The sequence below is a fragment of the Melopsittacus undulatus genome, chromosome 7 (assembly GCF_012275295.1).
Source record: "Melopsittacus undulatus isolate bMelUnd1 chromosome 7, bMelUnd1.mat.Z, whole genome shotgun sequence".
Taxonomy (NCBI): Eukaryota; Metazoa; Chordata; class Aves; order Psittaciformes; family Psittaculidae; genus Melopsittacus; species Melopsittacus undulatus.
In genome coordinates this window covers 73095033-73164702 of record NC_047533.1, presented here as the reverse complement: position 1 = coordinate 73164702, position 69670 = coordinate 73095033, and the positions used below count along the sequence as shown (strand labels likewise).

The 69670-nt window shown below is 52.2% G+C and overlaps 4 protein-coding genes and 1 long non-coding RNA gene across 5 annotated transcripts in view; 1 reads left to right on the top strand and 4 right to left on the bottom strand.

Annotated features, from left to right (window-relative positions):
• Positions 1–552, top strand: part of LOC101880558 (olfactory receptor 1020-like) — a 960-nt gene extending 408 nt beyond the window's left edge. The window contains exon 1 of the mRNA XM_034064527.1: positions 1–552. This exon is cut by the window's left edge and continues 408 nt beyond it. Coding sequence (XP_033920418.1) covers positions 1–552 — 552 coding nt within the window.
• Positions 553–19349: 18797 nt separating this feature from the next.
• On the bottom strand, positions 19350–21666 carry LOC117436467 (hydrocephalus-inducing protein-like). Its single transcript, XM_034064526.1, has 6 exons — positions 21535–21666; positions 21126–21276; positions 20649–20879; positions 20274–20498; positions 19657–19808; positions 19350–19563 (listed from the first exon to the last, which is right to left on the bottom strand). The coding sequence occupies exons 2-6, from the start codon at positions 21255–21257 to the stop codon at positions 19350–19352; spliced, it is 954 nt and encodes a 317-aa protein (XP_033920417.1). The 5' UTR covers positions 21258–21276; positions 21535–21666.
• A 1652-nt stretch (positions 21667–23318) lies between these two features.
• Positions 23319–29683, bottom strand: LOC117436466 (hydrocephalus-inducing protein homolog). Its single transcript, XM_034064525.1, has 11 exons — positions 29573–29683; positions 28647–28783; positions 27670–27797; positions 27391–27582; positions 26846–26995; positions 26074–26130; positions 25524–25634; positions 25200–25358; positions 24350–24630; positions 23911–24173; positions 23319–23341 (listed from the first exon to the last, which is right to left on the bottom strand). The coding sequence occupies exons 1-11, from the start codon at positions 29680–29682 to the stop codon at positions 23319–23321; spliced, it is 1611 nt and encodes a 536-aa protein (XP_033920416.1). The 5' UTR covers position 29683.
• Positions 29684–33607: 3924 nt separating this feature from the next.
• LOC117436533 (uncharacterized) lies at positions 33608–40166 on the bottom strand. Its single transcript, XR_004549867.1, has 3 exons — positions 40101–40166; positions 34782–34881; positions 33608–33700 (listed from the first exon to the last, which is right to left on the bottom strand). It is a non-coding gene; the product is annotated as an uncharacterized lncRNA (long non-coding RNA).
• Positions 40167–40217: 51 nt separating this feature from the next.
• Positions 40218–55541, bottom strand: LOC117436465 (hydrocephalus-inducing protein homolog; the record flags this gene model as incomplete). Its single annotated transcript, XM_034064524.1, has 8 exons — positions 55526–55541; positions 51375–51595; positions 49590–49709; positions 46063–46197; positions 45314–45513; positions 43440–43564; positions 41767–41968; positions 40218–40272 (listed from the first exon to the last, which is right to left on the bottom strand). Coding segments are annotated over exons 2-8 (1044 nt in total), but the record flags the coding sequence as incomplete, so codon positions are not given.
• Between the last annotated feature and the right edge of the window lie 14129 nt (positions 55542–69670).

Sequence of the window (69670 nt, the reverse complement as noted above, 5' to 3'; positions counted from 1 at the left end):
CGTGTCTGCTGGCAGCTGGTAGCATCATCCTACCTATTCACCTTCCTCAGTGCCATCGTATGCACATGGTGTGTGTTTGGAGGTTCCTTCTGTGGTCCCAACCGCATTGACCACTTCTTCTGTGACGTATCCCCTGTGCTAAAGCTCGTGTGCTCTGACACCCACAGCAGTGAGATGGTCATCTTTGCCTTTGTCACCATCAATGTGGTGGGCACGAGCATGATCATTTTGCTCTCCTACATCTCTATCATTTGCACAGTGCTGAGGATGTGCTCAGCACAGAGCAGGGCCAGAGCCTTCCACACCTGTGCCTCCCATTTGATGGCAGTTTCCTTATTCTTTGGGTCAGCATTCTTCATGTACCTACAACCTTCTTCTAGCCACAGAAGCCTGGATAAGGTGGCCTCCATCTTCTACGCCGTGGTCACCCCCATGCTCAACCCATTCATCTACAGCCTGAGGAACAAGGAGGTGAAGGGGGCTCTGCTCAAGTGCAGGAGCAGGTTCTTCAACCACTGGCAACATAGAAGAGTTTTATCATTAAGGACATGAAGATTTCATGCAATGTCAGACAGCCTATGAGGCACTGAAGCAATGGGATTTTCCACTAATCCTCATGATTCTATGTAGTTTCTTCCACAGTTCATGCACAAAAGTCACTGACATTATTGAATGTGAAATAGCCCCACAAATCACTTCTTTCTTTCTTAGATGGATATCAAGAGGAAAGGAACCTCAACCTTCAATTAACTTCACAGTCACCACCTTGTATGAAGAAATTGCCCTGAATTACCCCAGGCCTCTTTTCCTCACAGGAAACACCAATCAGCTTCATTGAGTTACAACTTTTGTCATTCATAAACTTGTCTTTCTCTTGCAAGATTCTTGACCTTGTCCCTCAGCTCCAATAAAATTCCTCACTCTTACCTGTGAGCTCTTTATTAAAGCTGCTGGGGTGGGAGGGAACAGGAAGTGCAGTTTTACATTTGCTGGCTGAGAAAGAGTCAGAGAAAAGGCTTCAAAAGATTCATTGCATTTGTTTGTGCCTTTCAAAGAGCAGAAGTTGGTGGGAATCCACCTTTCAAGCTGTGCCTTTGAAGAACAAGGGCAATCCCTCCCCATTCTGCAGTTTCACAAGAGATTTTTATTTCTGAGAAGGCACCTATAGAGAATAGAAATCTTTACTCAGAATGATGAACTGTGCTGAGACCACCCAGTGGTAAGGACAATTTGGACAAATCAAGGGCTCATCCCATTCTTTTTAAGGGGTGTTTTGCGTTAATGTTAAGTCCTGTTTACTTAAATGGTGAGGTCAATGGAAATAAACTGGAAATAATCACCCATATCCTATGTCCATGCCCAGCTCATGCTAAAGCAGACCAGGGAAAACCAAATTGTCTATGTTGCTTATAAATTAAGCCTGTTGATGGTGACTTAGGTCCGGGGCAAAAGTGTCTTCTACTTGTGGTTCAATATAATTAAATGCTGAAAAGCCAGGAAGAACCAAGGCCTTTGAAATCAGAGCTTCCTTGAAAACCTTCACCACACCTTGGTTTCTTCCTTCTAGTTTGTCAAATATGTGCAGTATTTTTTGCACATGCATGGATATGGTGTGGATGGAGAGGGACTGGCAGAACAGTGAGCACTGGCTGGGCTGTTGGGTGCAGAGGGTAAGGGCTTTGCTCTGCAGGAGCTGGGGACTGCCACAGGGGTTTGTGTCCTTTATCTATCTAAAGAGAACCAGAAGAGAACACCCTGGTGTGCAGGGACCACCCCACAGTACCTGAGCAAAGGAAACAGGGCAAGAACAGGGACCTGGGCTAAGCTCAACCATGGCTCCAGAGCATCAGGCAAGTTGGTGATGATAAGAAAGATTCAGGTCCAGGAGAAAGCTAAGGAATGTCAGATCAAGCCAAGTCAATCTCCTCTTCATGGTCAGGTCCAGCAGTTGCTATGAAAGTACATGAGCACGCTCTGGTCACTATCAAAGGATTCCATAGATATGCACAGCTTCTGCTAAACAGGAAAGCAAAACACAAACATAGCCCAGCCTCCCTGGGCTGAGCTTAAATAGAGATGGTGGGCACATGGGGAGAGGGTGTGGATGGAGCCCCAGCTGAGGCTGCTCAGGGACATAAATGCCTATTAGTTCAGCCTGAGACAATTCCTCCCTGCCTCAAAATGCCCCTTTCTCACCCTTAAATACAGTGGAAGCCCAGAGGCACCAGCTCAGCTGCTGGACATCCAGACACTGCATGTGGATAATCCCACTGGGTCTGGAAAACTGGGCTCTCAAGTGTGCACAGAGGGAAAACAGCAGCTCCAGAGATGGAGTCACTTGTGCTTCATGTTCCATTTGGGGCCCTCTACAAGATCTGAAATGTCCCTAAAACCCATTCTCATTCTGTTGCCAAGGTCAGACTAAATTCTTTGCATAGTCCACAAGTATGTCCGAAGCATCCTATGAGCCCTCATCACTGCTGCTGTGCAGCTGTGCTCAGGCATGGCTCATCCATGCCATGTCTCTCAGATGCCCAAGCACCACAATGCCTTTCAGAGGTGATTTCACACCCTTTGCTTTTCCTTCTCTTTGTTTTCCTCTGCTAAAGCATGAGCAGCCCTGGAGGCTTCCTCCCAGGAGAGCACATGCAACTGTATTTACAGCCCCAGCACCACAAGCTGGGCTCTTGCAGTCTGGCAGGAGCTCACCTCTCTTCACATCAGGAGCTGAACAGAGCTGATGCTGGCACCTGCATGTTCTCTGCTGCATTGGGGATAAACCCTTGGCTCCCATCACTCTGTGGCAGAAGGAAGGTACAGGAGGTAACACCAACACAAAGCACAGCCTCACCTGCACTGAGGCAGTGGGCTTGCTTCTGCATGTCCTCAGGTTCTCTGCAGTAAAGCTGTGCCAGAGAACAGCCTTACCAATGTGGGTTTTCTTCATAAGAAGGGGGAGCAATGTCTTATATAGGTTTTTTTCTATTAGACAGGTAGCTAAAGCAAGATGCACTGATTTATTTGATACTTAAATGAGAATTAATTTTATTCTGTTATACAGAAATGCAACATTTCAAATTGTCAGCAGAATACAGTCACTAATAAATCAGCCTTTAGAATAAACTTGTTATAACTTCAACTCCTTTTTTAAGGCAAGAAACTGAATGCCCATTTGTTTAGGATAATTTATTGTGCTGGAGCTCAGGAAAGTATAAATCATGAATTTAACAATGTCAATGTTATTTATTGTAAATGATCTCAAACAGTTCCTTAAATGTGATTTAGTAACTGGAATGGTAATCAAAAGCCAAAGGAAAAAGGCTGTAGGTAATGCATGTGTAAGCTGGGCTTTCACTGGGACTGAGAAATCCTCTTGCTCCACATTTATGTGCAATGCTGTGAGGATCCTCTCAGGTGTCTTCTGACACAAATTTCTTTCACATTACAAGTGATTAAAGATCTGATTCTTTGTTCAAACACACGTGCTTGACTAAATCCATAGCTTTAATTGTCCCAGCATAGAAAAATTAAAGTGCCATTTACTGCTTCAACAAACTCCCTGTTCTGTTCTGAATACCTCACCTGAAAAACAGAATATATATATGTATAGGTATATTTGGTTCGAAAATATATTGGAATAATAGAAAATGTAACATGTACAGTGGTCATTGATTGCAGATAGATATGGTCCAGATCTGAATCTCCATATTTGATCAGTTTGATGTTTCTCTTCCTTTTGCTCAGCAGGGAACACCTGGTCATGGCCGGAAATCACACACAGATTGAATTCATCCTGTTGGGAATTACAGACAGACCATGTGCACAAACTCCTCTTTTTGTCTTCTTTCTTTTGATCTACATTGTCACTCTGGTGGGGAACGTTGGCATTATCATCTTGGTTCGGGTGTCTCCCAGCCTCCACACCCCCATGTACTTCTTCCTCACCCATTTTGCCTTCATTGACATCTGCTATTCCACAGTCATCTCCCCCAGGATGCTGGCAGACCTCTTATCAGAGGACAAAACATTTCTTTCACTGCCTGCATGATGCAGTTCTTCACCTTTGCTTTTTTCAGTACTATTGAGTGTCACCTGCTGGCCATGATGGCCTATGACCGGCACGTTGCCATCTGCCAGCCCCTGCTCTATGTGACCATCATCTCCAGCCGTGTCTGCTGGCAGCTGGTAGCATCATCCTACCTATTCGCCTTCCTCAGTGCCATCATCTACACATGGAGCGTGTTTGGAGGTTCCTTCTGTGGTCCCAACCACATTGACCACTTCTTCTGTGATGAAGTTCCTGTTCTAAAGCTCGTGTGCTCTGACACCCACAGCAGTGAAATAGTTGTCTTCACCTTCATCACCATCAGTGTGGTGGGCACAAGCATGATCATTTTGCTCTCCTACATCTCTATCCTTTTCACAGTGTTGAGCATGTGCTCAGCACAGAGCAGGACCAGAGCCTTCCACACCTGCGCCTCCCATTTGATGGCTGTTGCCTCCTTCTTTGTACAAAGCTCTTAATGTACCTACAACTTCCATCTAGCCATAGGAGCATGGATAAAGTGGCCTCCATCATCTATACAGTTGTCACCCCCATGCTCAACCCATTCATCTACACCCTGAGGAACAAGGAGGTGAAGGTGGCTCTGATGAACGGCAGGAGCAGGTTCTTCAACCACTGGCAACGGAAGAAAGTTCTATCATCCAGCACATGCACAGTTCATATCAACTGAGAAAGACTGTGGTTCACTACAACATTTTTACCAGCAATCCCCATGATTTAATGTAGGTTCTTACACAGCTCCTGCTCAAAAGCCAATGACAGTATTGAATGAGAAACAGATCCCCAAAATCACAGCATTCTGGCAAGAAAACAAGAGGAGACAGAGCCTCAAACTTCATTTCCATTCTCAGTCTCAAGTCTGGAGGAAGAAATTACCCCCAGTTATCCCAGGGCTCAATTCCTCACAGGAAACACCAATCAGCTTTATCCGGTTATAGCCTTGGTCACTGATAAAGACGTCTTTTTCTTGCAGGATTCTTGACCTTGTCCCTCAGCTCCAATAAAATTCCTCACTCTTACCTGTGAGCTCTTTATTAAAGCTGCTGGGGTGGGAGGGAACAGGAAGTGCAGTTTTACATTTGCTGGCTGAGAAAGAGTCAGAGAAAAGGCTTCAAAAGATTCATTGCATTTGTTTGTGCCTTTCAAAGAGCAGAAGTTGGTGGGAATCAAGGTCTCAAGCTGCTCCTTTGAATATCAAGGGGAATCCCTCCCCAGGCTGCAGGTTCAGACTGGGTTTCAGCTCAAGGAAGAAATTGTTGACTTAATTGATTCATTGTAACTAATGTCAGTATGGTTAATGCATAGAATTATGTTACATTAATCATAATATCATTAATAATACAGGCTGAACTGTGCTAACACCACCCAGTGGTAAGTGCAATTGGGGCACATCAAGGGGTCCTTCTATTCATCCTAAGTGCCCTATGCTTACATGGAGAGACACATGGAATTCCAGCTGGAGATAAGCACCCATATCCCTTTAGCATGAGCTGGGCATGAACAAGCACAAAAGGAAAAGGATGTATTTCATTGACAAATGAAGCCTGTGGCTCGTTTCCATAGATGAAAGACCATCTTGAGCACAGAATTGCTGGTAACTGAGAGCTGTATGGGTCTCAAAGAAGCCAACACACACTGGTGTGGGATAATAACTTTCCTTTGCCTGTTTGAGTGGGAATTAACTTATATTGAGAAAGTATATGGATGGTGAACAGTCTCTTTTGTGTGCTCTGGCAAAGCACAGCAAGAGAGGAGATGTTGCCTTAGGTCTCAGGGAAATGTGGTTTCTACCTGTGGCCAATGATGGAGACAAGAAGAAATGTAATTAAATGCTGAAGAACTTAACAGCTGAAAGTGTTGATAATGACTCAACATAGAATCATAGAATACTTACGATTGGACAGGACGTCAAGATCATCTAGTTCCAACCCCCCTGCCATGAGCAGGGACACCTCACACTAAACCATATCACCCAAGGCTTCATCCAACCTGGCCTTGAACACTGCCAGGGATGGAGCATTCACAACCTCCCTGGGCAACCCATTCCAGTGCCTCAGCACCCTCACAGCAAAGAATTTCTTCCTTAGATCCAGTCTAAACCTCTGCTGTTTAAGTTTCAACCCATTACCCCTTGTCCTATCACTACAGTCCCTAATGAACAGTCCCTCCCCATCATCCCTATATCCCCCTTCAGACACTGGAAGCTGCTCTGAGGTCTCCATGCAGCTTCTCTTCTCCAGGCTGAACAGCCCCAACTTTCTCAGCCTGTCTCCATACAGGAGGTGCTCCAGTCCCTGATCATCCTCGTGGCCTCCTCTGGACTTGTTCCAACAGTTCCATGTCCTTTTGATGTTGAGGACACCAGAACTGCACACAGTGCTCCAGGTGAGGTCTCATGAGAGCAGAGTAGAGGGGCAGGATCACCTCCTTTGCCTGCTGGTCACGCTCCTTTTGATGCAGCCCATAACTACGGAGTTAGAAAATCACTGTGATGTGACCTCTTGTCTATTTAATGCAACAGGAATTCATGTGGCAAATTAAGGCATGATATTATTGTATTTACTTGTCCTTAAAGAAGAGCAATCCTCCCAACAGGAAAGAAATCATCCCCAACAAGCCTACTTCTTAAGAAGAATTTGGATGTTCATGGGAAGATGCTTATGTTTTGCAGGACCAATTCCTTCCATAACAGCCCAGCCAGAGCTTTACCATTTAAGCCTTAAGATATTTTTTTTTCCATACATGAACTATTTACTATTATTTTATTAAGGTATTATTTTTCAATGTATTATTTATGACCTTCAGCCATCATGGTTTTATCTGCAAGTAATTGGTTGCATTCACAGAGGAAACCCCAAATCCTGCCTTAACCTCTAATGCAGCAGAGCCTCAATGCTCAGCATCCATAAAACACTTCCTGGACAGAGCAGGAAAGCAAAATGGATGTGTGCAGTGTCCTGGCTTTGTGTTTGCTTTTATCAAGGTTGCTAATAGCAGATATTAACTTAATGAAGAAGGGTTTATATTCCGCATAGATGGATAGGAAATTCTTCCTTAGAAAATACTGGTGTTGGTTTGCTCCTTTGAGAGCAATAAGAGAGAAACTTTTCTCCATAAACCTGTCTGTGCCTGAAGGGGCTGCAGGAAAGCTGGAGAGGGGCTTGGGACAAGGGCCTGTGGGGACAGAACAAGGGGAATGGCTTGAACCTGCCCAAGAGAGGGGAGACTGAGCTGAGCTCTGAGGCAGAAGCTGTTCCCTGGGAGGGTGCTGAGGCGCTGGCACAGGGTGCCCAGAGCAGCTGTGGCTGCCCCATCCCTGGCAGTGCTCAGGTTGGACACAGGGGCTTGGAGCAGCTGCTCCAGTGGAAGGGGTCCCTGCCCATGGCAGGGGTTGGAGCTGGAGGAGCTTTAATGTCTCTTTCAACCCACAGCTCTCTGAGATTCTGATTTATGGTTTTTGAACCCAAGAAAGAAAAATTTTCTTTTCCTGTATCATGAGAAACGGTGAAAGTGAGAAGGGGAAGGTTGGGTTGAGCAAGGACAGACCCATGGGCAGGACTGCATTCAGCTGGCTTTAGACACCTGCAGTGTCAGCATGTGTGTGTAAAGCTGAGACCACAGAGAAAAGGATGCTTCCATGTATGAGAAGATGTGGGATGGGTGATGTTTTGCACTGTTTACACAAGCAGTGGTATTGAGAATGGCTGCTTTCAGTGGTATTAGATGCAAGGTGTATGATTCAGACGTCTACTCTTTATATATCTATAACTTAGTTATATAAGTACTACCCAAAGTGAAGGAGATGAATGAGAATGAGGAGATGGCCATTGTGTGTGTGAGTCATTAGCAGTGGGAAACAGCAGTTGCCTTTATCCCCCTGCCTGAGGTTGGTGACAACTTCAGCTGGATCTTCTGAACCTATTTAAAGGGGTTAAAGCTTTACCAAAACCCTGTCTGCTGTCAGCTGCTTTTCTCTACATGCAATATGTCCCACTCTTGGTTTTGTTTCCTCCTTTTGCACACACCAAAGAGCCACCCTGAGGATATTTAAATTCGGAGGAATATGAAGCAAAATGGCTTTTCAGAGGCCAATTTTGGGTCCAAAATGTGCAGGTGGAATCACACAGACTTCAAAAAGGGAAAATGCTGAGTCCTGCCCTTGGGGAACAGTTGCTCCAAGCACCAAGACAGGCTGGGGGCACCTTAGCAGAGAGGAACAAGGTGGTTGTGGTGTCCTCTGTGTTGAAAGGAGCCATCAATGTGTCCTTGCAGCAGAGGCAGCCACCAGCACCCTGAGAAGAGCATTGGTGGTGGGTCAAGGGCCTTTGTGCAGTGAACATGTGAGCACAGGCTGGGGAATGGGGAAGTCAAAGCTGCTTTGGGAAGGGTGGAGGGAGAAGGTGAATTGTGCTGAAGAAATGGTCATCTTGCTGGGAAAGGGGCTGATGGGAAGAGGGAAGTGGGAGGGGAAGGAGGAGTAATGCTCATTTCTCACCAGGCACCATGCTTATTTTAAGGTCATCTCATCATTTTAAGGTCAATGCATATTTAAGGGTAACATGAGCAGCAATTATCTTTTCATACAGATTTATATATACACATGTTCTTTAAGTATAGGAACAGAGGAAGAAATACATGCAAGTGTAATTGAGATGAGAAGGGGCTGGTTTTTCCCTTGAAGCTACAAGTCCATGGAACTGCAATCAGGGATTCTGGTCTCTCTTTAATTGACCCAAACATGACTACAGAGTCAGAAAATCACTGAAATGTGACCTCTAATCTATTTAATGCAACACTAATTCATGTGGCAAATGAAGGCATCATATTATTGTATTTACTTGTCCTTAAATAACAGCAATCCTCCCAACAGGAAAGAAATCATCCCCAACAAGCCTACTTCTTAGGAAGAATTCAGACGTTCATGAGAAGATGCTTATGTTTTGCAGGACCAATTCCTTCCATAACAGCCCAGCCAGAGCTTTAGTATTTAAGCCTTAAGAAATTTTTTTTCCATACATGAACTATTGACTATTATTTTTTAATATATTATTTATGACCTTCAGCCATCATGGTTTTATCTACAGTAATTGGGTGCATTCAAAGAAGAAACCCCAGATCATGACTCAAAGTCTCTCAGTGCTGACCAGAACTTCTCCATCACCTCCTCTTCTCCTTATGTCTGTCCATCCAGGCAAAGATGATTTTCCATCCCAGCAGCTGCTTATGCATGATTTCTCATTCCATGTTTTGGGGTTGAGTCATAGTGGTCCAAGGAGTTATTTTATCTAGTTGTAGGTTTCCACATCAGAAGTAGTCACCAAAGGTTCCCCTTATGGAGACAAGGATGCATCTGCGGCTTGGATTCAGCTTGGATCTATTTTAAACCTCCATATCAGGGGTTTCTTCTGGGAAAAGTGTTTGGTTCTCTGCACTTGCAGTGAAGGGTGATGGGCAGACACAGCTCCAATGTGGGTTGTGTTGAGAGCAGACACAGGCCATAGCCTGAAGAGTCAGTTGAAGTCTAATGGGAAACATCAGCTCACTGTGCTGATGTGTTGGGGTCCTTCAGAAACCCCACTCCAAAGTGAGGAGGTGAAAGCAGCTTTCATGCAACCATGGAATGGTTTGGGTTGGAAAGGAGCTTAAAGTTCACCCAGTTCCAGACCCTGCCACAGACAGGGGCACATTCCACTGGAGCAGCTTCCTCCAAGCCCCATCCAACCTGGCCTCCATCAGTTCTATTGATCAAGAATTTCTAAAGCAGTTGAGCCTCAATGCTCAGCATCCATAAAACACTTCTTGGACAGAATAGGAAAGCAAGATGGATGTGTGCAGTGTCCTGGCTTTGTGTTTGCTTTTATCAAGGTTTCTAATGGCAGATATTAAGTTAGTGAAGAAGGGTTTATATTCTGCATAGGTGGATAGGAAATTATTCCTTGGAAAATACTGGTGTTGGTTTGGTCTTAAAAGAGCAATAAAAGAGAAACTTTTCTCCCTAAACCTGTCTGTGGCTGAAGGGGCTGCAGGAAAGCTGGAGAGGGGCTTGGGACAAGGGCCTGTAGGGACAGAACAAGGGGAATGGCTTGAACCTGCCCAAGAGAGGGGAGACTGAGCTGAGCTCTGAGGCAGAAGCTGTTCCCTGGGAGGGTGCTGAGGCGCTGGCACAGGGTGCCCAGAGAAGCTGTGGCTGCCCCATCCCTGGCAGTGCTCAAGGCCAGGTTGGACACAGGGGCTTGGAGCAGCTGCTCCATGGGAAGGGGTTGGGCTTGGAGCTGGAGGAGCTTTAAGCTCCTTCCAACCCAAACCAGGCTGGGATTCTATGATCCAGGCCCATGAAATTGTCCTTAAGACACAAAGATGCCAACACACTGACCCTCCAACTCACTGCCTTTGGGCATGGACCAGCTCTGTCAAGCAAGGCAGCTGTAGAAGTGAACTTGGTTAACAAAGAAGAAAGTTTCTTTCTTGTTCTCCCCAGCTAATTAATCTCTGGTGTCTTGTTATGAAGAATGAGGTAAGTCACATGCAAGTGTTGTGAGAAGCTTTTGTGGTGATGAGGAAAGTTCCTTGGTAAAGCCCAGAAGGTCTTGTTAAAGCTGATGACTCCTGGAAGGGTGTTTGGTCCCCAAGGAGCACTTCTTGCTTTGGGCCAGTGAGCAGCATCACTTGGGATGGAAATAGCTGTGACTGCTTGTCTTGTGAAAGCCTGGATGTGGGGCCTGCTGGAGGCTTTCTGTGCCCATACAAGCTTGGTCATACTCTCTCTTTAAAGAGACATCTTTGTCTTCATGACATGTGCAGATAATGTGGTTCTTGCTAATGGGGTGCTTTGTCCCTTCCTGCTTTTGACCCCCTAATATAGAGCTGGGGAAGCTCATTGCATTTCTCCTCACCTTTGAAACTCCTCAATGACACCCCATACTTTAAACTTCTTGCCATTATTTGCCTTGGGATGGATTTGCTTGTGTCTGTTAAGCTGTGAGGCAAGCTCAAGTCCACTACATCCATCCTCCATGCCTGACTGGCTTTCAGAAATGTGGTTTTTCTACCATTATCAATGTGGATTGTAGAATAAGCATGGGAATGGGATCACCTGACTCAACATCTACAATTCCTTCTTTAGTTATGAGCTAGTCAGGTCCCTCTTTGTCTAGTTATGAGATAGTCAGGTCCCTTCTAGAATGGATGGGAATAAAAGGATGTTTTCTCACATCCTAGGGCAGTTGATGAGGATGGATGTGGTCCAGAACAGGTCTGAACATCAGGACTTGTACCATGGACCCTCTGTGCATGGTCTGTGCATCTCAGAATAGCTTTCTCTGGATTAACCTAATTGCAGTCAGGATCTGAAGGCCTCCTGGAGGTCAAACTGGATCAGCTGCCCCCCTCAAACCTGTTTGCAGTTTGTTTGAATCCAAAAGACGGGACAAGAGGCAACGGCCTCGAGCTGCACCAGGGCAGGTTTAGATGGAGCTGAGGAACAATTCCTGCCCCACAGGGTGCTCAGCCATTGGAACAGGCTGCCCAGGGCAGGGCTGGAGTTGCAGTTGATGCATGTTTATTGTAATTTGAAGAAGATGAAACTACTTCAGATCTCCCAATCCCTCCTCCCAACAGTCTTAAAAGCTTTATTTTAGTTTTCCTTTCAGTTGGACTAAAACTTTATAGAGGAAAAAAAAAGATAATTGAAGGACTAAGAAACCACTTTCTTTGCATGTTTTCCTATGAGTGGTGGTGGAAACTATGACTTAAGTTGCAGAAGAGGAGACAGATGCAGTGAAATGTCCCAAGTCAGCTTTGGTTGCCCTCAGATAGAAATGTGGTGCCATTTGTTCTGTGCTGAAGGGCCAAGCACATCACCATGCACTTGACATGGACATCATGCAACCTTCAGAAGGGTTGGGTTGTTCTGGAGCAACATCTGAAAGCTCAGAGGCAGACTCAGGGGCATCTCCAGTTGTTAATAGTCAATGTTGAGGCAGCTGAACTCAGTTCCAGAAGTCTTTATGCTTCTTGACCCTTGTGCATCCAGTTTGACCTGCTCTACCCATGCTCATGTGAATGTTTCATTGGGATAATAGTCTAGGACTATGGAATTATGTCTATGTGGTGCTGGCATCGTTGTTAAGAAATAACTGGGAGAGGTCAGGAACAGGCACATGTTACCTCATGACTTCTGGTTGCCCAAAGCAGTGGTAAATGCTCCATTCCTGCAGTGCTCAAGGCCAGGTTGGACACAGGGGCTTGGAGCAGCTGCTCCAGTGGAAGGTGTCCCTGCCCATGGCAGGGGTTGGATTGGGTGATCCTAAGGTGCTTTCAAACCCAAACCACTCTATGATTCTCTGACACATGGAGCTCCAGCTGAGCTACTGGTTTGGGCCTAATGAATGAATGTTTAATTCAGACAAAGCACAGTGTGAAGGTGATGTGCAACAAGCTCAGCTACTGCTGACATCCCATTTTATAGCAGATATAAATTGTGTATGGTGAGATGTGGGAAGGAGAGGAGAACTGACTGCCCAGTGACATCTCCTGTCCATCATGGTGCACTTCAGGATCACAAGAGCTTCTGTTCCTGCTTATAATGGGAAAAGTGTCAAAGGAAAACACAAACAAGACAAGGTTGTTGCACTTCTCACTGTGTGCATCTTTGGGGCCATAACCCCTGGGTTCCTTCTGTTAGGAAGCTGTCTGTCTCTTGAGCAGTGTCTTCAGTGCCTCCTTCACCTCCTGGTTCCTCAGGCTTGTCATAGGTTCAGCAGTAGCAGTCATTTTTCTCCTTCATGTACCTGGTGCAGTCTGTGTTTTGACTTTCGGGCTGGGAACAGTTGATGATAGTGAGCATGTTTTGGGGGTGTTTGTGTTCAAGGCCTTTTCTGAGCACGTGCTCCAGGTGGAGGAGGGGAGGCCGGGAGGAAGGAGAGACAGGACACCTGACCCAGGCTAGCCAATGAGGTATTCCATACCATAGCACGTGATGCCCAGGATGCATACTGGGAGAGAGAGAGCAGGAGAGGTGGAGCTCTGGAGGAAAATGGAGGAGGTATTGGTCGGTGCTCGGTCGGGCAGGGTGGGGTGAGTTATGGGTCGGTGGCTGGTGAGGTGTTGTGTTCTTGTCGCTTGTTGTTTGCTGTATCATTATTATTGTGTTAGGCCTTAGCTATTAAACCGTTCTTACCTCAACCTGTGGGGGCTACATTCCTTGGATTCTCCTTCCTAACTTTTCGGGAGTTGGGGGACTTGGTTTAAACCATGACAGTGACCAGCAGGTCAAAGGAGGTGATCCTGCCCCTCTGCTCTGCTCTCATGAGACCTCACCTGGAGCATTGTGTGCAGTTCTGGTGTCCTCAACATAAAAAGGACATGGAACTGTTGGAACAAGTCCAGAGGAGGCCACGAGGATCATCAGGGGACTGGAGCAGCTCCTGTATGGAGACAGGCTGAGAAAGTTGGGGCTGTTCAGCCTGGAGAAGAGAAGGCTGCGTGGAGACCTTAGAGCAGCCTTCCAGTATCTGAAGGGGGCCTACAGGGATGCTGGGGAGAGACTGTTCATTAGGGACTGTAGTGATAGGACAAAGGGTAACGGGTTAAAACTTAAACAGGGGAAGTTTAGATTGGATCTAAGGAAGAAATTCTTTACTGTGAGGGTGCTGAGGCACTGGAATGGGTTGCACAGGGAGGGTTGCAAGGACCTGAGCCGGGTGAGCCCACATTGCATTATGGGGGGAGGGGTGTTTTGGCGGTGCCCCCCCCATTGTAACCCCCTTTTCCCTCCCCGCCATATCCAGGTCCTGCCCCCCCCCACAGCACCCGAGCGTTATCCCCTCTTCACCCTGGTCGAGGGGGGGGTGCAGGGGATGGAGCCCCCCCCTCTTCCAGAGACACCGCCCCCCACCCACGACCCCCTCCGGGGCAGAGGAGTTCGTCTTCCTCTGAGCACACACCACACCCCCCCACGGGATTGAACCATTGCCGGTTATGGGGGGGGGGGAACTGAACCATTGTGGGTTATGGGGGGTCTCCAACTACTAAACAGCCTCCCCCCGCAGACTGAGCCATTCTGGGTTATGGGGGGGATGGGACTGAATCATTGTGAGTTATGGCAGGTTCCTAACCCCTCAACTCCCCCCCATGGGACTGAACCCAATGGTTATGGGGGGGTCCCAACCCCTGAAACCACACCCCCCCCATGGGACTGAACCACTGTGGGTTATGGGGGAGTCCCAACCCCTCAAACCCCCCATGGGACTGAACCACTGTGGGTTTTGGGGGGTCCCCAACCCCACAATGACCCTTCAGGGACACCCACCCCCCACCCCTTTGTGCCCCCCGCCCCAGGGGGTACCAGACGCTGCTCACGGTGGGGGGGTCACACTTTATTTATTGCTCCCCCCCCCCCATAAAGATGAACTGAACCAGGCGCTGCCGTCACCCATGGGGACCCCCCCATTACCCTCGGGCCGGGGGGGGGCAGCGGCTCCCCCCCCCCCTTGTGCTGCTGCTGGTACGGGAGGCGCCAGGTGCTGAGGCCAAAGGAGCCAAACGGCTCCCAGTGAATTCCTGCCCCCCCCCAGCGCACTCGGGGGCCCAATGGGGCCGAGCCCTGGTACCGGGGGGGAGGGGGGGGGGGGGGCACCTTTAAGCGGCCCCCTCTGGGGTCGTTTCCGCTTGTCCTGGGGCTTCTGCTCTGCTTCCAGCTCCGCTTCTGGCTCCTTGGGGCTGGGAGAGGGGAGGAGGATGAAGGGATGAGGATGAAGGGGGGGGTGAGGATGAGGATGAAGAGGGGAGATGAGGATAAAGGGATCAGGATGAGGATGAAGGGGAATGAGGATAAATGGATTAGGATAAAGAGGGTGAGGATAAATAGGGAGCAGGATGAGGATGAAGGCAGGGATGAGGATGAGGATAAAGAAGACAAGGATAAAGGGATGAGGATAAAGAGGGGGTGAGGATAAAGGGGGGAATGAGGATAAAGGGATTAGGATAAAGAGGGGTGAGGATAAAGGGATCAGGATGACGATAAAGGGACAGGGATGAGGATAAAGGAATGAAGGTGAGGATGAAGGGATAAGGATGAAGATCAAAGGTGAGGATAAAGGAATGAGGATGAGGATGGGGGGGTAGGTTTAGGTGTGACCCTGTAGGTGCCTGTAGTTGTCCTGATCCTGCCTGATCCCACATGGGGTGAGGACAGGGATGGACACAGGGATAGGGTTGAGATGAGGGTGAGGATATGGGAGAGGGATGGACACAGGGATGGACATGGATGAGGAAAGGACAGGGATGAGGAAAAGAATGAGGCAATGGGACAAGGATGGGGCTGGGCTCAGCACTGCCAAAGGCCTCTACGGGGCAGAGCACGTTCTATGGATCAGGGACCACTCTACGGGGCAGAGCACCCTCTATGGGACGGAGCCCGTTGTATGGGGCAGAGACCCCTGTCTATGGGGCAGAGACCCCGCTCTATGGAGCAGACTCCACCCTATGGGACAGAACCCACTCTATGGGGCAGAGCCTGTTCTATGGGGCAGAACCCGCTCTATGGGGCAGAGCCTGTTCTATGGGGCAGAGCCTGTTCTATGGGGCAGAGCCTGTTCTATGGGGCAGAACCTGCTCTATTCAACAGCCACAGCTCTGTGACAGCAGCAGCATGGTGCCCATGGCCACTGGGCACCCAGGGGTGCTGCGGGAGTCACTGCAAGGGGGGGGCACCAGGCTCTGCCCAGCCGGCTCGGGGAGGTCCCTCCCAGGCTGCTCTTCCTCAGTGCCTTTGGTGTGGAGGTGCAGCATGCGAGGGGTCACAGCTCAGCCTGGGCAATGGAACAGGCGTCACGGCACCTACGGCAAGTGCAGAGTGACCCACATTGGCACAGCAGAGAGTCCTGGAATCCCAGACTGGGTTGGGCTGGAAGGGACCTTAAAGCTCATCCAGATCCAACCATGAGCTTCTGCCTCAGGGCTCAGCTCAGTCTCCCCCTGGCAGGTTAAAGCCATTCCCCTTGGCCTGTCCCTACAGCCCTTGTCCCCTCTCCAGTTTTCCTGTAGTCCCCTTCAGGTATTGAAAGGCCACAAGAAGGTCTCTCTGCAGCCTTCTACAACAATACTCAACGACTTTATGTCCAGCTGCTCTCTCCTTCATCACACCAAGTCTTTAAACAGGAACATGAGCTCTTCGTGTCTTAACAACACAAGTCTGTGCCTACAACCCTATTGCTCTGCTCATTGTGGCTTCTGTTGGAGCTGCTGCTCTCAAAACCAAAAGCTTTTTGCTCCTTGTTGTGTGTATTTAAGGAAAGCAGTGTTTTGCTGTGTTGAAGGGATGCCACTGCCTTCAATGGGGTTATCATCTGAGCAGGAGAGCAGAGGAAACACAAGGTGACATTCTAGGAAGCAGAAGCAGCAGCAGCATTGCAATGCATCTTCCTGGTGGGTCATGATGAGCAGGCAATGAGGTGGCTTCTGGCATTGCTGCTGATGAGCTCCTAATGGCTTTAGCTCTCCACTTGCAGGTGGAGCTGCTTTCATTGGAGTTAAATCTGGTTTAAAGGCAGCTGAGCAAATGCTGGGCAGGAGCTGCTGCCCCTTCTTTGAGTACTTAGTGATTGGATTTAGGAGTCAGCTCAAACGTCTTTAGGCAAGGACTTATCTGCTTACATTTGAATGCACCAGATCACCCCTATGTGTTTACTGGGTCCATGAGCTGCCTTTATTGTTGAGGGAGATTTGGTGGGGTTCATGCCTCTCACTCCAATGCAGACACCTCCATTGCTCCAGCTGAAGAGATCTGGGTGAAGTCTGCTGATTGCATTGGCCTGAGTCTCATCAGCTGTCATGGGACCTTGGCTCATAGATAGGTAAGGAGAGACACTCATGTTTGGCTTTAGCATGGCCTCCTCTGGACTTGCTCCAACTGTTCCATGTCCTTTTTCTGTGTTGAGGACACCAGAACTGTGCACAATGCTCCAGGTGAGGTCTCATGAGAGCAGAGCAGAGGGGCAGGATCACCTCCTTTGACCTGCTGGTCACACTCCTTTTGATGCAGCCCAGGATACGGTTGGTTTCTGGGCTGTGAGCACACACTGAAGCTGGCTCATGTTCATTTTCTCATTGACCAACACCCCCAAGTCCTTCTCCTTGGGCTGCTCTGAATCTCTTCTCTGCCCAACCTGTAGCTGTACCTGGGATTGCTCCAATCCAAGTGTAGGACCTTGCACTTGGCATGGTTAAACTTCATGAGGTTGGCATCAGCCACCTCACAAGTGTGTCAAGGTCCCTCTGGATGGCATTCCTTCCCTCCGGTGGATCAGCTGAACCACACAGCTTGGTGTCATCGGCAAACTTGCTGAGGCCGCACTCAATCCCACTGTCCATGTCAGCGACAAAGCTGTCCAACAAGACCAGTCCCAACACCGATCCCTGAGGAACACCACTCATTACTGGTCTCCAGCTGGACACTGAGCCATTGACCACAACTCTTTGTGTGCGCCCATCCAGCCAGTTCTTTACCCACCGAGTGCTCCACCTATCAAATTGATGTCTCTCCAATTTAGAGACAAGGATGTCGTGTGGGACAGTGTTGAACGCTTTGCACAAGTCCAGGTCGGTGACATCAACTGCTCTAACCCTGTCCATTCGTTCTGTAGCCCCATCATAGAAGGCCACCCTATTGATCAGACAGGATTTCCCCCTAGTGAAGCCCTGCTGGCTGTCACCAAGCACCTGGTTGTTTTTCATGTGCCCTAGCATGCCTTCCAAGAGAATCTGCTCCCAGATGTTGCCAGGCACAGAGGTGACACTGACTGCTCTGTAATTCCCTGGGTCATCCATTTTCCCCTTCTTGAACATGGGGCTTGTATTTCCCTTTTTCCAGCTGTCGGGAGCTTCACCTGCCTGCCATGATTGTTCAAATATGATGGACAGTGCCTTAGCAGCTTCATTTGCCAGCTCCTTCAGGACCTGCAGATGGATTTCATCAGGTCCCAAGGACTTGTGCACGTTCAGGTTCTTAAGATGGTCTCGAACCAGATCCTCTCCTACAGTGGGCCTAAGGTCTTCATTCTCCACTTTTTACCTTTAAGGGGAACCACCTGAAGTCTTAACCATGCTTTCCCAAAGAATCTTAGAGAATAACAGAATCATAGAACTGTTTGGATTGGAAAGGACCTAAAGATCATCTAGTTCCAACACCCTGCCACAGGCAGGGACACCTCACACAAGATCATGGTGCTCAAGGCCAGTCCAGCCTGGCCTTGAACACTGCCAGGGATGGAGCATTCACCACTGCTTTGGGCAACCTGTGCCACTGCCTCACCACCCACACAGGGAACAACTTCTTCCTTCTAGCTAACCTGAACTTCCTCTGTTTCACTTTAAGCCCATCACCCCTTGTCCTATTGCTACCGGCCCTGATCAAGAGTCCCTCCCCAGCATCCTTGTAGGCCCCCTTCAGATACTGGAAGCTGCTCTGAGGTCTCCACGCAGCCTTCCCTTCTCCAGGCTGAACAGCCCCAACTTTCTCAGCCTGTCTTTGTACAGCAGCTGCTCCATCCCCCTTAGCATCCTCATGACCCTCCTCTGGATTTGCTCCAACAGCTCTACGTCCTTCTGGTGAGGACACCAGAACTCTACCCAGTGCTCCAAGTGCGGGTCTCATGAGAGCAGAGTGGAGGAGCAGGATCACCTCCCTTGACCTGGTCATGCTGGTGGTGATACAGCCCAGGACACAGGGGGTTTCTGGGCTCAAGCCCATGCTGAAGCCAGCTCATGTCCCGACCCCCAGGCCCTTCTCCTCGGGCTGCTCTGAATCACTTCTCCGTGCAGCCTGTAGCTGTGCTTGGGATTGTCCTGACCCAGGGGCAGGAGCTGCACTCGGCTTTGCTGAACTTCAGGAGGTTGGTCACCTCTCCAGCATGTCCAGGTCCCTCTGGATGCCATCCCTTCCCTCCAGCACGCTGACTGCACCACACAGCTCGGTGTCGTCAGCAAACTTGCTGAGGGTGCTCGATCCCACTGTCTGTGTCACCGACAAAGATGTTGAACAGGGTCTGCCCCAACACCGACCCCTGAGAGACACCATTCCTCACTGGTCTCCAGTTGGACATAGAGCCACTGACCGCAGCTCTCTGCGTGCAGTCATCCAGCCAATTCCTTGTCCACCGGGTGTCCATCCAGCAAATTCACGTCTCTCCCATTCAGAGACAAGGACGTCGTGTGGGAGGATGTTAAATGACATTTATTTGCTCCAGAGAGCACGAACGTGGCAGGAAGGGCCGGGGGCAGCTGCTCACTTGCGGGGGGAGGGCAGGCCCCGGAGGTGGTAGATCCAGGAGCCCCCAGGGCAGGAGACCACCAGCCTGCTGGTGACAGGAGCCGGGCCGCCCGCGAAGGAGACGGTGATGGTGGTGCTGCTCTTGGCGCGCAGCACCTCGGGGGCCCTGACGGTGAAGCCCGGGTGCTTCACTGCGTATTGGAACGCCGTGGCCTTCCGGAAGACGTTCCTGAAGGAGATGGAGGTGGTGCCGCCGGCTGGGATGAGGAAGGGGCCCTGGGCTTCAGGGGGCAGCGCAAGGCCGATGAGTGGGATGCAGTACTGCCCGCCCAATGCAGAGCTGAGCTGCAGCGTGGCCTTGGCTTCGCCCAGCTGGCAGGGCTCAAAGGTCACTTCCACGCTCAGGTCCGAGCCCCCAGCACTGGCGGGTGCCGCACTGATGGATTTTGCCGTCTGGAAGTCGGCACAGTCGGTCTGTGCAGGGGAGACAAGAGACCATGGGGGGTGGGTCACAACAGCAGAGCCAGCACCTCGGGAAGAACACGATGGTCCCCTGGCCCTGGCCTGGCCCACCCACACCACACTCCTGGTGAGTGCCTGCGGAGAATGGGCACGAGAACTGTGCAAACGTGCCCAGCAGGGACAACCCTGCACCCAAGCACCAAGACACCCGACTGCCAGACCTGGGCTGCAAGTGGGAAGCAAGCCCAGGCACCGTGGTGCCTGTAGAAGCAGCTCCAACCAGGGCAGCAGACACGGGCCCACAAGGGAGGACAGTGCAGCTGGTGACAAGCCCACACCAGTGGGAAGACCCCTGGGCTCACATGGCCACCCTGGCTCTGCCACCCCAAGCCAGAGGCACTTGGAGCCCTTGGTGGAGAGGGCTGGTGCTGGCCAGAGGAGCTGCCTCCCAGCCAGAGCCCCGGCAGCCGCGCTCACCTGTACGAGGTACTCGGTCTTCTGCTGGGCAAAATGCCGTATTTTGGTGGTGATGGTCTGACGGGAGCCCAGCCTGGTGCGGAAATACACGGGCTTCTCTGGCCTGCTCCAGGTGGCTTTCAGCTGCAGGGTGTAAAACAGAGAGCCCAAGTCGCTGCTCTGGAGCACCAGCTGCCCGCTGCTCTCACCCGTTTGCAGGGGCTGATACTCCAAGACAAGATCCGCCTGGGAGGAAGGAAGGAAAAAGCCACTTTGTCAGGCAGAGGCAGGGGACATGGCTCCCCACATGGCTCCTTTCAGGCATCACCCTTCAAGAGCATCCCCTCCAGCCAGGAGCAGGGAGAGAAGAGGGAGCCGGAGGAGCTTTGCCCCTACCTTCGACTGTGCAGGGACAGTAAAGTGCTGGGGAACGCTGACGTCGGGCACTTTGCAGTTGATGTCAAACGTCACCGGGACAGGCAGAGGGTTGTCCACCTTGACGCTGGAGGACACTCTCTGCCGAACAGCGGTGCTCATTTGAACAGTGCCCATGGGTCCTGAAGCCACCACCTTGAAAGTCACCATGTGGAACAAGTACTCTCCGGTTGTCTCATTGAGGAAGGTCACCTAAATCAGACAGAAAGGGAAGGGCTGCTCATTCCACACATGAAAACAGACCCAAAAGAGCCCACTGAGCTCAGCGCCCTGCTTCCAGGAATGGCTGTGAGCACCCACCGAGGAAGAGCACAAGACCACAGAAAGCACGTGCGGTATTTCATAGGACCTGTGCACGTGGAGGTATGAAGAGGCATGTAGCTTCTCGGTGAGCCAACAGCTCCTTGAAGGGCCCTGCAGACCACTGTCCTCACTTACCTTTGCCCTGAAGACTCCTTCTTTGTAGGAGAGGAAGGTGAGCTGGTAGTCCTTCTTCGCAGAGCTTGGCACGTCCATGTAGGAACACCCCTGCAGCACAGAACTGCTTTCCAGGTTCTCTGGTTTGAGCATGTCAATAACCACCAGGAACCTGTGGGTGAGAAGGACACAGTGAAGGTCAACACGAAGGACTCCCATAGGATACCCATCGTGTGGGGGTACAATACAGCCCCTCTCATCCTCAGTGCCTCAGGCACAGGGCACCAGCTCTCATCCCCCTTGGAGGAAAGCCCTCCAGGGTGCCTCTGCACAGGCAGAACGTGGGTATGGCCAGACACGGCCAAGGAGAGGGACAAGCTTTCAGGGAAGGAGCTTCCAGGCACTTCCAGACTTCCTGGGCTGGACTCACCTCTGTGGTCTGTGCAGCCAGTTGGACACAGGGATGAGCTCCGTGTGGCACTTCCTGCATGGAACCTGCCGGGAAATGGCCCCTGAACACCTGGGGGCTTCAGCAGTTCCTTCCAGGTGGTAGCGTAAGCCTGTCCCGTCCGGCAGAGGGAAGAAGATGGAGCCCTACAGACAACGAATAGGACAAGTCGGCTCTGGAGCACCCCTGGCCAGCCCCATGCCTCAGGCTCTCACTGCAGCACCTTCCAGCACGCCCAGCTGGCAGAGCTCTGCCTGCAGCCCTGTCCCGTGCAGGAGGAGGCACCAGCATCGCACCTGCTCAGAGCTGGTTGTGAGTGGGTGCATGGCCCACAGCACATGGCACAGCTACAGGACACAGAGGCAGCATCTCTGGGCAAAGCAAGGAGACACGGGCCCTGCAGCAGAGCTGCTCTGCACATCCCAACACTCCCTTACTGGACACACTCACCTGGGCACGTCCCTGCCAGCCTGTGCTCATGCAGGGACAGCCCTGGGCAGGGGGTGCCCATCCCTCATGAGCTCCATTGCCTCAGTCCTGCTGGCCTTAGCCCCAACAGCACTGCCCAGGCACCAGCCTCTAAGCTGGCACAACAGGGGCCCACCAGCCGTGGGCCATGGAAAGCTCATATCCATGATCATTCTGGGTGCCAGTGGATCCCAGACACCTGCCTCTGCCATCTCCTCTGCCTCCACAGCAGCTGAAAGCTGCAAGACTCCTCACGCAGGCTCTACATTAAAGACATGCTGAGCACGTGCAACCCTAAGGGCACAGATCTGCTGAGCACCCTGGAGATGGAGACCAGAAATCTCTGACCTCATTTCTGGCCTACTGTAAGGTCAGCTGGAGGGGGACAAGGACCCGGCAGCTCCAGCACCCCAGAGCCCTTCTGAACTGACCCCTTGGATTTATGAGCTTGTGGCACAGAAAACATTGCAGAGGGGCCAGTCACCCCCATGTGCCCAGCCTGAGACCTGCAGGAAGGGCTCCTCCCACAGCTCCTGCATGACTGTCAAGAGATCTCTCTCGTTTCCCACTTGCCTGTTCACGGCCAGGAGGGCACTGAGAAACTGCAGGGCAGCTTTGCCCTTCTTGCTCCCTGCAAGCTGCACAAGGACAGGCACAAGTGGTTGTGCCCAGGGCTCGGAGAGCCTGTGCAGCCGTGCGCTGAGCGTGGGGGTCTCTGAGCCCCTTGGGCTGCCACAAGCAGCCACCAGGAGCTGCGCAGAACAAACTTCATTTCTTGGCCTTCAGAAAGCCTGGCTCTTTAGGTCAGCTGCTCCAACACGTTTGGTGTCAGGCCCGAGTTCCCATCTGCCCTTTGCCTGTGCCTGGCCCCCAGCCACCACAAAACCCAGCTTCCAACAGAGGGCACAGGACACCTTCAGCTTGGACAGGACCTCTGAAGGTCATCTCGGCCAACCTCCTGCCCAAAGCAGGGTGAGCTACAAGGGTCATGCCACGAGGGTCAGCACACGCTGGCACAGCTCACGTACCTGGTGCTTCTTGTTCTCAGAGCTCATGGTTAGGGGTCTGTAGGTGACCTGGTAGACCTTTTCTTTTTGCCTGGCCTCCAGATGGATAAATTCAGGCCCTTTCCAGTATTTCCCCTCAATGATGGGCTGCAGGGTCCAGGCCTCGCTGCTCGGGTTGGATAGGAGGATGGTCTGGCTCTGCCTCTCACGCACATTGCAGCTGAAAGTCAGTGTCTGTAACAGAGGAGCACAGAGGCTGCTGGGTCGTACCCACAACCCTTCCCACTCTTCTCACGCTGGCTCTGCACCAGGACCTGGAGCACAGGGAGCAGCTTTTCCTTGTCACATGCAAAAATTACGCTTTGGCCATAGCTTTTGGAGTAAATCAAGCTGGTTGCTCTTGAAGAAGGGAGCAGAACAAGCCTTTCGCATGCTGGGTGAAACGGGGAGTCCTGAAAGGAAACTCCTGTGCAAGGACAAGATCTGCAGCCACACAGCCCCTTCCTTCGTGGGCAGGAGGAAGAGGAGCTCCATGCTCTTTCTGGGAGCAAGAGCCAACAGCTCCCAGGCTGCCCCATCCCAGGGACTGGATGCAGATGCCTTGCCCCTTCCTACTGCTGAATGCCCTCCCCTGGCCCAGCAGGGGGGAGAAGTGTGGCTGCAGGTGCAGTGCTGGGATACATGGCATGGGTGCTGCAGTGCAGAGCCAGGACAGCTGAGCTGCTCACTGGAGGAGCAGCACCTTGAACAGGGGAGAAAGGCAATGACAGGGCTCAGGAATTCTGGCAATCCTGCCCAGCAGTTTCTCTCTGGGATACCCCAGCACCAGCGAGTCTGTGCTCACAAGTGTCCTTCAGTTCCTGCCCTGGGAGAGATGTGGTGCAGATGCTGGGGTCCAGGGGCCCATCCTGTCCCTGCTGCGTTACCTCTTTGGGGCCAGGGGCCTCCACGCAGGATCCTGCCAGCGTAAGCCGCAGCGCCTCACTGCCCTGGATGAAGCACCGCAGCCCCTCGTACTGGACAGCCTGGCTCAGCTTCGAGGGGCGGAAGGTCACAACCAAGGGCACATCCATCCCTGGGCTGATGTAACCCTTTGTGGGGCTGATGGAAAAGTCTGGCTTGAAGCTCTCCACGTCCCACATAAACCTTGCCGAGGAAAGCACAAGGACAGGAAAGAAGGATTAGCCACGGGGAGCTGTGAAGGCAGTGTAAGCCTCAGTGTGAGGCTCCAAGTCTCTTGTGGGCTTTCCCACCACATCTCAGGCCTGACCCTGAGCCACCTGGCAATAAGGCTTCAGGCTGGGCAGGACCTACTGCTTTACCTGACTCTCGTGTCGCCCGCGTTCCGCATGACGACGCGCCGGCACGTGGAGCTCTGCTGCACCACGGCTCCAAAGCTGAGCTGGTCCTGGTCCAGGCTCACGAGGCTGCCCTGGCAGGAGCCCCGCACCACACAGAGGGAGCGCACCAGCCCGCGGCACTCCAGCAGCACTTCCCCGCTGAACGGCTGCATGCGGCGCTTCGGGGAGAAGGTCACCTCCACTTTGCAGGTGTCTCCTCTGCCCTTCAGCTTTAGATCCTTGCTGGGCTTCAAGCACAGAACCTACCCGAAGAAACGAGTGGAGACTATTTCATCTGGCAAGCGAGCTGTGGAGCCTCCCTCACCACACTCAGGGAAGAGGCTTCCAATTCCTCTTCTGTCCCCACCAGCACTGCCCCAGTCCCACTCATTCCCTCCTAGGCATTCCTAGGGAATACCAAAGGTGTTTTCTACCATGTGTCCACCTGGTCACGGCGAGGTCAACTCTGTCTTCTAAAGCTTTCACATACGTTCCAACAGAGCTGCAACTCTCCCTCTTTCAAGATTCACCTCCCTCACCTTTCCAGATCTAAAACACATGGCTGCATCCTGATGGATGTGTCTAAAACAGGCTAGAGGAATTGTGCTGCCTTCTCACTTCTGGCTCTCGGGGAGTCCTGGCACCCAGCTCAGCTGAAGCATTCGCACTGCAGGCATCTGCTGCCAGAGCAGTGCCAGCAGGGAGGACAGGGCAGGCACAGGCAGCCAGGGCAGCCCACACCTGAGTCATTACCTACTAGCTCCCACCCACAGCAGCTCAGCGCTCCCTGCAGGCACACCAAAGTGCTCTGCAGAGAAGGAACGGGCCTTACCCCAGCTTCCTGCAACTCTGGCACGGTGGACGTGACCCTCAGCTTAAAGGTGAGAGGGGCTGCACTCTTGTTGGCTACGGTGACCATCTTCTTCACCGTCTGTCCAATGCAGACGTTTCCCAGCTTCACCACCTTTCCTGGTGGATCCACAACATCAACCTGAGGCGGTAGGGATTGATATCAAGCCAAAGGAAAGAAGGAGAAAAGGCTTTCTGCCACTCTCGTGGCAGAAACCCAAACCGTGGGAGGCTGGGGAAGAGACGAGGAAATGAGAAAACCCTGCTGGTTACCACCTGGAGTTTTAGCCTTTAGATTTCATCTCACCTTCATTTTTATGCCCCTTCCTTGGGCCTCAGCATTCAGCTTCTCTCCCAGGGCACACGGAGGCAGCAACAAGCTGTTGGCGCTGTTGTCATCTTTTGGTGTCTGTAGGGGCTGTGCACAGAAGGAAGAGAAACCATAGGCAGGATGAGTTTCTTGACCTTCACCATGTGAGCAGGCCCCCAGCCAAGCCATCCCCTCCCACATTCCTTCCCCCCAGGGGCAGGGATTATCCAAGTCCCTCTGCAGCCTGCCAGCAGAGCTGGCTAACCCTGGAAGGCCACCAGGATTTGCCCTGCGCACTGCCCCTGTCTCCCTGCACAAACCTGGCCATGCTGGAGTGCTGGGAATCTACAGAGTGTGCACAGACCTTCCCCCTCACCTGCTCCTCAGCAAGGTGCTGCTGCTCAAACTGCACTGAGTAAACCTCACAGGGCTTCTTCACCACCACTGTCCCCTCTTCCCCATGGCTCTGGGGCAGCAGCGGTCCCAGCTCCAGCTCTGCGGGGATGGACTCCAGCCGTGGCTCCAGACCACGTCCCAAGACCGGCACCTGCAGGCGTTGGCTGCTCTGGCAAATCTGGATCTGCAGCTCGCCCCGGTAGCACTTCTGCAAAGAAGCAGCACAGAAAGCTCCTCCGTGAAGCCCCAGCTGACAGCACCTCCAAGTCAACAATCGCCCAGGGTCAGGGGTCTTGTCAGCACCTCCAAGCTGAACCCAAAACAGGTATTTACTTAGAGCAGGGGCTACAGCATCTGCATGGCACTCAGGAACTGAAGCGAGTCCTGCTCTGGAGCATAACTGGACAGTTGGCTCCCAGGTGGATCTAAAATGGGCTATCAGAGGTTTTCACCTGGGCATGGGGGAGCGCAACGCTCATGAGAAAGGTCTGCTTCCTCAGACACAGTCCTGGCACTGCAGCACCAGGCAAACATCAGCTGTGTGCAAGAGGCAGCTGAGCTCTCACTGGGCACAAATAAGGATCATCTTCTCTGCTCAGTGCTTGCCTCTGGTCAAAGCCAGACACGAGACGCTGAAATCTCCACGAGCAATTGAGATCCCTGGGACTGTTCCCAGGCATGGAAGCACTTGTGTCCATCCTGTCACACGCTACCAGTTTCCAAGTCACGGTGGCCACATGCAAACTGCCTTTGGGAATGCTCCATCATTTAAGCTGACTCCCGAACTGCGTGGGAACGTGCAGGGGAAACTGAGGTGCAGGAAGCTCCACGTGGAGGCAGAGCTCATCCCCCGCTCCCTGGGCTGGCCTCCCCTTACCACACTGCCCTGCCAGACCTCCTGGCGTGACACCCACCAATCTCACCTCTTCCGTAGGTGAAAAACGGACTTGGACGTGGCACTGCTGTCCTGGAGCGAGGCTTCCAGCTGAGGGCAACACCTCAAAGCCACAGGGCACAGACTTCATCTCCTCCAGCAGCTTCTGGTGCTTGCTCCCTGGCAGATGTTTGTCCACCTGCGCACAGAAACCAGTGGCGTGAGGTCTCCTTGGTCTGTGAGGACAGACCCTCGGTTCCTGCAGTGCTCCGAGATGCTGGCACGGTGCAGGAAGCACCTTCATCCCACCCAGACGTGGCCACCACTGCCTAGAACTGGAGGGCAAACATGCTGGCAGGGCAGGCAGATGGGGAGGCAGTGTCCTCAGAGGAGGAGGAATGGGTGAAGACAGCAGAGAAGTGAAGCATCAGCTAGTGAACAGGCCCAGGTGAACCAGCCTTGCTCTGTACCCTCAAAAGCTTCCTCAAGCGAGCTGCAGCCCAAGTGCTCAGGCAGCCAGAGGGGCACAAAAGGCAAGAAAGGCAAAGAGAACCCAACCGAGAAGTTGTGTGTTACACGTTGTCTGTGCTTTACCTCCTCAACAGGATCAGTCATGCTGATGGACCATTTACAGGGGACCTGGAACGTGTTGTGGAGCTGGATGGTTTCTTCCTGGCACTGCCCACACTGGACAGCAGAGAACTCCAGCCTGTCCCTGGACACGCAGAGGGACGGCTCAGCCACCATGGCACGGAGGCGGACCTGGAATGTGGGGCCTCCTCTGACCTAGAGAAGGACAGAGCATCCGGTTGAGAGCCCACCCGATACTCGCTGCTGTGCCCAACCTGCTGCCTGCCCCAGAACCTGGAGTACCTTGATGGGCAGGAGCACATCCACTTTTCCCAGGGGCACGTTGGCACTTTGTGGGTCGAAGCACACTTCAAATGTCTTGCTCTCACAGGAGGGCAGGCGCTTCACATGCTCCAGGCACACGCTGAAGCCTGAACACAGCAAAATAAAGCAGCTGAGATATGCAAGCAACAGGAAATGGATCAGAAGCACGGTAAGGCCACAGGGGTGTCCTGGCTGGCAGCTCTCTGAAAGACCCCTTTGCATCTCCAGAGAAGCTGCTCTTCTCCCTTTGGCACTGCCCAAAGCAAAAGGACTTTCACAACCAGAATCCAGGGGTTACATAGTAAAAAGAAATCACATTGCTTGAGGAACTCCAGCAATTCCTTCATCAGGCATCTCAGGGAAGGATGCATAGACCTCTCCAAATGAGAATTGCCACCTAAGATACCAAATGCTGGGGTGTTCCCTGGACAGCGGCTTAGAAGAGACGACTGGCCACCCCGCAGAGACAGCAGTCACCATGTGCTGGAGCTGCAGCCTTACCTCAAGGCCTCTTTGGGAAGCCTGTTTCCATAGAGCAGAGGATCCCACAGGCCGGTCAATAAAGGCTGAGCAGAAGTGCTCTGGCACTATGAACTCTAAACAAAGCACTTCCGAACCACAGAGGGTCCATCTGTTTGCAACATAAACCCTCAGAGTGCACAAAGAAACTGGGATGATGCTCACGGGAGCCAAGAGCAGAAGATGCTGAGAGGCGATCAAGGTGATCAGCCCTTCTGGCCCCTGCAATCAGATTTTAGGGCAGCCACAGGCAGAGCAGGTCTCTGGGCACTGCTCGCCAGAAGTCAGGCTCTTGAACAGGGCACCCAGCACGGGGGTACTAAGGAGGAAAAAGCTGTCCAAGGAAGTACTCAAATCTCCCCATGTCCAATGGCTTCAGCTGATGTGTCAGAGATAGCTCCTTCAAGCCCCCATGAAGCCTCTCCACCACAGGTTACCTGTGTTATACAGGACATATCCATCGACACGGAAAGATGCAGGGAAGTGCCCAGTGTTGGTGATCTTCACCATGTGTGTGTGGATGTCACCGGGAACGACATAGCCAAGGTCCAGGATGTATTCGGGCAGCTCAGCTCTGAAAGGAGGAGTAAGGACACTCTGTAAACCCCAGCATGGCGTGGGCTGGAGAAGCAAATGGAGTGGATAATTCTGTATTCACTGCTGTGAGAGCTCAAGCCAAGCCCAGGAAACCCAAGGCCTGAGCACCCAGTAATAACACTTGGCTAAGTCATGGGGAGTGCAGGGCCTAGGATTTATCAGCCACCAATGGGATCTTCGAGTGACTTTAAAGTGGGTACTGGACACAGTTCCTATGCTGCAAAAAGCCATTGCAGACAAGTCCACTGCATCTCCACTGATCTCAATCAAACTGCTAAGCTGGTGTCCAGCCCAAGCCTGAAACTGCTTCAGGACCTTGTCATAGCATTTCCTTGCAGAGGCCTTTGGCAGGCAATCCCACTTGGAAAAGTGCATAAGGGATCTGGACCATTCCCTGCTCTTCCTGCATAGTGGGGTCTGTTTCTTGGCACAAAGACGCCAGCTTTGAGATGCCCCTTTCAGAGCTGGTCAGCAGGGCTGGTGCCTGTGCTGTCTGCAAAGGCTTGCTCGTCTGCACCCCTCAGCTCTGAGAACAGAACCCACCAACTGTGGGGAGGGGAGCACCTCCAGAGCTCAGGGGAGCACTGTGCAAGCGAGGACACCGAGCTGCCCACAGGGAGCACATCATAGCTCTCAGCATCAGGCCCCTTCTGAAGTCCGCAGCTGTTCCCAGCTCTGAGACACAAGGAGCTCTCAGGAGCAGGCCTGCACTGCTGGCTGTTACCCTCGGGGCCCCTGCACACAGGCTACAGGACTCCCTACTAACTTGAGAAGCCTCCGATGTACACGCTGGTGAAAGGCAGTGTCCTCCGGGGGACGGGAGCTGAGAGCTTTCTGCTGCTCCACGGCATGTTCCTCCATCAGCATCTCCTCCATCTGCATCTGCAGCTGAGCATCCCACTGAGGAAAGTAAAGACAGGGGCTGCTTAGCAAAGCTCCTTCCCAAGGCACAAGCTTGTCTCAGGTGGAGGATCCCACCCTGCTCTTGTTGAGAGAGGCGATGGAGTCATTCTGTCTCACTGCTCAGTGTCTGGGACACTTCCTGCTCTCTCAGGCAGGATCATAGCTCCAAAGAAATGAACTCCAGTGTCTCTTCCTGCCCAGTTATCAAAGCTGATCTGGACACATGGACAGACAAGCCAGAAACCTTCCAAAGCTCCAAGTATGTCCCTGCCCCCAGTTAGTGCCAAAGCAGCTTGGACAAAAGCTCTCCTGGAAAGGGAACCATGAGAGAGCTGGAGCCTCTCAGAGATCCACAACACAGCACAGCCTCAGGGTGCATTCAGGCTGCTGTTTTACACTCTGTAAAGCTGGCAGGGCTTGGCCGGTGAGCAACAAAACCCCCAGCACCGACCTGAATGTCCTTCAGAGCACCATAAACCCAACTGCTTGAGCACAGCCCTTAGCATCTCCTGGGGTAGTCAGGAGCTGGTGCATCTCCAGGAGGGACAACTCCCAGAGGTGGGCAGCCCATGGGGCACGCTGAGCTGACACAGTCCGTGGCCAGGGCTGTGCAGGGAGGCACCCAGTGCCAGCAGAGCCCTGGGCACAGGGCCGTGGGGCGCAGGGGCTCCAGTGACACGCAGGAGGGTGGCACGTGTGGGACAGGGCAGCAGCTCTACTCACCATGGTGCCTGAGTCGTCCATGCGGGGCTCGGCTGCCACAGCCTCCCCCAGAGCAATGGCCTCGTCTCTCTGGCTGCCTTTGTCCAGCTTTTCTTGGGCCTTTTGGAGGATCTTCTCATATTTGGCGTTGCCTGAAAGCACAGAACACCACCAATAGCAGTGGGGCAGCACAAATCCCATGGAAGACGGGAAGCCCCATTCCCCCAACACGCAGACACAAACTGCTCCAGCAATGGAGAGAAAGGCGATCCTGCTGCTTCTCACCCCCAGACGTCTTTCTCACCACACAGGAGCATCTCAGCCCCACAACGTGATGCAAACCCAACCCTGTCAAAATCCCTGCCAGCCTCTGTTGCAGCTTCCCTGTGCTTTTCTGCCCAGCCCTCATCTTCCCAGACCTCTGCCATACGCTGGCAAGCTGTGCAGGATGGTTCCTGCGGCAAAGCCACACGGGCTCGTCTGCCAGAGACCAAGGAAGCAACCAGAGGGCTGAGTTTGCCTGACAGCCCTGAAACCTCCAGGCCTGGCGCAGGTGCCCGTGGGCTGCCCTATGGGCATATGGCATGGGGGAAAGCCAGGTGACCTTCCTGGCGAGCAGACAGGCAGTGCTCACTTTTGATGTTCCTGGGCAGGTTCAAGTGGATCCTGGGAAAGGTCCCTTCTCCTTTCAGGCAGATTTTTTCTGGCTCCAGGTGACCCACTTGGATCTGGAAAGCCCTGCAGAAGACTCCAGGCACTCCTGGCAGGTAATAGACTTTCAGCACTTGCTGCTTGCCAGGTTCAACGTAACCCTGCGGGGCACAGAAGACGGAGGGAGGTAGTGTACCAAAGAGGACTCAGTAGAGGGATGGCTCACACGACAGACACGCTGAGGACACAAGACAGCTTCTCATACATAAGGAAACATCAGACATCACCACCTCCAGCTTTCTTGTACCCAAACGCCCAAGTCTCCTACACCAAGATGCAGTATGTCCTTCAGAGGCCTCGCAAGGCTGCCCTCTGCTCAGCATGAGCACAGCTCTTCTGCTGACAGGGTTTACCCTCTGCTAGCCAGAGCCAGGCACAACAAACCAAAGCTCTTTCACCAGCTGCTCTGGAAGAGCACCAAAGGGCCTGCGCTTCCAGCAGGGCCAGCAGCTCCTGGCAGCAGCTTGCAGGAGAGGACATCAGCATGTCATCCCTCAGGCGGACAAGCACTGAGGAAGGTGGAAGCCACTCGGTCCTTTGCTTCCTCTTCCCATTGCAAAAGGGCACCAAGGCAGGAACACTGCTCCAGCTCTAAGACACCCAGGCAGGATGACAACTGGGATGGAGTGATGCTCCAGTGATGGCACAACCAGAGAGCTCAGCACTCAGCTCCAAAGAGCTCCCGCAACCATCGTGCCTCCCACTGCTGGTTGCTGTAGGACAGCAGAGCCAGCGGCGGCCAAGGCCAGTCAGGGGCTCCATTAGGATTGTGCTCGATGCACCTCCTCTGCCTCTGCAGCAATCGCTCACAGCCCCGTCTCTCCTGCCTGGTTTTGGATGGGGGTTGTGTGCTCATTCCCCCTATTTTCCCCCAAAACTCTCTCCTGGGCAGCCTGACACAGGCCGGGTGAAGCCCTTGTGCTACTCACCATGCTGGGCACGACCAGGGGCACGCCAGGCAGAGGGCTGGCTGCAGTGCCTGTGCCAGGGCTCAGCACCACAAAGGCAAATCCCAGCTTCCCCCTGTTCTGCAGGGCCACTGCTGCTTCCGAGACTTTGTTAAACACCTGAGGAGAGGACAAAAGAGCAGGAAGTTACAGGCACACATCTGTTGCTCACAATTTCATTCCTCTTCCATTGGGTCGAAAGCAAAGGAACACAGCCCAGAAGCAGGGAGCGCACAGGAGAGATGGGCACTGGGCTCTACGGGTTAACCCGGACAACCCGCGACTGCAGGGTACCTCTGAGCCCTACACAGCGACAGGTATTTGTGGCAGAGGTGCAATTACAACCATGGAAAGATCAGGAAGAAACCAAGTAGGGGACACAAGCCCTCTGCACTTGAAGGTGTCACCCAACAGCGAGCTGAAACACAGGAGGAGACACTGAGGCATTTAAGGAGAAAAGGCACCTGCACACAAGTATTTGTGGGCAAAATACAAGCCAAAATGGAGATGGACAGGGCAACGCACACACGGCCAACAGCTGGAAACAGCTGTGGGGTTGTAACTGGAAAGAAGTACAGTGAGGGTTATTCTGGGACACTCTATCCAACTACAGTGACTGGAAGCCCAAGTCAGCTGCCTCCTTGGCCGATGAATCAGGAGCATTGAAAGAGAGCACCTCCTTGCACCTCTGGCTTTAGGAGCCCATCAGCGGATGGACATCTGAGGGACACATCCCTCTGGAGAGCAACACTGGGATCCTGCCTGCCCCAGGAGGCAGCGGTAGTTCCCTCCAAGAGGAGGGATTCCCAGCTTTGGGCTGGGCTGGAGATGGCCATTAAACACCAGCTTGGAGCTATCACCCAAACACTGGACTTCCGAGCCACAGAGCCAGCAGAGCAGCTGGGAAGGGGGGAGAGCCCTCGACCCGGGGGGACAGCAGCCCACCGGTCATGGCTGGAGACAATGAGCTCTGGCAAGAGCAGCGTGCGGTACCTGCAGCCCGCAGTCGATCTCAGTGGTGTCCAGGAGGTAGCTGATGCCTGAGGCCTCCCCACACAGAGCCACCTCGTAGCAGGAGTCCAGAGCTCTCTCCGGATACACCACGCTGAAGGGAGCCTCAGGAACTCCTCTGTTGAGCAGGAGCACCTGCAGCAGCAGCAAGAAAGCAACATGGAAATACATGAAGAATCCTCTTTACTTACTGAAGCCTCACTTCTTTTCTACTTTAGCAATTAACATCTGTAAGAGGCAGAAGATGCTGAGCGCTGCTGCCAAATACAACAGGACAAGTTCTGCCTCAGGGCTTTTTCATGCAAAGCAGGGATAACTTCACACAAACAGAGCCACTCTGGCCTTATTCCCCTGACACAGAGCACTCCACTTGACCTGCAGTGGCAAGGACCTGCTCAGCACCACCAACCTGATTCAGACCGATCCAACACCTCCACCAGGCTCACTGCTGCCCACGAGCCATCCGGATCCACCCCATGCCCTGCCACCCGTCCTGCTCACCCCGTAGCTGTGGCTTGAGCCAACAAACACCTTCCCGACGCTCAGCTGGTCGCAGCTGAGTTCCACCTGGGGCCCGACGCCTTCCCCGCTGATGCACAGGGGCAGCCTGGTCTCACAGCCTGTGGAGGGAAATCTCTGTGAGCGCAATTCCTTCTGCTACCCAGCACTTTCCAGGTTGTCTCAGTGCTGCTGCCGGTCCCTGGCCTGCATGGAACCACCTCCAGATGCTCCAGGAGAAGATACGGGACCCATCTCGTCCCTCAGGAGATCAGCCTTGGGGCTGGTTTCTCATTTCTAACCAACCCCCTGGGATGGTGTCTCAGAGAACCACAGAATGGTTTGTGTTGGAAAGGACCTCAAGATCATCCACTTCCAGCCCCTTGCCATGGACAGTGACACCTTCCACTAGACCAGGCTGCTCCAAGTCCCATCCAGCCTGAACTTGAACATTGCCAGGGACGGAGCAACTTCCTTGGGCAGCCTGTTCCAGTGCCTCACCACTCTCACAGCAAACAATTCCTTCTGGATATCTAAACTAAATCTCCCCTGTTTAAGCTCAAACCCATCACCCCTTGTCTCATCCCTCCAGCCCTGGAAAACCAGCCCTCTCACTGAGCAGATCACATCAGCCAGACATGTACTGCTAACATGCACATCCCTTGGTGCAAAGGCAACCGAGACCTCAAGGCTTACAGCCAAACTCCAGGGTGGCTTCTTTCCCTCAGATTTGCTAGAGATGACAGAGCACAAGATCTTCAGTCTGAAAGCTGCTCTCAGCCACTGAAGCCTGAATCCTGGCTCAAATTTTGGACGAGATCTCACTGCCATCCCATTCTACTCTGCACACAAGGCAAGCAGCACCAGGAGGAGGAGAGAGCCATGCAACCAAGACTCATCTTGGAGGTAAATGGTCTACAGGCTCCTGGTGCTCCTTCATTAAAACTGTGTGTGTTGCAAATGCTGGCAAACCCGTGCCAGGAAAGCTTATTCCTTCACTGCTTTGTCTCTTCTGGGGTCAGGAAGCCAGAGCCAGGCATCCTGAGCCCTGGCCTCGGACAGGAGACCACCAGGAACCGCAGGGACAGCAGCATGTGCCAGCACTGTCCTCTTGAGCCCTCCAGAGCTACATGAGATCCCAGTGGGCTGGAAGAGTGTTTGTACCTCCTCTGTGGGAACAGGAGCAGGAAGAAGGAGCTGTACCTGAGATGTCACAGTAGGCTGCCTCTTGGTAGACTCTGGCTTCTTTGGGCTTAAAGATCACCTTGATTTCAAGTGAAGAATTTGGCAAGATATCTCCCTCCTGAAACAGAAGTGACAGCAAACCATTTATCTTCAAACAGCACATTCTTGTTGCCACTACAGCCCTGTAAGCCTTTATTTAGAGCATCAGCAAAGAGCAAGGAGCAAGCAACACTTGTCAACAGAATTTAGAGGAGAGCTTGGAAGCAGCTGCAGAAACACCTTCCAAAGTCCCTCACCTTTACTGGCACCCGGAAGGGGCTTTTGTTACCCTCAGAAGAGACTGAGCTCTGGCTCAGGGATTTAAGTCTGGGCCACGCTACCAGTTTCTGCAACTCTCTGCTGCTTCCTCAGGGTCTTCTCTCTCTGCTGCTCTCCCACAGGATCCTGGCACTGGTGCTCAGGCCCAGGAAGCCTTGTCACACATTTCAGCAGGCACCCCTGGTTTCTATAGGCTCTCACTTCCTCCAACTGCCTTAAGCAAAGGCACCTCGTACAGCCCTTCAGCCCCCAGCATTACAAATACACTTGACGTAAGTAGCTACACCTCTGGCAACCGTAATAACGCTCTACAGGAATTCAATATTGAGTTGACGGAAGCAGATAAAAAGAACAGAGTCATTTTTCTATCAGCACAGCCAGGCTCTGATTCCACTCTGCTCTTGGCTATTCTCAGGAATTTGTCCAGAAGAGCCTTGAACTGACTGGAGCCTCCAGCACTCCTGCAGCATCAGTATTTACTAGCTACGGTTCTGCCACTGACACAGCACTGACAGCTTAGAGGACAGCCCCACAAAAATTAAAGAGCTACAACATGGGAAGTTATTGGCCTGCAGCTGCAAGTAGTTCCCTGATGCACAACCTGCTCTGAGTCAGGAGAACACGGGCAAGGACAGGCAGAGAAGAACCCTTTCAAACACCAACCGCCAGTAACTGCAAAAGTCTGAAAGAGTAAAGTCACTTGGATTCTTCTCAAAACCTGCACAAAGTCCCCATGTGGGACAGGAGACACTGCCCATGACACAAAGCCCTTGCTGCCCCGGCCTCCTCCCATTCCTGCATCCCCATTCCTCTAGCCAGGGCAGCTGGAGCTGGCTCAGGGCCTCAAGGCATCTGTCTGACTCTGCAGTTGATCCCGGCCCCAGATAACCCAAACTCAACATCACAACGCTGAGCTGCCACTGCACCAAAAAGTACAGCTTCAGCAAGAACCTGGAGAACACTGCAAAGGTGCATCTCAAACAGTGAGGAGTGCAAAGGAGAGCCCAGCAGGGTTACTGCGAGTGCCCAAGGCCCTGGGGGCATGATTTGCTCCATACCGAGACCACACTGACTGCTGCCATCATTCTGTACACACTCTTTAACTAGTGCAGGAGGGAGCTTAGAGCTTTGGGCACCTGCCATTGCTTCCTTTACAAGCTAATCAGAGGAGGGTGCAGCACACACACCCCCTTGCCAGGGATGATGCCTTGCTGGCCACCAAGCACCACAAAGCCATCCAGTGAGGCACCACGATCCTCACAAGGGACACATCTCCATACATCCAAGGTGCTGCTGGGTCCCAAGGCACAGCCAGATTAGACCTCTCTCAGGCACCTGAGGAACAAGCTTATGGGCTAGCACTAAAGCCTCTCCTTTTCTAGGGATCAGCACAGCTCTCAGGAACAATCCTGATACAGCACCCCCACTGGAGCCTTGCATTCATAGCCTCCATCCCAAGAGAACTGACCCAGCACTTAACAGGCTCAGGTCTCCTGAGCTCCTGACAGGAAATCACCATCCAGCCGGATTCAGTGTATTGGCATGGAAACTTTTGGCAGTCTCTCCACAGAGACATTCCCTGGATCGGCAGGGAAGCTGTAAGCCAGGGCGTTTACCTCCGATGACGGAAGGCCAGGAGACATCATCAGTTACACTTTATCCTACTATTCCATGGCCAAACCACATTCTTGAAAGACAGACCTATACTGGGAAACCCTTCGGCACTTCTCCCTTCATTACTGCTCTAGGGCAGACCACAAAAGGAGAACACTATTTCTCTCGGGAAATTACAATAGGCTGTTGAAGAGGTTCTTCACATGCCTGCTACTCCCCAGCAAAAAGAACTGCTGGATAAAAGGATGTGCTTCATCCCCCAGCCTTGCACACTGGTGACACATGCGGATGAGCCTCGGGACACCTCAGGAGCCAGCGCTCTGCCCACGAGAGCAGGTTCTCTAGAGGATGGCAGCTGAGGCAGAGTATAGAGAACTACCACGGATGCTACCCAGGACAGCAATAAAGCTCTGCAGTGCTCTCAACAGGACACTGCAACACTCCTGGCTTCACGGCAGGCTCAGGCTGTGACGGCAGGTGCCCTAAACACAGACGGTGGCTGCGTGGTGATACAGCACAAACCCCTCAGCTCTCGGACCCTGGCTTTGCTGCACCAGAAAGCAACGGCACCCAGGAGGGGATGGCACACCACGACTCACAGCTACACAAGTGATCCCTGGGCGAGCGCCAATGCTAATTACACACAGATAGATCCTATTGCTCCTTCCTCAGCCCCTAAATGGTGACAATCTGTGAGACCCCCCCCAGGCTGCCGAAGAAGAAGCTGGCCTTCAAAAGCTGCCCACCACCAGCTGGGGCTGCCCAAGCCACTTGCTTTGCTTTGCAGAGGTGGAAGGTGAGCCATGGAAACCAAGCCAGTGCTCACAGCAAACAATACCCAAAGACAGAGCTGGCAGAGGCAGCACAGTCATGACATCCAGAGAGCATCCTCTTAGTTCAGGGCACTCAGGAGAAAGGCAGTGCCAAAGCCAACATCTGCCTCTATCCACAAATGACTCAACTCTCAGCCCCCACTGGAAATGGGGCCTCTGCCAAAACCTGAAGGGCTCTGCAGGATCCTCTCGTTTGGATGGGGACCAGCTTGGCTCCCAGCTCAGGTGGACATTTGTGGGAACAAACAACACCACTACCTGCTGGCCCAGCCTCTGGATCAACAACAGCAGAACTTTCATAACCTGGACGTCTGGAAGACTGCCTCCACCAGCTCAAAGTTAGCACATGGCACTGAGGAGTCAATGACAGGCAAGCACAGGGCATGGTGGCTTGTCAAGGTCATTGCCATGGTAACAAATCCTTGCCCTCCCTTGCCTCTCATTTCCCTTTCCAAGGAGTCAGCTCCCACAGGTCGCAACGTGACTTACAGCTAAGCTGTGGTGGGGAGGATGCAGCACAAAGCAAGGACTGTGTCCTGTGGTAGCCACCTGAGCTTCCATCACAGCTGCTTCTGCTGACACCTCATAGGGATTTGCAGAAAGGAATTAAATTCAACATGAGATGTGCTTGGAAAGTCAGAGCTGCACAACAGCTCCTTCCCCACGGGCCTGGAAGCTGCTCCAAATGTTCCCCCTCACATGGCAAGTTCCAAAGCACTGCCTCCTCTGTCCTGGTCTGATCTGCAGCCAGGACTTAACCCTAGACATGCTGAAGTGACCTGCTGCAGCTTCTGCAGACAGCAACACCTGAAATACAGGCAGCTGATGCTCCACTTAGCAAAGCTTCTGCACAAGCCCTGCAAAGCCATCCTGCCCACAAAGCACTTCCAACACCACTGTCCCTCCACCAGCTTCCTAACCTCTGCAAGCAATCACTTCCTCCAGTCACTTGTCACCAGGGGTTGATGATTTCTAGAGGGTGCTCCCACAAACCACAGGCAATTGGTGCCAACAAGAGAGCAGCTGCTTCTGGCCAGTACGTCCGAGGCAGCAAGGTCGTACCTCTGGGGGGGCCTCCCCAGCACATTCAAGAGCAGTGCAAGAAGGGGGTTGGTCCAAGCTCAAAGTTACAGGGCCATCGACAGACAACACGGTCTGGAAGTCAGTGGCAGGGGATTTGCACATTCTACATGTGTAAAACAGGGGAAAATACTGTCAGTTGGAGTAAAGACACGCACATGTGAGGGGGAATGCAGACACCAGCAAGACTCTCCATGGGAAAAGGATTGTTCCATAAAGAATGGAATTCATGGAAATCAAGAAACTGATAACGCTGCACAAGACAGCAGGGGAGAGACTCCTGTAGGAGCCTGCTTTAATTCAGCCCTACAGCAAACCGTGTAACAGGAACACGGCCATTTAGGAAAGGTTTCCACTAGCAGCTTGGGGCCAAGCTACACTTCACGTCTCTGCATCATCACATCTTGATGTGGACAGGACTCAGCCACAATTCCGGACCTCCCCTTAATGCACCTCAGGAGCTCAAGAGCAGCTTAAGCTCATTGTGGAGACACAGCAACTGGAATGAAGCAGGAGCCCTGGGGCACACTCCAGAACCAGCTCTCACACACCACAGGATGCTCTGAAGGCTCAGCTCAGCAGCTCCCACTCTCCCCAATATCCCTGCTGCTCTGACACAGTCTCTTGCTCACATCGTGCTGCTGCCAGCTACAGTGCTGTGAGACCGCATTTGTGCTGGCACTGGTGGCTCTCAGCCTTACATGCGCTGCAGGAGCAAGCAAGAAGAGAACAGCAGCCCCTTCCTCAAAAACAAAATCAAAGCATAAACTAGTTTCACCCACTGGAAAAGAAAGAAGAGGTTGGGATTATTCCAGGCTTCACTCCAAGATGAGAAGGGATGTTGCACTGCTCAGACAGCAGCCATTCTTCAGCTCAGACCATGTGAATACCCACAACAACGGCTCTGGCTGATTGAAGGACATGGGGGTTTTGCTTGCATCACCAGGAAAGTGAGCAGTTTTCTCTACCTATCTGCGGTAGAACTCAAAAAGTTTGTTTAAACCTGTCAGCCTCGTGTCCAGGCTCACAGACGGCACTGGAAGGGACACTCAGATGTGGTATACATCCAGGTTTTAGGAATGGATTGCTGTCCCCCCGATTAAACTTGGGCTCAATTTGGACTCCTTTCCACAGGAGATCATTTCATTCTGCAGGTCAGGATGTGAACTAACAGTGCACCAGTGTCCCTTCTTCACCCCCATGCGCTACATGGAAATGTGTCCTTACAGAGAGTAACTGATACCTCTGAACACTGTAAGGACACTCATGAAGTGCCCTTGAGTCACAGCCCTTGCAGCAGAGCCCAGCCTGGGGTCGGCTCTTGCTGCTGCTCAGAAATGCTTTCTGCAACAAGCGCCCCCAGCCTCACCAGAAACCTGATGTCTCCTCCTCTCTTGGCACATTGAGCAGCTGACCTGGGATCTGCCAAGGGACCTCATTCAGAGAGGAGAAGGACGAGGAGCAGGAAGGAAGGTTCTCAGCCATCACTTACCATGGGCACAATGGTGAAAATATCACTGCAGAAAGGCGTGGAGTCTCCCTGCACCTCTGTCCCCTGGTTCTGGGAGGTGCAGACGGGAAGGGAAGGGTGTTCTCCGAGAGGGGGGACCACCCCGTGCTCCTTAGGAACATCAACCAGCTTGTCCTCTTCCTGCCTCTGCAGCCTGTGCCATGGGAGAGACAAACAAAGGAGATCATTGAAGAAGCAGCAGATTTGCAGAGCCTGTCGTGTCCGTGCACGAGCAGCAAAGCACTTGGTGAGGAAGAGCAGCAGCTCAGCACGGGGCTGACCCTGAGACACAGGCTCCCCCATGGATCCCATTATTCCCAGCACAGCAGCAAGTTTTACTCCTCACTGACAAGCTCATCAGAGGTTTCTTAAAGCTGGCAGCCCTCAAGAAAAAGCCTCCTGCACTGGGAGGGGAGAAGCAACCGGGTTTCAGCTGCACGTTACCAGCAGCACACTTTTCCCCTTCCCTTTTGCACCCACAGGGATGAGGAGACAGTATCTGCACTGCCTTGCGCCAGAGGATCCCGGTGCACTTCCAAAGCAAACCAATGGGTTTGGCATCCCACCACTTCAGTGACACAAACGGGTTTCTGTGCATGAAAACAGAGGTGCCAAGAGAGGAAGGGACTTTGCCCAGCATCACCCAGGAAAGAAGTCAGCATCTCTGAATGCAAACCCTACGCTGAGCCTTGAACCACCTCATCTTTTCCCTCATTTTGGCCTCCTCTGCAGAGCTGCAATGCAGTTAACCTCTGCCTTTATTGCTGGTTGCAGCAGAAATCATTCTAGTGGTTAGAGATCACAAGCGGGAGATGAGAGGGGAGCAGTGCTGCGCAGTGGTTGCTCCTTAATGGGAGCCTGAAAAGTCGCACAAGGATTCCCCAAGTCACAGAAGCTTTTAAGTCTCATTTCCAGTTCATCCCCCCAGGCTGTCAGTGTTTCTCTGCTGCCTGAAATGGCAATTTCAAAGCTTCACCAGAGGCACCCTTGGAAGAACCTGCCCCATCTCTCATCACCAGGATGACACAGGTTGCTGAAGCCCAAAAGCACTTCCAAGTCCTGGCTGCCCTCCCTTCCCTGCACAGCCCTCCCCCTCCACATCTGCCCAGCCGAGGAGCAAGGCCAGAAACACCTCCTTGGGCCAGAAACCAGGACACTGGAAGGCAATTCCCCAGCCTACAGCAGGACGGCCTCCACCTTCTGGGCCAACCGAGCACTGTATCCTGCGTGTGGCTGGAAAAGGAGCCTGACACCTTAGCAAAGAACAAACTGCTTGAGTATCATAAGAGTTGTGCCACCTGCAGCTCTTCAGTGCTACTGCTCAGTGCAGTCCCAGGTACCGAGTGCTGACACCTGCCTCAGCCTCATGGACCCTCCGCAGTGCACGCAGCTCTGAACTCAATAGTTTGTGGCTCCCAAACGTGAATTTGCCCTCTGAGGCAAGCCAGTGATTGCAATCAACCTTCTCTCCCCAAAACATCATCCTCAGCTGTAGCACGGGTGGGACTGGAATGGCAAGGGTTAAGCTCAACGCTGTGCATGGCTCTGTCTGCCCTAATCCCTTCAAAAGCCCCAAGAGCCCTCTGAGGCTGTGTGTTAGTTTTCCCCTGGGGCATCTATCTTGCTGGGAGGAATCTCACAAACAAACCTCAGCTTCTGCCGCTCCTCCTCTTCCTCATCAACAAAACGCTTCCACTGGAAGTGGGCCGTGATGCCACTCTGGTTGTGGATGACCAGGGAACTTTGCTTTGACAGCGTGAGGGAAGTCTTCTCAACTGTCAAGGAGCTCTTGTCAAGCCTGATGTCAGCATTTACAGCTGTTCCACAGAGGCTTTTGTGAACATCTTCACCTGGAACAAAGCAAAGGCAAAGTCTTGGCTCATCTCACTTGCTGATGGAAGTACAAGGAACGGGGCAATCTGCAGGCAACAGGAGAAAGAGCTGCAGTTCTGAGCTGCATCAGCAGTTCCCCACATCAGGACATTTATCGTATCCTGACAGCTGCACATGAGATGGCATGAGGATGTCCTGGCACCACCTTAGGCACCTTATTCTGGGGGGTGTTCGTGGAGATTTATCCCCAAGGTGACAGCATTTACAGTGAGACTTTGCAGATGTGCCCGGGTGCCCTTTGGGCTGCCATCCCACTCAGGTCATAGGGAATTCTACACCCAAGTCACTCAGTGACGCTGAGGAGCCCCAACTCAGTCATGGCTTGCCCAGGCTCTCCTGCAGGCAGGAGATGCCCCCACTCTCGTGTCATCCTCATCTCCTGCTCCTCAAATATTGGCCATAGCTCTCATCTCAGAAACCAAGCGGGAGCATTTGAAATGAAATGGACAAGGGCAGAAAGAACAATGGCAAGTACAGAGCAGCTTCTGTGCTGAGCTCTGCACTCAACAGGGTGCTATGGGGCCCTCGGATCCATCTGCCAACTCCTTCTTTTGCTCCTGCTGCTCTCACAGCCAAGTGCCTCACCACTGCCAGCACATTCTCCTTTGTCAAATGTGCTGCTGTTACCACTTCACCACTGGAGAAGTGAGTCCCTTCACTAGGGTAAGTGTCCGCTGGAAAGCTGGAGACTTCCAGCATCGGAGCAACACGCACAGCAGCACAGCCATTCCCAAGGGTTTCTGCAAGGTCCTGTTCACCACCTACCTTCAGACATCATTACACCCTCACATTACTGACTCCAGCCCTAGCAGCAGCTTCTTCCTAAACCTCACCATTAAATAACTGCTGCTCACAAGGGGGGTTCTACAGAATCACTCCCAGGCTACAGCAATGCTCAGAGCACCCTAATGGCTACCGCTGCCACACTTACTGCTCCTCACAGTCACAAGACCTCAGCGTGGCCCAGCTCTCAGCAGAGCACTCACTGTACCCATGCATCACATCACAAGAAGAGGGTCTCTACCTCAAAGGCCTTGCCAGGAACTGTAACACAACACATCGGGATGAAAAGCAATGACCAGTCAGCAGAGCTCTATGGGACAAGTTGCAGGCTCTTCAGACAGCTCTCTTGCATGTTAAAAGCCATCTCCTTTTCAACCAGGCTCCTTGCTATGCCTTCTTCCCCAATGGAGCACCCAGAATATTCCCCATCGCCCCCTGTGCACTGTGCTTAGGAAGATCTGCTGCCTTGTTACAGGCTGAAATATTCCAGCACAGCAATATCTGGCAGCCAGCATGGAAGCTTTGCTCTACCCAGCATGAAGGAGTCTTGCAGAAGGGATTCAACAGGACAATGAAGCCATCAGACAATGATGGCAGACACTGCTCTCTTTGGAAGGACACACCGAGGGTGCACCAAGCACTTACCTGTGTCATAGTGAACAATCATGGGACTTGTATAAACACCGGTCTTTGGTGGGTGAAATTCCACCGTGACTTGCATCGCTTCTCCAACGCCAAGAGTCCCAATGGAGGGATCCACAGAGAAAGGGCTGCAACACAAAGAGAGAGATCTGGGCCCTCCGTTAACTTTGCAGTCTAGTTCACTTCAGCTCTCTTGTGCAAGCAAGGAGCAAGCAAACCACAGGCGGTACAAGAAAACCAGAGCATCCAGGACCAGAAACAGAGCGGGTGACTCCCTGCTGAAGAATCCCATGCAGAAGAACCCTGCAGAGGATCCCGTGGTATAACATGACCTCAGCCCCCCATCCTCTGCACACAGTTCTCAGCTCTTCACCTCTGCCATCCAGTTACTCACAATTCTACGGTTTTTGTGTAGCTCACTTAAACTTTTGTAATGCTTCCCATTTCTTTATTGCAAATCGGGACTGAAATAGTTCATTGCTGAAGTTCAGGAACTCTTAAAACCCTTGTCAAGGAGCTCTCAACACATGCTCTGTCACCCAATAGAGTAGTTGGCAAGTGCATTGCAAATAGATGCTAGACTTCACTGGGTACTTATTGTGGTGGTGACAACTAGGCCTGGAAATCCCGGAAGGAAACTGTACAGTGATTTACAAGTTCCTGCCCATGGAGCTCCACAGGGAAAAGCAGCAGCCTGCTTAAAGAGCACCCTAGAAGCCTGCTTCAACAGCCTTGCCAGCCTTTGGCAGAAGCTCCTCTCAGACCCTCGTGTTTCACAGGAGACAAGTTGAAAGTCTTCTGAATCCCGTTTCCTGGAGAAGAAACTGAAGCAGCTCAGGTGCACCAACTGAGACGCAGCAGGTCTTTGGTGCGTTCTTAACCTCAGCTCCTGCGCTGAGACCTCTGGGACCAAGCAACTCTCAACTCCCAGCCAACTGAACCGCCTGCCTTGCGGATGCAGTGTCATAAACACATTCCCCTCTCCGGTGCAGCAAACTGGAAAACCAGTGACTGGCTTCTGAGACCAACAGGAACAGGACAGGCTGTCTGCAACACAGTTCACCTCAGGCATTTGATAACGGGACCACCAGACTACCATGAACTTGTGGCCTCCAGAGACCGGGTGTACTTGGTTCCTAGTGGTATGGAACCATTTCAGAAGGTTATTTGTGACCACAAGGGTGCAAACCAGCTACTCAGCTACTTGAGCCCTCTCCAGGAAATGTGGGAGAGAGACAGCTCCAGGAGAAAAGGCCCCCAACCCTTTGTAAATGCACCAGGCACTTGGAGCATCTTTCACCTGCTCCCTCCTTGGCTTTCAGGTAGTCCACTTCTGAAGCCACCACCTGCTCCTCTCCACTTCAGAGCTCATTCTGCTTAGGCATATTTGGTCCCAGGCACCAGACCAAGCCCACGGGAAAACAAAGGCCCTGGACCACACACTCTTATTGCCAGGGCCTCCAGAGCAATTGCTTTCATCTATGATCTCTGCTTGCTAATATAGACACAGCTGCTGATCAACTCCTCAGTGCCTCTCACCAGCTCATTGCTTGCCCATTTCTTGATGCTGCCTTTGGGCTCCGTGACCTGAGCCCCTCGAGCTGTCCTCTGCCACACAGCACCTTCTGCAGCACTCCAGCTGCCTTCCTACCTTGGCTCTTCCAATCCAACAGCATCACATCTGCAAGATGCTGCCTTGGAGACATCACTGCACTGTAAAACTTGCTTGCAGAGCTTTCTCAAAACACCGTAAGCAATGGCAAACCCCACGTGTCCTGCCCATGTCCAGCACCTCAGATGCTCTGCCTCCTTTTTCTCACTGTTTACAACTCCATGAGCACACAACAGCGTTTTGCACAAGAGATGAGCTCCTTTACCTCAGAGTGGTGATGCTGTAGCAAGCCTCCCGCTTCCCCACGTTGCGCACCAGCAGAGTCTTCTGGGTGCTGAACCTGACTGGACACTCGGAGAAGTTCAGCTGCTCAGGGAAGTCCAGGCTGGCTCGGGCACCTATGGCTCGGATAGGCACAAAGAACTTCTCCCTCTCTGTGATGATGATAAGCTCCTCAAAATAATCCTGCAGGGAAAGAAACAAGCTCAGCACAGTGCCTTTAGCACCATGTCTGTGCCAGAAGAACTGCTGCTGGTTTCTGTGACTCTCACAGTAGCATTCAATAATGTACTCGCACTTTTTACCTTCATGGCCTTTCATTACAGATTATTTCACAAGCAGGGGCAGCCAGGGACCATGGGGCAGATCCTCTGTACCTTTCTAGAGGCATGCTGCTTGAGGATAGGACAGACTATTCAACTACATTTAAGCAGCAAACACAAGATGAGTAAAAGGCCATGCACAAGCAGCAGACTCTCAGCCCTCAAGCCAACAGACATTCCATTAAATATTCCACCACTGAAGGACAAAAGAGCCTGAAAGAGGCAAGAGCCTCCAGCCTATGGAAGCACAACCTTCAGCACCAGCAAAGAGTCTCCCCCAGGTCTAGATCCAGTGCAACCCCACTGAACCCAGGACACTTCTTCAAAACCCACACCAGATGCCTGCTTTGGAATCCAGCCCTGCAGGTTCACCTCCCCTCAAGGCATCATCTCTCAGGACCTCCACTCTCACCTTGTTCTCATCAGGTCGGAAAAGGATGCGGTAGGTTGAAGACGTGCCCGGGGCTACCTTATAGTCCTCATCACTCGGGCTGATCAACTCAAAGTAAGGAGAGTTCCCCAGGATGACGTTCAGCAGACGAGGAACCTGCACGAAAGACACACAACTATGATTTTGTCACTTGGGGAAACTTGAGAAGGGACCAGGACAGGCCACGTGACAGCCTCCTTACCACCTTCCCAAAACACTTTTAGCTCTGAAGGTACACTCACGGAACCCACAAGGCTGGACTTGAATCCCTTCTGCTCAGCTACAGAGCTGCAGGACAGAGGCATTAGGAACAACATGTCCTGCTGTGAAGGAAGCAGGAAGGAGATGCAGAACCTCAGGTCATCTGCGTATTCAACAGGCCCAAAGAACATGCTTGTTTCTGCCTGCACACATCCATGCGATCATGCCTCTGCAGGAGGAATCTATTATCTGAAGGCAAACCAGCGTGGGTTATACGGGGGGAAGAAAGTCACTTCTGACACACACACCAAGCTGGAGTGGGCTTTTCAAGCTGCGGTGCTAGTCATGGGGGTGGGCTGGCAAGAGAAGGAGATCACAGACACTCTGGCCTTCCTGAGAAGAAAAGCTTACCTCAAGAGCAAAAGGACGAGCACAGGAAGACAAAAGAACAACCCCAGCAAGAAGCAGATGGCTAAGAGAATTTACAGGGGGCTGCAAAGCAGCAAGGGAGATCCATAAGACAAGGAAAGGCTGCTGCAGAGATGAGAATACCCAATGTGCCTGTATGATGGAAAGCCAGACAACCCCCCCAGCCTGTGCCTATCTATTATGGTCCTCAAAGGCACTTTCTGCTTTGAGATACGTGACCAGCACTGCCTCACAGTGTCACTTCATTACTGAAAGCCACCCTGAGCTCTCTGGAGGCTCTTGCTGCCTGGTGACTGCAGCCAGGCCTCTGGCTGCTGCAGGAGAGCCCCATTTCTGGCTGTCCCTCCTCATAGCCAGCCCTTCCTGCAAGCATCCTGCTGCAAGTGTCTGTCCTCTGGATACCACAGGCACAGAGACAGCAAACAGGCATTCTCTAGCACACAGGCAGTAACTCCCCAGCACCCAATGTCAGCTCAGAAAGTAGAACAAGGAGAGTTTGAATGACAGGCAGCTCCACTGATGAACACACCAGGCTTGGAACAAATGGAGGCTCATTCTGCACCCCCGACCCAAGCCTGAGAACCCATGGCCAAGGCAGCCGTCAATGCTCTAAACACCCTTTGCTCCCAGCAATGCCCTGGGGCAGCAAGCTCCAGGAGCCCATTCTTCCCACAGCAGCCACACGTTCTGGTCACCAAGTCCCTTGAGATGTGAGCCCAGGTGGCAAAGATCTTCAGCAAGAGCCACCCAGGACACCTCTGAGGGTGCTGAGGAGCAGCCTGAAGACAGGAAAGCAATTCGACAGCAAGTAGGCAAGAGCAGCAAGCACATAGTGAAGCACTTCCCTATCGGACTGCTTACAGAGCACCTACTGGGCTCCATTACACTTTGCCTCTCTTACACTTTGCTGCTAGCTGCAGTTTTAGGAAGCAGACAACCTCAGCTATCATGCAGGAGACATCAGTAGGATTCAGAGGGATCTGGGAAACTCATGAGACAGACCTGGCACAATGTTCCTTTTCTCCAGGACATGACCAAAACCCAGCAAAATTACAACATAAGAAACTCTCTTGGGATTATCAGCTCTATTTTTGTGCATTTCAATATGCCAAGGGTTTCCCTTAGAGCTGGTCTTCCTTTTACACCAGGGCTGTCCAATGCCTGAGGTCGTACTAGCTTCACAACTAATTCATTTTGGGTAAAATCAACAGCGCACACACTGCCTCCCCTTCACAGGGCATACAAATCCCAAACTGCAGCTGTACCAGTCTATTACGTCTTATTGGGAATGGCACCAACATCAATGCAGATGTTGTTTTCCACTTGGGAAGAACGAATAGAGCAAATTCACTGTTTGCCTCTTCGCTGGTACTTGGCAAAGGCAAACATCTGAGGTGCTGCATGGCTGAGGGAGCAGCTGAAGCCAAAAGACACAGCGGGAATGAAGCAGAGCAGTAGGAAAAGAGAAACTGAGGCCCATTATAATAAGCAAAGGGCACACCTACAGCAGAGATTGCCCAAAGTCACTGTGAACCACACCAGTCGTTTCCCTTGGCCATAGGTACCCACACTGCAACTTCCCAGTATTGCCAAGCTACACCAGGAATGACACAGAACTCTCTGGCAGTCACTGAGGGACCACACCTTCATCCTTCCTTGCCAAAGGGTCTTCCATGCTCTACCATGCCCCTGTAAAACCTGTCATCTCAGGAGATACTTTGCCTTCTCTTGCTCTTCCTCCCCCTACATTAAGCCCTGACAGTGTCACTCCTTTTGTCCCATCCTTTCATTCTCCCAACAGGGAGATTTGAGGAGGGGGTTAATTCACCTGCACACTTCCACCTCCCCCCGTGCCCTCCTCTCACGCACACATCTTGCTCTTTCTTACGCAACAGGATCCGGAATTATGCCTGTTTCTGACTTTTCTCTGCTTCCAGCACACTTCCAGTTATGCAGCAAGAGAGTCCCTGTGCAGAAGAATGTGCTCCGGGACAGGATGCTGAACTCAGCCCCTTCCCTGCCTCCTGTCTTTTCCCACCGGCTTGCTCTTGGCACATGTCTCACTGGAGCAAATGTTTCCCCAACTGAAATTCAAAAGGTCTCCTTTTCCCCCTTTACAGCAGAGCAGAACAAAATTGCTGACATCGCTCAGCTTTTCCCTGCTCAATTTTCTCAGGAAATCTCAAAAGGATCACAATCTTTCCAGTTCAAGCTGGACACCTTCAGGAGCACATTACCCTGCCTGTGCTGGGATTCTCCAAAGGGAAAGCACAGCCACGCTGGCTTAGAAACACCTCAGCAGAACTGAACTGAGCTTAGCAGGAGCTTCAAGCGGCACCTCAAGTCCTTCCCTTTAACTGCTCCTGCTAAGCCAGCCTGTTCCACTGCTCTTCCAAAACACCCAGCCTGCAGTGCTAATGCCAGCAGTTACAACTTACTCCAGCACAAAGTGGAGAAGACTCAAGACCTGTGCTTTGACAGGGACTTGCACACAGGTGGATGAACAGGCTGAGAGAGGAAAACATGGCCTGCCAGAAACCAAGACTGACCAAAGAGCCACCGGGACACGGTGCACACTCGAGGTAAAGCATGACAGCAGGCAAGAACTGCACAGCCCTCGACAATCCCATCAGTCCAGGGCTTTCAAGGGGAAGCATGCTGGCTCAAAGAGCTCCTTTGGGTAGATACCACCAGTGCACGGCCAAAACCAGAATCCCCAGCATGGGAACATTTCCCCCATCTTGCAGAATAACGCTGGTGAGACATTTTATTCTGCATGCGCTGCACTGCAGCAGGGAACTTGCTCTGCTGCACACCATGTGAATTCCACTGCTCTCCTCTTCCAGCCCAGTGCTCAACCTCCACAGCCCAGCACTTACCCTGTCTTTGTTCCTCAGAGCTAGCGACGCTATGTAGAACTGGTGGGGAATGTAGTTCTCAAACACCACCTCGGATGGGAAAGGCTGGAACGACCTCTGGTCCCGCTCAACGGCTGAGAACTGCAGATGCAAGACAGAGCAGAGAGAGCTTCAGCTGCTGGGAGAAAGATTAACGAAGGAAGATCCCACACTCATCTCCAGTAAATACAGTCTCTTGGTGACTACATCTGCCCAGCTCACGCTAGGAGATGGCAGCTCACCCACCTCTGCTCTCAGCTCAGCAAAGGGTTCTGGACCATGCTGAGCAGCCTCAAGCTAAGAAGCTCTTTTGGAGGCTCTTTCTTCAGGTTGCCTTCTCCAACAGGCAAAGCAACGCTCACCTCCAGCAGAGCCCTCTGCTAAGCTGCTCGCTCAACTCCAGACACTTGCTGGAACAGCCACCAGCACTCGGGGAGCAAGCAAAACCCAGCAGTTTCCATGAGCCTCCACAGGAAACAAGTTGCGGGTGAACTTCCCTCTGGGACAGCGACACTGAGTCCCACACATCCCACATATCTTTTTTTGATGGAGAGCCAAGAAACCAGGCGGAAGACACCAGTACCAGGGAGGAAAGGCCAACAAGAAAGTAACAGGGCAGTTGGGAAACAGATAAATGAGGTGAATGCTGGATGGGGATGAAGTTCAGCTCTTTCCCCAGCATTACTGGGCAACCTGAGCTAGGCTGCAATTCATATCCCCTTTCCCCAGGAGCTTTAAGTTGCTGCTTCACTGTATTCTATTACTGCTGGTTTATTTCACAGCACTGCAGAAGCAGCTCTGAAAAGTACACACAAAGAACAAATGCTGACCCAGCAGAGGCTTTACTTGGAGATAATTCCTCCCTGCTTGGTCTCCCCTCTCCCAGCTGCACTGCTGCCACTCGAGACACACAGGCAGGTCTCCCGCTGCCCCACAAAAGCCACGGTCAGGCTGAGGCCAGAAGCTGTAGCACTGCCAGTTATTTGGGCGCCCATCTTAGGTGTTCCCACCTCGTGTGCTGTCTGGGGCAACCCTGAACTGATGTGCTACAGCTCACTTGCTGGCAACTTTCTGCTCAACAGCCCTACCTCAGTCGTCCACCCACCTGGACTGGCTGTTACACTGAGCAGTCCTGCAAGAAAAGCAGCTTTAAACATCCATCTAAGAGAGCACTGATCCAGGGAAAGCGCATCCACTCTCCTCTGCCCAGGGCGATTCCCCGGCTATCCAGCAGCCTGAAAACTCAAACACCCTGGAAGGCTCCCACGCCTTCTTCCAACCCATTCATGCATTGACGCAATTGGGTTTCTTACAGCTTAAGTAATTGCCACAGGCCCTCAGCCTTCAAAGGCCACTACTGCCACCATTGAGGGAGTCCTGTGACCCCAAGCACGTGGCAGTTGACTACACCAAAGCCAGAGGTGGCTCTTTGAACAGCAGGATGAGAAACAGCAGCTCCTGCCCTTGTGTCCTGCCCCAGCCCTACCCCCAGTAGCGTGCTTTAGTGACAGTAGCTCAACTCCAGCAAAACCCACCAACTGCAGCACAGGTTCCATTGGCTTCCTGCAGATCAGGACTTCAATGGCTCACTGCAAACACACGTTTTGCCTTTCCCCCAGCAGAAAGAACTCCACCACCACCAGTCGGAAATGACAACAGGACCTAATCACCAAGCTGCTTGGGTGAGCTGGAGGCAAGTCAGCCACAAGCACGTGCCCTCTTCAAATAGCACGTCAAACAGCAAGGAAAAGGACAGGGAAACGCTACCTTTTGATGGCAGACTTCACCCATGTCCCGAAGCTGGGCAGTCCGGGGCCGCCTCATCTCCCGAGGCCTCGCCAGCCTTTGCTTGCTGCTGAGAGACTCTTCTGCCTCTCTGACCAGCTTGGGATTACGAGATGCTACCACTCTGCTCTGGAATCCATCCGCCCTTCTGGAGGACCTCATGGGCCGGGGGGTCTTGCCACTGGCCATGTCGCAGAGCTCACCTGGAAGAAGCAACAATTGGACAATCCACAACCCCAGAACCTTAAAACCCCACACCCATGGAAGCCCTGAACCCCTCAACCTTAGGGGAGGGCCCTTAAAACTCACCCACTCCCAACCCCCTGCCATGGCCACAGACACCTTCCACTAGAGCAGCTTGCTCCAAGGCCCATCCGACCTGGCCTTGAGCACTGCCAGGGATGGGGCAGCCACAGCTTCTCTGGGCAACCTGTGCCAGGGCCTTGCCATTCCTGGCACACCCAAAGGACACAGCCGTGTCTCCAGCCTCTGGCATCCTTCCTAAGCGCAGAACGCAGGGAGGGCCTCCCCACCCTCACTCATCATTAGACCACATTCAGGCTCCATTCATAGACGTAAAACCCAACAACAGACAGCCCCTGAGCCAAAACAGCTCTGGGTGCAGTCCCACCAGCCACGGAGACACACCAGGGGCTGCTGGCACTTCTCACCCTTTCTGCAAGGAGCCTGCTGATGTCTCTAACTAACTCAGCACAGAGCTCAAGACTCTGATTAAGAACCAGAGTTTCTCAAGGCTACTTTGCCTGCTTGAAGTTACAAAGATTAGCTGGCAAAAACGGCTCCTTCCAGGCAGGAAACCACCCCACTGCCCAAGAGCACTTCTCCATGCAGAAGGATGCCCTCATTGTCACTTGGTAACACCCAAACTCGAGGCTCCCTACAGGCATTCCAGGCTGCCACAGCAGGAAAGAAGCAGGAAACCATCAAAGGCACAGGAGCAATTACCACAGATCTAAAGAAAATCCAGGAGGATATTCCCTCCTGCTTCCCTGTGTTCCACAGCACCTCTGTTTTGTGCACTTGCTCTACACAGCAAGGCAGCATCTAGGCAAAGATAGCCATTCCCTGCCCCTCGACTCTCCCCCACACCCTGCACGCTAGGCAATCACTTCATGCCTTTACGCCCAAGACAGCTACAGCACGGCACAAACGGTGTTTGTGGTGCTGGGCCCTTGGCAGCTTCAGGAAACAAGGCTACCGGTTCCTTTTGTTCTTGCAACAAACACCAGAGCTCTGCACTGCCTCTGCTCAGGAGGACCTGCTGCAGCAAGAGCTGGCCTTTAAAGCTGGAGAGAACTGCTTGTCAGGGGAGAAACCTCATGGGGATGATCCAACATTCATCTGATTTCAGGGTTTATTACCGGCTCTTAACTGCCTCATTCGTCCCAATTCTCCAAACTGTGATTTCACTTCACTTGACACGAATCCTGTCGTCACCCCCACAACGCTTATTTCCAGAGGGCTTCCAACCTGCACAGCCCGACCAGCCCAGCAGCTTCCCCTGAGCCCTGGAGCAAGGCTCTTCCACAGCCCCAGAGCCCGCAGGGACCAGCCTCCCAGAGCAGCAGGAAAGGAGCACAACGGAGCAATCGGGCACATCTCCCTGCAGGGGCAGCACAAACCAGCACCCAGGACACAGCACCCCTCCAGCCCACCACCCCGGGGCTCCCTGCTCCCCACCTCACACAGACAAGGCTCCCTTTGCTGCAGGACCTACAGCCTAGCTCCAAGTCTCTACCATCGCTGCAAGCCACACGGCAGTTCCACAGCCCCTTCAAGCCCTTCTACCTGCCCAGCCCTGCTCTTAGCCCAGGGGTGTTTAAATCCTGCGGCTATCACACAACTGCCCCATCCCTGCTGCCAACGGAGCTGCCTCCTCCCTGCCCAGGGCCAGACGCTACCTCAGCACGGGTGATTCACGCTTCTCCTGGAGGATTCCTCCCTGCAGGGCCTTGGCTCCCCAATGCCCTCGCACTGCTCGGCACCTGTGGGCAGCTGGAGGGACAGGAGCCGCCTCGGTGGGGATGCTGCCCACCAGCACAGCAGGGAACTGCTGCTGGGCTGCCAACAGCCAGGGGAACCTGGGCACCAAAGGACAGGGCTGGCACCTGGGCTGCCCAGCCCCTCTCCTCAACGCTCTGGCTTTGCCAGCTAGGGCAGGGTTTCACCAGCGCCTCCACAAAGCAGAGCTCAGAGCCTGACAGTAGCTCAAGCCTGCTCCTGCCTCAGTGCATTGAGCAGCAGCAGCTCCCTCTATGTCACAATAGGAGAGGTCCACACCCCCCGGAAAGAACGTGCTCACCCTCCCGCACCACTTCCACACCAAGGCCACCACCACTTGTGGCTCTGGGATTTCTCCAGCTCCAGGCTGGAGTGGAGACCCTGCTGCTTCCTGCCTTGAGCTCTCTCCCTATCACTGTCGGCCGCCTTGTCTCTCCTCTGCTGGCTTCCACGGCCACTGCAGGGCCTTGCTAAAGTTACAGCCTTGCAGACCCCTGCAGCCCCCCTACGCCTTCAATGTCTGCCCCGCACTGAAGGGCTGCAGCACCATTAAAGTGCACCTTACAGCACCAGTTGTTCAGGCTCCGTGAGCGGCAGATAAATTGGTTTATACACTGCACATGAGCCAATCATTTCCCTGCTGCAGGAGTAAACAAAAAAGCTTCCACACTGACTACAAAGCAACCATTTAATTCCTACTTCGCTGGCCCAGGAGGAGCCCACTCACACCAGAGCCATGGCCAGGCTGCCTTTGGGGTGACCCCTCTTGCTGTCCCTGCTGAGCACCCATCCATCACTTTGTACCCATTCAGCCTGCGCACACGGGCACACGTACCAGCCAAGGCCACCCAGCTTCCTGGGGCATCTCAGCTGCCAGGAGCCTCACACGTTTTCAGCACAGCCTTTGCCAGAAACAAAACCTTCCCATGAGACTCTCGGCCACAGGCAAAGCAAATCCTCACGTCTGCTTGGTGAGGAACGTGGAGCCCTCACTTTGAAACCAACACTCAGCATCTGGGGGTTTACAAACCAGCCAGGGAGGAAATGAGCCCCGAGTGCTAACTGGCTCTCCAAGCAGCCAGCCTGTGGAAACACTCCAAAACATGTCCCGCATCATGTCCAGCCACGAATCCAGGTGAAAACTGGAGAGCTCAAGCAAAGGCTTCTCTCCTCCTTTCCTAAATCCAGACAGCATTTCAAATACCCCAGTTTGGAGACCCTGACGTCAGCTGTGCAGTCAAATCTGAACTGAGGAATTGCTTTCCCTCCATCACTTTTTAAAACAAAACAGAAGTAACTTGGGCCCAACAAGTGTGATGCCTCCTTGCTCTTCTTCTCCCTTCACACTGTGAAACCATTTAACCCAGCAGCTGCCTTGCTGCAAATTTCAGAACATTCAAGAAGTTACTCACAGTTCAGGGGCAATCTCTGACACAAGCAGGGCAGCAACCGAGGCTGTGACTGCCAGGAGACAGGGCACAGAAAGATGGGCGCATTCAGGATGGAGGTTCGGGCCCAATTCAGCAAGGTACTGGCACCACATCTCAGGTTAAACAGGAAAGGGGACAGACGTCAGGGGCACTGATAACTGTGCAGCAGCTACAGAATGGTTCAACAGTCGTTCCTGGGGCTGACACTGCCTTAATCCTAACTGCCTTGGCCTCATGTCTCCACTGGCAGCTAAAAACCATCAAAGTCACCACGATACTGAGGACAGAAACATCCTACAGTACCCCACACTGCAGGACCAGGGCTTAGTCAAAGTCACACAGCCAGAGCAGGGCTCAGTCTCTCTTCCCTCACACCCAGCTCTTCTCTCCCTCCTGCCGGGGCCTTCTCCATGCCACCCAGCACCAAGACACACCACAGCCTAGGGAGTACAGGCTCCTCCTCTCCTCCCCCAAGATACAGAGCTTCCTTCAGAGCCTGAGCACATGGCAGCTCTTTACTTCCTGGCATCACACACATTTCAAACCATGCTTACACCTGAGCACCCACAGCCCAGCAGGATCCTCCCATGGTCAGCTCCAAGGACCACACCAGCTGCCACAAGCACTCCTTCCCTCCACCTTCTCCTGAGCAAGACAAACAACAGCCCTCACGTGCTTTACCTGCTCCACCACAGCTTGGTTGGCATCTGCAGCTTCAGACATCCCCTGGCAGCTCCATTTGCAGCAGGACTGGGCTCCTGGGCTCCTGCCTTTGCAGCAAGCTGGTCATCCACAGCAGGGCTAATACTTCTCCTGTGGGGCACCTTCAAACACCGGCACGTGGGTCTGTGATTTGAAGCAAGGGAGAGGAAGATCAGACCAGGAGACACAGGAAGGGGACAAGCCCAGCCCGTGAACTGCCTTTCAACCTGAGCCCACAGGAGCACCGGCCACAACCCCAGCACCTACGAAGCCCCACAGGCTCTTCAGAAGCTGTGAAAGGAGCAGCTTGGGTTATTTATCACTTGGGAAGCACTGGAGGGACAGGCCCATCTCTTGCTGCTGACAGGCAGCTGGGGCAGCTCCCTGCAGCACGCACGCTGTGCTCAGAGGTGCTGGGCAGGCTGCAGGCACAAGCCCTGCTGTGCAACGAGCTTCCAAACTGAAGCAGGCACCAAGAAATAAAAGCAAAGATGAATGTGGCTTTACCTGCCCCGGGCAGGTGCCTTCACAGGCCCAATACAACCATGCCACAGCCACAACTGTCTGAACTCAAGCAAAACCCCAAAGCAATCGTTGCTCTGCTCAAGAATGGACCACTGGATTGTCTTTTGCTTAGTCAACTATTTGACTGCATTTGTACCTGAAAGTCTTTGGCCAAAAACACTGGGAGTTTTGTCAAACAACAGCTGTGCAGAGGCTCTCCTGGGCTGGAACCCAAGCCAGGGCTTTGATTTTTAAACAGGGCAGCCAGTGCATCCCTTACGAGAGCCTCTGCTCTCTGCCATGCAGGTTTTGTCAGACCCTACAGCTCTGATGGGATCGAGACCTCCGTGCTGACTGCCAGCACATCCCCTCTGGGCACTGGGAGCAGAGGGGCAGATCTTCATTTTCCACAGAATCCCAAGGGTTGGAAGGGACCTCAAAAGATCATCTAGTCCAACCCCCTGCAAGAGCAGGGTAACCTGGAGTACATCACACAGGAACTTGTCCAGGCGGGCCTTGAATATCTCCGGTGGAGGAGACTCCACAACCCCCCTGGGCAACCTGTTCCAGTGCTCTGTCACTCTCACAGTAAAGGAGTTCTTCCTGACGTTCACATGGAACCTTCTATGCTCCAGTTTACACCCATTGCCCCTTGTCCTATCCCTGGATATCACTGAAAAAACCCATCATTCTGACACCCACCCTTTACATATCTGTAAACACTGATCCTCACGAGCAGCTGTATTCTCTTCCCTTGTTATTTCCCTTATTATTATTATTATTATTGGTGGTAGAAGCAGTGGTTTGTGTTATACCTTAGTTACTTGACTTACCTCAGCCCCTGGGAGTTACACTCTTTCCATTCTCCTTCCCATCCCTCCGGGATCAGGGGGAAGTTGATTGGCAAGTACATGTTCCATACAGGCCTCGGGCCAGTGAGCACGTAGAAAAGATGAACCATCTGATCAACCAACAGATTAGGAAAATATGTCAAGAAATGAAATTCTATTGGTACCAAGGTTTACCACTGGCTCTATTAAGAATTCAAACTAAACCTCGGTCAAAAGAAGAGGTTAGCCCATTTGAAATTTTATATGGAAGACCATAACAGTCCCAGTTTAAAGCAGGAAGTCTTCAGGAAGTGGCAGAAGGCTATCTCTGACAATTTTTGGTCAATCTGGGAAAAGAATTGGAGGAGATAAATAAGAGAGTAGCAGGGACAAGAGCAAGAGGTTTGGATTATCCCATTCACCCTTTCAGATCTGGAGACTGGGTTTATGTTAAGAATTTTTCAGGAGATCCTCTACAGGAGAAGTGGAGCGGAATGTACCAGATATTACTGACCACCTTTACAGCAGGGAAGATAAAGGAACAACCTGCTCGGATACAGTATTCAAGAATAAAGAAAGCACCAGAACCAGAGAAGACGTGGCAGATGGAACCTTCAGGACCCTTACGTATGAACTTGCATCGGTCGTAATTTGGACTCGTATGATAACTGGTGCACAAGCTTGGGACCAGAATTTATACCTGAAATTAATGCAAAATGGTACTGAAGTTTTTAATCGTAGTGGCTGTTGGGTGTGTGCACAGGTGCCTAAATCATGAGAAAGCCTGGAACTCCCATGAACTGGAGTTCCAATTCCTAACACTGTTTCATGGACAAATCTGTGGGTGAACACTAGCAATTTGTATTCAAACGAAAGGTTAACATTTGGAATAGTTAATCCTAATCCAGGTAATAAATATCACACCTGTGCACAAAGATGTATTACACCAGGAACCAGGGCAGGAGATCATGCTTGTTCAAATGCCACAGATGTAGGTCACCATTCAAACTGCAACCACACTATTAATATAGATGGTAATCTGGTTCAGTGGTGGCCCATTCCTAAAGGGAAAGGATGGTATTGGTTATGTGGAGAAAATGCTTATGAGACTCTACCCCCCCAGCTGGAAGGGGGCAGGCACCTTAGGTGCTGTAATACCCAAGTTTACTATTACCGACAGGTATCCTTCCAGGACCTGGATTAGAACTTCTGCCAGAAGTGATGAAGATTGTTGGAAGAAGTAAATACCCTCAGAGACCACCACATTTTTGTACACATGCAGGGAACGTTCTGGAAAACAACATAATCCACACGTAGCCTCATGACTATGTATGTATGCCCAGGGACTACATAAGGATGGCCTGTGGAGCAACAGGGGGACACAACGGCAGGAGGAGCTCTCCCCCGTGTCTCCCGGTGCCGCAATGAAGAATACCTGCTTGTCAGCTTGAAAACTTTGTTGGCAAGTTTGTGCCTGGAGTTCTCTCCCAGTCACTGCACTGGGTTCAGCTCTAACAGTTCTTTTCCTCCTTCTTAACAGACAACCTCAAATGAGTTCAGATTGTTTTATAAAGAATGCACAAAAGCTTTGATTATTTCTTCATTGACTTAGGTTTTGTGGTTTGGTTTTGTTGGGGTTTCTTTGTTTTCATTTCTTTTTTCCCAATTCTTGTCCAGTATTATCCTAAAGTTGTATGAAACCTTCATGGAGATTCTACTGCCCTGATAGCAGAGTATCCCAGACACACTGGGGAACCCCAAATGTGGTTTTACACAGGGTTCTCACACCATACAAACAGTCACGTACCACACACTTGGACCAAACACTAGCACCCTCACTACCAATTACTAGTCCTGGTCCCACTCTGCCAGGTGCTCATGCTACTTCTGCTGCAGTCCTGCTCCTGCCTATTGATTCAGATGTCCCTGGACCAGTCCTGCAAGAGACACTGACTAATGCTGTGCGGGACAGTGGGAGGGTTTCAAAGACATGCTGGAGGGGCTGGGATTCTGCCATTATTTCTGCTGGGCTGCAATACCCCTTCTCCTTCACAGACAGCTCTAAGATACCCTAAAGAAAAGCCCTAGATCCAGGGCTGGGCTGAAGCTTCCAGCAAAAATCCACCACCTCATCACATTACAGGGCACACAGAAATATACAGACACACATATACAAATAAAAGATATGTGGCACTGCAGCCACTCCAAGCCCTACAACAGGCACCACAACTGCTACCTCAGCAAGAGGTGGCACAGCTCTTTCAATGTCAGCAACAGGCACTGAGGCTACTCCAACCCCTGTGACAGGCACTGCCCAAAGGTGACTGAGGAGCTGTTGGTAGAGCTGTCTTGGAGACAGAGGAAATGCAGCAGCTCTGCCTTGCCTGGTCTCTCACAGGATCCTTCTGTGCTTGGGCTGCTGAAGGGAGAAGAACAACAAGTGCCAATCACTACCACAGCAGTGCACTGGTGGCAAGATGGCACCAACCCAGACTCCCTGATTGCCATCCATGAGCTGATGCATTGTTTGGAGAGTCCAGGAGTGCTCAGCAGGACCCACTCACCCTTCAGGAGCCCCACAGGGCCCGTGCACAACCCACATTACAGTCTGATTGTAAACTGCATCAGTGAGCCAAGGAAGAACAATTGCAGATGGGGCCCTGAGCAACAACAGCCTCTGAACAAATGAACCAGGAGATAGTTCATACCCTTGGGCAGTGCGCACTGGGCAAGATGTGAAATGTGCTCTGCACCGCACTGGGGAGAATGGGCTTACCTGGAGCCTCTGGCAGAAAGCTCCAGCGCAGACTCCAGGTCGACCCCTCGGCTTTCGGAGTCAGGGATCCCCAGGATCCAAGGCTGGTTATATCCCCTGAAACAGAGATCCTGGCAGCCTCTGAAGGGCTTCGAGCTGCTTCAGAAGTGATGGGCACTGAAGCACAGCTCCTCCTGGCACCCCACTTGCCCGTGCTGCCTTCATGTGCAAAGGGAAGGCCTACACATCAGGAAGTATCCCCTCCTGGCTCTTCGGCTCTGGGCGCAGGGGCCAATTGTTCATGCCCCTCTCTGCTGCCGGGGAGCTGAGGGCAGGCACTGCATTGGCTGCTCAATGGCCACATTTCTGTCAGCTGCATCAGGGCCTGAACCTCACTGGGAAAACACAATCCAATAGTACCTTCAGCTACTTCGAGCCTTATCACACCCAGCTGCTGCTTTCCAGGAAGGAAAAGGAAGGAAGGAAAAGGAAGGAAGGAAAAGGAAGGAAGGAAAAGGAAGGAAGGAAAAGGAAGGAAGGAAAAGGAAGGAAGGAAAAGGAAGGAAGGAAAAGGAAGGAAGGAGGGAAGAGAAAGGGAGAAAGGGAGAAAGAGAGAAAGAAAAAAGAGAGAGAGAGAGAAAGAGAGAAAGAGAGAAAGAGAGAGAGAGAGAAAGAGAGAGAGAGAGGAAGGGAGGGAGGGAGGGAGGAAGGAAGGAAGGAAGGAAGGAAGGAAGGAAGGAAGGAAGGAAGGAAGGAAGGAAGGAAGGAAGGAAGGACATGATAAGAATAAAAGAGTAGGGATCTGCACAGAGATGGAGAAAGAAGCAGCAGGGAAAGAGGAAGAGAGGCAAACAGTGGGAGAGGGAGCAGGGCAGAGAGAAGTAAGGACTACGGGATTGACAGAGATCATCAAAAGATGTGGTGGGTAGAGGAAAGGAGAGTGGGTAAAAAACAAATAGGGGCAGGGAGAGCTTGCTAGCAACACCAAGCTGTGTGGTTCGGTCGATACGCTGGAGGGAAGGAATGCCATCCAGAGGGACCCTGACACGCCTGAGAGGTGGCCAATGCCAACCTCATGAAGTTCAACCAAGCCAAATGCAAGCTCCTACACCTGCGTCAGAGCAATCCCAGCAATCCCAGCTACAGGCTGGGAGCAGAAGAGACTCAGAGCAGCCCTGTCCAGAAGGACTTGAGGGTGTCAGTCAATGAGAAAATGAACATGAGTGTGTGCTCACAGCCCAGAAACCAACCGTGTCCTGGGCTGCATCAAAAGGAGTGTGACCAGCAGGGCGAAGGAGGTGATCCTGCCCCTCTGCTCTGCTCTTCTGAGACCCCACTTGCAGCACTGGGTGCAGTTCTGGTGTTCCCAACATCAAAAGGACACGGAGCTGTTGGAACAAGTCCAGAGCAGGACACGAGAACGATCAGGGGCTGGAGCAGCTCCTGTATGGAGACAGGCTGAGAACACTGGGGTCTTCAGCCTGGAGAAGAGAAGGCTGCATGGAGACCTCAGAGCAGCTTCCAGTGTCTGAAGGGGGGGCTATAAGGATGTGGGAGAGCAACTCTTCATCAGGGACCAGAGTGACAGGATAAGGGGTGATGGGTTCAAGCTGAAATAGGGGAAGTTTAGGTTGGATATAAGGAAGAAGTTCTTCCCTGTGAGGGCGGTGAGGGGCTGGCACAGGCTGCCAAAGGAACTTGGGAATGCTCCATCCCTGGCAGTGTTCAAGGCCAGCCTGGACAGAGCCTTGGGTGACATGGTTTAATGTGAGGTGTTCCTGCCCATGGCACAGGCTTGGAACTGGATGATCTGAACGTCCTTTCCAACCCTAACTATTCTAGGATTCTAAAACCAGAGCAACAAACAAGACTAACAACTAAGAGAAAGAGAAGTGCAGGAGCAAGGAGCAGCTCAGAGGGATGGAGAAAGAAAGAGAAGTATCAGAAGCCCTGCAGAGTGATGGAGGAAGGGTCTGGGAGCAGCAGACACAGCCAGAGAGAGGAGAAGTAGGCAGGGAGAAAGACAGAGACGGTGGGATACAGAATGAGCTGCAAGCAGGAGAAGGGGCTGGTAGAGAGACAGAGAAAGAAGGACTTGGAGAAGAGAGGGATGTGGAGGACAGCACAGGAATAGAAGAGAGGTCTGGGGAAGGGAGACAATGACAGCAAGGGGAAAGGGAGCGGGAGCTTGGAGAGATGAGAGGCAGACACGGCCCCAAGGGCCGGGCACTCACCACAGCTCCCGCTCTCCGTCCTGCCAGGGAACCTCTTCAGCCCAGGCCCTTCTTTCTCTGCCTCTCTGTGCTCTCCCCTTTCCTCCTGTGCAGGCCCAGGGCCAGCTGCAGGCCGCAGGCCGGGCTGGGGCAGCTCTCGGCGCTCTGGCAGTCGGGGTGCCCGGTGCCTGTGCCCACAGCGGGGCTGTCTCCATCTCCACAGGGGCTCGCTCACCTCAGCGCTGGCCCCGGCCCTCCCCTCAGCACAACCTGCAAGCCCCAGCACCAACATGGCCGCCGGCAGCCCCAGCACTACAGCTCCCAGCATGCCCCGGGGCGCTCCTCCTGCTGCCAGGCCCTGCTGGGCCACCGTCCCCTGGCCATAGGCCAGAGGGAGCAGGAGAAGGGCAGGAGCCGGAGAGGTGAGGAGCTCACCTGTGGGCTGGGGCTGTGCTGGGGTTGGTCCATGTCCCGTCTGCTTCTGCCCCACTTGTCAGCACAACCAAACATCTGCTTTTGTGTCTTACCAGTAGAGCTGAGCATCTGCTTTTGTGTCTTACCAGTAGAGCTGAGCATCTGCTTTTGTGTCTTACCAGTAGAGCTGAGCATCTGCTTTTGTCCCTTACCAGTAGAGCTGAGCATCTGCTTGTGTCCCTTACCAGTAGAGCTGAGCATCTGCTTTTGTGTCTTACCAGTAGAGCTGAGCATCTGCTTTTGTCCCTTACCAGCAGAGCTGAGCATCTGCTTGTGTGTCTTACCAGTAGAGCTGAGCATCTGCTTGTGTGTCTTACCAGCAGAGCTGAGCATCTGCTTGTGTGTCTTACCAGCAGAGCTGAGCATCTGCTTTTGTCCCTTACCAGTAGAGCTGAGCATCTGCTTTTGTCCCTTACCAGTAGAGCTGAGCATCTGCTTTTGTGTCTTACCAGTAGAGCTGAGCATCTGCTTTTGTCCCTTATCAGTAGAGCTGAGCATCTGCTTTTGTCCCTTATCAGTAGAGCTGAGCATCTGCTTTTGTGTCTTACCAGTAGAGCTGAGCATCTGCTTTTGTGTCTTACCAGTAGAGCTGAGCATCTGCTTTTGTCCCTTATCAGTAGAGCTGAGCATCTGCTTTTGTCCCTTATCAGTAGAGCTGAGCATCTGCTTTTGTGTCTTACCAGTAGAGCTGAGCATCTGCTTTTGTCCCTCATCAGTAGAAATAAGCATCTGCTTTTGTCCCTCATCAGTAGTCGATGCCTTGGCATGTTAGGTACTTAAGAAAGACAATACTTTTATTTAAGCAAAGGAATTCCTTTAACCCCCTGTCATGGTTTAAACCAAGTCCCCCAACTCCCGGAGAGTTAGGAAGGAAAATCCAAAGAATGTAGCCCCCACAGATTGAGATAAGAACGGTTTAATAGCTAAGGCCTAACACAATAATAATGATACAGCAAACAGCAAGTGAAAAGAATACAACACCTCACCAGCCACTGACCCATAACTCACTCCACCCTGCCCGGCCGAGCACCATGTGCTCCCTCCTCCATTTTCCTCTCGGGCTCCCCCCCTCCTGCTCTCTCTCTCCCAGTTGCATCCTGGGCATCACGTGCTATGGTATGGAATACCTCATTGGCTAGCCTGGGTCAGGTGTCCTGTCTCTCCTTCCTCCCGGCCTCCCCTCCTCCACCTGGCTGGAGCATGTGCTCAGAACAAGCCTTGAACACAAACACCCCCAAAACATACTTGTTATCAGCAACTGTTCCAGCCCAGAACTCAAACCACAGAACTGCACCAGGTACAAGGACACAAATGACTGCAACGGATGAACCCAGGACACCCAAAAAGTCCATTTGCGTCCAAACAGTGCAGTGCCTGCCCTCGGCTGCCGGGCAGCAGAGAGGGCACCAACGCTTGGCCCCTGCGCCCAGAGCCGAAGAGCCAGGAGGGGATACTGGTGCTGTGCCTCTTCAGTGCACAGCTGGCATCGCAACGGTGCCAGCTGTATGCCAGTCACTCCTTGTTTTCTCACCCCTATAGGACCCATATCACCCAGATCTCCATTTACCCCCTATAGGACCCAAAGTACCCAGAACTCAATTTTCCCCCCTATAGGACCCAGAATCCCATTTACTCCCCTATAGCACGCATAGCACCCAGAATCCCATTTACTCTATAGGTCCTATAGGGGTGTAAATGGGGGTCTGGTTCCTATAACGGTGGAGATCGGGGTCTGGGTTCTATGGTTGTTATAGGGGCGTGCATGCGATCCTGGGTGCTATGGGTGCTATAGGGGTTAAATGAGGGTCTGGTTACGATCGGTGCTATAGTGGGTTAAATGGGGTCTGGGTGCTATGCGTGCTCTAGGGGGGTAAATGGGGTTCTGGGTCCTATAGGGGGGTAAATGAAGGTGTTTGTGCTATGGGTCCTATAGGGGGTTAAATGGAGTTCTGAATGCTATGGGTGCTATAGGTGTGTATATGGGGTCTGGGTGCTCTTTGGGGGTAAATGGGGGTAAAGAGAGCAGGCTGTGACTTATCAGGCTCCTTCTGCGCCAGCTGGTTGCTTGCTCCTCCCCTGCCGCAGGGCATTGAGGGAGGGGTTGTGGGTGGGCCCCAGGGTATATGAAGCCCATTCACTGCAGAGCTCATTTAGTGCCTGGCTTTCATCGGGGTAAGTGTTGTCCTGTTGTTTGGGGTTTGTGGCCTTAGAGCTTTATGGTTTCTTTCTGTTGCCATTTCCTGGTTTTGGTTTAGTTCTTTGGAGTGGTATTGTCTGAATGAAGACCCTCAGGGCATGTCAAGACTTACTAGTGCAGACATCAATAAGTACCTTTGTGTAAAGTTCCTGTTGTTGGTTTAGTCTTAGTTTATCTGTTATCTTTGGTGGTGGTGATGAGCTTCAGTGGAACTCTGTGGCTGTTCTCAGGAGGAGGAGTTGTGGCAAAGGTCACCTTTGGTCAAGGTACTGATAAGCTGTGTACCATTGCTGTGTTCTTTTGCAGATGAAGAAGAGGAATGTGGGTACTGAAGGAATATGGCAGTGAGGTGAGAAGAGGTTTTGCTGGAGGATGGCTTTGGACCTCTGCCCCTCTGAAAGCTAAGGTAAAAGTCTGGGCTTGGGGAGGGGTCAGACAGAGCTGTAAGGTGGGTGTGGGAGAGAGGTTCTTCAAGAAGTGGTCTCTTTGGGCAGGGGAAGGGAGCAGGTTGCTGTTGAGTTGGAGCTTTTCTGACTTTCCTAAGCTAAAGTATAGATGAGGCTTGGGCTCAGTCTTTAGGTCAATTGTCTTTTGGGGCATGGCTGCACATTGTCCTTGCAGCTCTGTTGTCTGCGTCCATTGTCCCAGAGCTGACTCTGTGAGCCCCACTTGTTAATTAATGGCAGGTGGCTGAAGCAGCAGCTGGATGCGATAAGGCTTGAAGTAGCTGAAGGCACTATTGGTTTGAGCAGGAGCAGTTGTTTTCCTCTTTCTTGGTAGCTGGTGCAGTGCTGGGATTTGACTTTTGGGCTGGGAATGGTGCTGATAGCACCAACGGTTGCGGTTCTTGCTCCAGTGTTTGCTTTGTCCAATGCCTTGGTGATCCTCATTCTCTTCCAAGGAGGAAGGAGATATAGGATACCCAATCCAGGCTGGCCGAAGAGGTATCCATACCATAGCACATCATGGCCGGGATGGAACCGGGACAGACCTGGAAGGGCTGGAGCTCTGGGGGGATGGAGGAGGTATTGGTCGGTGCTCAGTGGGGTGAGTTATGGGTTGGTGCTGGTGAGGTGTTGGATTCTCTTCGCTTGTTATTGCTTTTATCATTATTGTTTGTAGTAGTAGCAGGAGTGATCTGTGTTATCCCTTGGTTATTGAGCTGTTCTTATCCCAACCTGCAGGAGTTGCATTCCTTGGATTCTCCTTCCTAACTCTCCAGGAATTGGGGGAGCAAAGGGGGCAATGAGTGAACCACGACACTGTCAGAGGCCTCCTCCATCTCTTCCATAGCTCCATACGGAAGCAGCCTGGATGGAAGGGATGAGGTGGGGATCTTCTCCATGGAGTAGTTCCTTGTTCTGCGTTCTCCTGTGGGCCTAAGCGACCCCTGCTACTAAAGGGAGTAAACCTGAAGTAAGGTTCCAGTGAGGTCCTTCAGCCATGGGGCTCCTCCTTCCATCCCCTGGCTTCCACGATCCCATTCCCATGTTCCCATTGCAAAGAGCTGCCCCTCCACCCAGCTCCAAACCCTCCTCTTGGCCTGGTTGCAGAGCCCCTCTGCCCTTCCATGCTTTCCAATGGCGTTCCCGAAGCTTGGAGTAGGTTCCACTTCCCAGCTTGGTGCTTCCAAAAGAGCCAGCACCAATCCAAAGGGAATTTAATCATAGAATGGGGCCACCAAGGAGGTTCCTCACTGGAACACAAGGAGGAGGGGAAGCCAAAGCACCCCCCCCCCCCCTTTCCAACTCCATAGGGATGGATTCACAACATTCCTTACATTGACCTTGGCCTCTCTCCTTTGGTCCCTGATGCAGATAACAAATGGGATTGGGTGGGAAACCAGCATGGATATGGAAAGCCACCCCCTTCCCTATGGATTCCAGTAGCCAACGTCGGAGTTTTCCCTCTTTTCCTAGAAAAACAAAGCTCCTTTCATCTATTTCCTATTGCAATCCCAGGAAAAATAAAGGCATAGGGAAGTGTTTTCCAGCTTGGAGTCAGAATCCAGGCCCTGGGTGACCCATTCCCAAAAAAATGATGGATTCAGGCTTCGGAGGAGCCAATGGGAAAGTGATGGGGATCCGAAGCCACATTCTCCCATTGGAGCTTCAGCAGGAGCACTTCTTCCCCCCTGCTCCATATGGGATGGAGCCAGCATTCCCAATGTTTCTACACTGGGCGGCTCCGGCTCCTCTCCATGCATTCCATGATCAAATCCAGGAGTGTGGCCACAAGGAGAAAAAGAGGAGTTAGGAAGGGGCTTCCTTATGGAAGCATCAACTCTGGTTTCAGGGAAGCAGGGAATGGGGCTCATCCAGTTGGGATGAGGTTGGGATCTCGGGAAGTTCATCCCTATGAAGGTGCTGATGGGTTGGAGGAGTAGAAGAGGATTCCCAAGGGATTTACTACTCCTCCAATCCAACCCATTCCATGTTTCCATGAAGAAACAGGAGTATGGATATCATGAAGATGCTCCAAGGAAGAATGAAGGTGGAATTCTGAGCTTTTCCAATCCAATCCATGTTTCCAGGAAGAAACAAGAATATGACAACAAGTTTTCCAATGTCATTCCATCAATTTAAGCTGGGAAAAGGGGGAAAACTCTACCCTTTTACTCCACTCTTTAGGCCCTACTAAAGGGGTTTGGATGCTCCAATGGAGATTAAATGGAAGGGAATGAGGCCGTGCTCTTTTCCAGCCTTTGGGAAGCGCATCCCTTCCCAAAAGAACCAGGATTCCCTGGAAGCAGGAAGAGAACCAACCCAGTCTCCAATGAGATACAGGAATGAAGCTCTTCCCTATAGGGGCAGTGGGACATGGGAATGGGTTGAATCCCTCAAGGCCAGCTTGGAGAACCTCTAGCAGATCCCTATGGATGGAGATGGGAAAGTCCCTTCCAACCCATCCCATAACCCTCACGGAAAAGCAGGAGCAAATCCAGGAATACTCCATTGCTTTTAAGAGCAGGTACTGGTGGTAAAGTGGATCCTGTGACTGTGTTCTTCCATTATCCAGAGCCTTAGGGATGTGCTCCATGGATTCCTTTCCCTATGGAATGGATGAGGAGACCCCTTGGTGGTCAGCTTGAGCTTCCAGGCTTTGGAGACATCCCTGTAAAGCCCTGAGGAGGGTAAAGAAAGGCTTTGAGAGCAGGTTCCATGGTGGTGTTATCCATAATGGATATGGAATGATACTTAATCCTGGAGGAATTCCATGGAATTCCATAGTTTCCATCTCTATGTGTAAGCTTGGTGTAGGTGAGAGGTTAGAAATAGCATCTCAATGTAGTTTACACGGCTGGTTGGACCTCAAGGTAGTAGTAAATCAACTCGATGACACGGAATGATGCTTAATCCTTGAGGAATTCCATGGATTGGATGGAATTCCATGGAATTCCTAACTCTGTGTGTGACCTTTGTGGAGTTGAGAGGTTCTAAAATACATTAAGATGCTGTCTATGAGGTTAAATCACTGTTTGGACCTCAAGGCAGTAGTAGATCAACTCAAAGACATGGAATGATGCTTAATCCTTGAGGAATACCATAGACTGGATGGAATTCCATGGAATTGCTAACTCTACTGCTATAGGTGGAGTAGGTATTGCCATAGATGGAGTATCTATTGCCATAGGTGGAGTATCCATTACTCACTTATGGATGGAGTTCATGAGTGGAGTCCTCTCCATAGGAAACACTCGGAATTCCGGCTCTTCTCTTCCAGGAACCTTCAAAGGAGCCAAGGGAATCAGGTGGAAAACATGGAATTCCAAGGGCATAGATCCATGAGTTGTAGGCCCCAGTCTATGAGTTCCAACCCATCCCGTTCTATGCTTCCATAGGCATCCTGACTTTTCCCACCTCTTCCCTCTGGCTCAGACTTGCTTGGATCGCTTGGAGCTGGAACAGGAGCAGCTTCTGAGCTTCCCGAGGCCTGGAATGACCTCCATGGACCTAAAGGAGGAGGCAGAGGGGGTGAGGCCGTGCCTGGAATGTTCCCATCCCGGTTCCATAGGGAAGTTCTTCTCCTCATGGATTCCTCTGGCTTCACTCCATGTCCTTACATTGAGGTCATCGGATGCGGATGGAGGATCCAAGTCTTCCTAAAATCCCTCAGTTTTCCCTATATTAGGAATTCTTCCCATTTACTCACCTTGTAGCTGTCCTTCAAGCAGTCTTCCAGGAATTTAGGGATCAGGTTTGCCTTTGGGAATGCCGGAGGAGCATCCATAGCCTCCCAACATGCAATGGGGTCACTCCAGGAACATGGAATGGGGAAGAAGGAAGAGGTTTAGGACCTTTGGGAATGGCTTTGGGATGCAGAGAGCAGCAGGATGGGAGCCCCACAGTTTCCCCTCGGAGTATCCATTGGGAAGAATCCCATTGCTTCTGTGCATCCCACATCGTAATCCATACTCCAAGGGGGAAACTATTGGAACATTCCAGGTGGGAAAGGGGGATTCTGGTTCCTTACAAAGCACTCGGAGCCTCTTCCCATGATCCCAAGATCTCCGTTGTGGCAGGAATACTGCCCCTTTCCGTACTGATTCCATCCCTGCTCCAAGCCTCTGGAATGGCCTCCAAGGTGAGGAGCTGATGCTCTGAAACAGAAGAGCATCCATGTTATCCATATTATCCATATGGAAAACTACTACGAGGTGTAAGACAAGGAGGCCCCAATCTACTCTTTTAGTAGGTATTGAGGAGTTTGGGGAATGGGAATAAGTGGGAATTGCTGCTTTTCCCTATTAGAGGTCGTGTTCCCCTTGGATTGCTATGGAAAAGCCATGGAATCCATAGGTACCTCCCTTAGCGTGGTCCGAAGAGGAGTTATCCATTGGGATACATCCATGTGTAAAGTCAGAGCAGCAGCTTCCTTCCCCGTTATCACCTCTTGAATGCAAGGAAAAAGGTAGGGAAAAGTGGGAATTGTCTGGATGGGGAGGTCCTGTTTTCCAGATCTGGGATGAGGAAGCTTGGCTTTGGTTGATCCCATTCGGAGCTGGGTCACGGAAGAGGTTGGAATTCCGGAGCCACATCGGACAGGGAGAAGTGGGAATGCCGCTCATCCTGGATCCACTGAGGTTTGTGAGCCATCCGGGTTCATTCCCACAAGGAAAAGTGCTGGAAAACCTTTCCATAGGGTTTGGGC

Coding starts and splice junctions, on each gene's coding strand:
- LOC117436467 (XM_034064526.1), bottom strand. CDS start 21,257: ATGCTCAAACCAGAGAACCTGGAAAGCAGTTCTGTGCTGCAGGGGTGT. Junction 20,880..21,125: donor AAGGAGTCTTCAGGGCAAAG/GTAAGTGAGGAC, acceptor TGTCTGATTTAG/GTGACCTTCCTCAATGAGAC. Junction 19,564..19,656: donor AGCTCTGCATTGGGCGGGCA/GTACTGCATCCC, acceptor CATCTCCTTCAG/GAACGTCTTCCGGAAGGCCA.
- LOC117436466 (XM_034064525.1), bottom strand. CDS start 29,682: ATGGAGGAGATGCTGATGGAGGAACATGCCGTGGAGCAGCAGAAAGCT. Junction 28,784..29,572: donor GTACATCGGAGGCTTCTCAA/GTTAGTAGGGAG, acceptor TCCTCCTTTCAG/AGCTGAGCTGCCCGAATACA. Junction 26,131..26,845: donor GTTTTTCACCTACGGAAGAG/GTGAGATTGGTG, acceptor GCTTCTTTGCAG/AAGTGCTACCGGGGCGAGCT.